Source organism: Amblyomma mixtum, chromosome 2 (assembly GCF_055824585.1).
Source record: "Amblyomma mixtum isolate Tamu chromosome 2, ASM5582458v1, whole genome shotgun sequence".
Lineage (NCBI taxonomy): Eukaryota > Metazoa > Arthropoda > Arachnida > Ixodida > Ixodidae > Amblyomma > Amblyomma mixtum.
This window is the reverse complement of record NC_143013.1, coordinates 186,470,913-186,543,001: the sequence shown is the minus strand read 5'-3', so window position 1 is coordinate 186,543,001 and position 72,089 is coordinate 186,470,913. Positions and strand designations below refer to the sequence as shown.

General features: G+C 45.8%; 2 protein-coding genes and 1 long non-coding RNA gene across 3 annotated transcripts in view; 2 read left to right on the top strand and 1 right to left on the bottom strand.

Moving 5' to 3' along the window:
* Positions 1–1,582, top strand: part of LOC149361836 (uncharacterized) — a 6,081-nt gene extending 4,499 nt beyond the window's left edge. The window contains exon 3 of the long non-coding RNA XR_016288444.1: positions 1,475–1,582. This is a non-coding gene — a long non-coding RNA (uncharacterized LOC149361836). The remainder of the gene's footprint in view (positions 1–1,474) is intronic.
* A 26,127-nt stretch (positions 1,583–27,709) lies between these two features.
* LOC149361834 (uncharacterized) lies at positions 27,710–57,733 on the top strand. Its single transcript, XM_089569600.1, has 8 exons — positions 27,710–27,754; positions 36,250–36,319; positions 36,521–36,609; positions 40,192–40,257; positions 40,814–40,921; positions 41,452–41,505; positions 41,643–41,696; positions 57,485–57,733. Exons 1-8 carry the CDS (start codon positions 27,710–27,712, stop codon positions 57,731–57,733), a joined length of 735 nt encoding a protein of 244 aa, XP_089425726.1.
* On the bottom strand, positions 32,887–35,117 carry LOC149361835 (uncharacterized). The gene is made up of 2 exons (XM_089567472.1): positions 34,081–35,117; positions 32,887–32,930 (listed from the first exon to the last, which is right to left on the bottom strand). Exons 1-2 carry the CDS (start codon positions 35,015–35,017, stop codon positions 32,887–32,889), a joined length of 981 nt encoding a protein of 326 aa, XP_089423598.1. The 5' UTR covers positions 35,018–35,117.
* Positions 57,734–72,089: the final 14,356 nt, after the last annotated feature.

Below are 72,089 nucleotides of genomic sequence, written 5' to 3'. Positions count from 1 at the left end.
GGTGCAGCAGAAAGGTCAAATCTGCATGTTGCAGGCACCTATAACCAGGATTGTTAACGTTTGTACATGTAATTTGTGTCTTTATTTAAGATTTTGTCGTCTCCAGCCACATGATAACTTGCATTGTGGAGAAAATTTTCCATGAGTGCAAGAAAGACTTGCACAAACACTAGATGGGCACCTCCTGACTTGGTTAAGGCAACTATGGAGAATCCATAGCCCACTTGTTATGAAGGGGAACGTTGTGAGGAAGCGACTGAGGTCGTTTCCTGCTTGAACCGTGATCATTATGGAAGCGCAGATTTTCACTGGCTGCATTGCTGGTTTTTCAGGGCTGTGTTACTCAATTGGAACATGTTTTCAGGATCAATATTGCCTTCTGTTCCCTTTTCCTTGGTCTGGTGATCTCTAATTTGTTGTCCCTAAATGTAGCATATGTAGAAAAGACTGATAAGGTAGACGAGGATTAGGAATATGGAAGATGGATGAAAATCCTAGTGTTAGGTATGCTCCAATGATCTTGGCAGGACTTCTGTACTACGTTTCCTCACATTATTCCATGTCGCCATGGATATAACTGCCGGTGAACTGCTTCCATGGAAAGATGCGTACATGTTGAAGAGATAGCATTTTTTCACTGCCACTTTGTGCTTCATCTTCTCAATCGATGTCTATTTGTTTCTGTCATTTGTGTTTTATTCAGACTTCGCCATCATCTGTTAGCGTTAACAATATACACTGGCAGACTGCCTCATTGCCCTCGCAATGTGCATGTCATTTGTCAGCGGTATGAAAACCTCTGTATCATTGTTATAAAGTACAGTATGGAGAAAAACGATTGATTGTTATTTAGTGACTGCAGGTACACCCAGAAATCTCTATCTCTGAGGCAGTTGCAAGAAAGCACACTTTGGAAGTTGAAGTCCTACTGTGGGCACTATTATTCTTTCCTTTTCTAGTCCATCCTAACATATGTATATTTCTAAGTTGACTCCAAATTTAGGTTGGCCCCCCGTTCCCAACCCGCAGGGCTCACTGGCCAAGAACATTGGCTGTCAATATAAGACCTTACACCTCTTCCCTTTGTAGCTCTGTCTAGTCTTTAATTCTTAGAATCGCCTGCCACCTACGTGCAGTAGCGCCTAGCTTGCTATAACAATTTTGGATGTGACTGCTTTGGGTTCTGCCCGCTCTGCGGGGTGTAATGACTGCTCATTCTAGCGCCCATGCCATAATTCGAATTTCGCTCAGTTCGGACATTTTCCCGGTCCTGTTTGAGTTCGAATTAACGTGTTTTACTGTATTTCACTCCAATCCCATTATCATATATTGCCACATTTATTTGTGCTGAGCACTGCAAGTTTTGGTGCCATTTACTGTAATTTTGCTGTGTTTGCTGATCAGTTCATAGGCCACATTTTCTGAAGAAGATGAAGTTGAGACCTAATTTGTGTTATCTGCATTGCTCTTTCAGATTGTTTGCAGAAATACATTGAGCTGCATCCTGCAAAAATGGCAAAAACAGAATCCTCGCCTGCAGATGTCGAAGCTGTGCTGCCTTCCACCACATCCGTATGATAGCACTTGGGTGAATTCTATTGCATTAATTTAAAATAAACTTGTTGTGAGCCCTGAACCTGCATACTGGTGTGCTTAATGTCACCTCGGAAACAATCACATCCAATGACTGAAGTGCGCTGGCCGATCTGTCGCTATTCCAGTACGCAACTTGCCAATATACTGGCATAGTGGTTTGCCATTATGCGGCATAGTGGCATGCCGTTATGCCGGCACAGTGGCTTGCCGTTATGCCGGCACAGTGGCTTGCCGTTATGCCGCCATAGTGGCTTGCCGTTATGCCGCCATAGTGGCTTGCCGTTATGCCGCCATAGTGGCTTGCCATTATGCTGGCATAGTGGTTTGCCATTATGCCACCATCCAGCATATCCCACTACCATAATCCACCAAGATGGTGGTTTCCACTTCAGCCACCATTGGCCAGATTTCTGACAGGGCGTTGCGTCTTATGAACTGCAAACAACGTAGGTCAACTATATGGATTACTACTTGCGGGCATCTAAGTAGCGAGGTAACTTCGTGGACAATTTTGTATCCCGTAGCCAGAGGTTTGGATTTTATATTTCCCGCAGTCTGTTAATGCAGTACAGTTTAAGAAAAGTATTTGATCATAATTATACATACTCTCAGTTTTTTTTGAAACCTTCAATTCTAATTGCTGGTGTCATTAATTTTTCGGAGTGCAGCGTGGCGCGTACGAGGTTTTTACATGCCAACGCAAAGCTCCTTAGCAGTCACTGTCACGAATTCACCTCACCGAAATTTCCAGAAGCCGCCCCACACAACCGGCTATTCGTTAACCAAAGGTGGCAGAAAAGTCGCAGGACACGCACGCATGCAGATATCCGTGACTCACTGCTAGCCAGCCTTCCTGGATAAGGAAAACGTTATCAGGAGGGTGCAGCAATTGTAATCCTTATCTGACGTGACATTTTGGACATCCCATTTCCGGAAATCTTGCCGCGGTTCTCTTATTGGACAAAACCGGACACACCCCTTTCCCTCATTCGCACTGAAAAACCGGGCGCGTTCCCTAAAGCTCATTCGCTCTGGTGAAGGCCGTGGTGCTTGCTTTGCGTTTGTGCTGCTCCAGTGAACCACCATTTCCTAGCCATGGACGCCGACGCCCGCCAAGTCCTGGCTGCTTCCTGCAGGAAGCTGAACGGGATGCGATCGCGCCGAAGAGACGTGAGGCTCATCGTGGAGATTTTCGTTCAACTTATGGTGCGGGAAGCCGAGAGTCTTTTGAAGATGCAGTCCGGGGACGACTCCTGCAGTGATTCCGATGATGACGACATTGTTGTACACGTGTGACAACGATACTGTGCGACCTCGCGAATATGCGCGGATGTAACCCAGCAGCTATTGAGGGCGGATAAGAACACCGCTTCATCTAGTAGAAGTACAGGTCCAGTTTGAATGCACTCCGTGGAACAGAGTGACACAAGGGCGAAATGACATGCAGCAGCGTCCATAGAAAGCTTTGTAACCACTCATGAAAACGAGTGCTAATACAGACACGCCATATTGTACAAAATTGAATAAACTAATAAATCATGAACGTAGGATTCATTTTTTATTCCAAATTTTCCGCCCGAAGATATCGCACCATATACACAAATATCACGACACTGTAAATACAGGAGAATAGAAACAATTCAGGCAATTAGCATCCAACGCGGGGCAGATTGGGTGCCAAATGTTTCGGTCATTTGGAGACAGCTTTAATTAAACCAGAAATCTAGCTGAACGATTAGCGGAAATAGAATTAATTAATCAAAGGAACTTCACTGAAGCAGTCTAAACTTAAACGCCCCAAGACAAAGAAAACGAATAGGATCATCAAATAAAAGCTAGGGAAAGGCACAAATATGTCCATGATCATTTTAACAAATGCGAAGCCAAAAGTTAAAAAAAAATTGCAGATTGTACTCTACTGAAATTTAAAATTAAAACAACGCCGTCAAGGAGTTTTTGAAAACTATTAAGCCAAGGAAGGCAACCGTGGCGTGTTATGAACTGCAAATAACGTAGGTTAACTATATGGATTTCTACTTGCGGGCATCTAAGTAGCGAGGTAGCTTGGTGGACAATTTTGTATCCCGTAGCCAGAGGTTTGGATTTTATATTTGCCGCAGTCTGTTAATGCAGCGCAGTTTAAGAAAAGTATTTGATCATAACTATACATTCTCTCAGTTTCTTTTGAAACCTTCAATTCTAATTGCTGGTGTCATTAATTTTTCGGAGTGCAGCGTGGCGCGTACGAGGCTTTTACGTGCCAACGCAAAGCTCCTTAGCAGTCCCTGTCACGAATTCACCTCACCAAAATTTCCAGAAACCGCCTCACACAACCGGCTATTTCGTTAACCAAAGGTGGCAGAAAAGTCGCAGGACACGCACGCATGCAGATATCCGTGACTCACTGCTAGCCAGCCTTCCTGGATAAGGAAAACGTTATCAGGAGGGTGCAGCAATTGTAATCCTTATCTGAGGTTACATTTTGGACATCCCATTTCCGGAAATCTTTCCGCGGTTCTCTTATTGGACAAAACCGGACACACCCCTTTCCCTCATTCGCACTGAAAAACCGGGCGCGTTCCCTAAAGCTCATTCGCTCTGGTGAAGGCCGTGGTGCTTGCTTTGCGTTTGTGCTGCTCCAGTGAACCACCATTTCCTAGCCATGGACGCCGACGCCCGCCAAGTGGTGGCTGCTTCCTGCAGGAAGCTTAACGGGATGCGATCGCGCCGAAGAGACGTGAGGCTCATCGTGGAGATTTTCGTTCAACTTATGGTGCGAAAAGCCAAGAGTCTTTTGAAGATGCAGTCCGGGGACGACTCCTGCAGTGATTCCGATGATGACGATATTGTTGTACTCGTGTGACAACGATACTGTGCGACCTCGCGAATATGCGCGGATGTAGCCTAGCAGCTATTGAGGGCGGATAAGAACACCGCTTCTTCTCGTAGAAGTACAGGTCCAGTTTGAATACACTGCGTGGAACAGAGTGATACAAGGGCGAAGTGACATGCAGCAGCGTGCATAGAAAGCTTTGTAACCACTCATAAAAACGAGTGCTTATACCGACACGTCATATTGTACAAAATTGAATAAACGAATAAATCATGAACGTAGGATTCATTTTTTTATTCCAAATTTTCCGCCCGAAGATATCGCACCATATACACAAATATCACGACACTGTAAATACAGGAGAATAGAAACAATTGAGGCAATTAGCATCCAACGTGGGGCAGATTGGGTGCCAAATGTTTCGGTCATTTGGAGACAGCTTTAATTAATCCAGAAATCTAGCTGAACGAGTGGCGGAAACATAATTAATTAATTAATAAAAAGAACTTCACTGAAGCAGTCTAAAATTAAACGCCCCGAGACGAAGAAAACGAATAGGATCATCAAATAAAAACTAGGGAAAGGCAACAAATATGTTCAAGATCATTTAAACAAATGCGAAACCAAAAGGTAAAAAACAAATTGCAGATTGTACACTACTGAAATTTAAAATTAAAGCAACGCCGTCAAAGAGTTTTTGAAAACCATTAAGCCAAGGAAGGCAACCGTTGCGTCTTATGAACTGCAAACAACGTAGGTCAACTATATGGATTACTACTTGCGGGCATCTAAGTAGCGAGGTAACTTCGTGGACAATTTTGTATCCCGTAGCCAGAGGTTTGGATTTTATATTTGCCGCAGTCTGTTAATGCAGTGCAGTTTAAGAAAAGTATTTCATCATAATTATACATACTCTCAGTTTTTTTTGAAACCTTCAATTCTAATTGCTGGTGTCATTAATTTTTCGGAGTGCAGCGCGGCGCGTACGAGGTTTTTACATGCCAACGCAAAGCTCCTTAGCAGTCACTGTCCCGAATTCACCTCACCGAAATTTCCAGAAGCCGCCCCACACAACCGGCTATTTCGTTAACCAAAGGTGGCAGAAAAGTCGCAGGACACGCACGCATGCAGATATCCGTGACTCACTGCTAGCCAGCCTTCCTGGATAAGGAAAACGTTATCAGGAGGGTGCAGCAATTGTAATCCTTATCTGAGGTGACAATTTGGACTTCCCATTTCCGGAAATCTTGCCGCGGTTCTCTTATTGGACAAAACCGGACACACCCCTTTCCCTCATTCGCACTGAAAAACCGGGCGCGTTCCCTAAAGCTCATTCGCTCTGCTGAAGGCCGTGGTGCTTGCTTTGCGTTTGTGCTGCTCCAGTGAACCACCATTTCCTAGCCATGGACGCCGACGCCCGCCAAGTCCTGGCTGCTTCCTGCCGGAAGCTGAACGGGATGCGATCGCGCAGAAAAGACGTGAGGCTCATCGTGGAGATTTTCGTTCAACTTATGGTGCGGAAAGCCGAGAGTCTTTTGAAGATGCAGTCCGGGGACGACTCCTGCAGTGATTCCGATGATGACGACATTGTTGTACTCGTGTGACAACGCTACTGTGCGACCTCGCGAATATGCGCGGATGTAACCTAGCAGCTATTGAGGGCGGATAAGAACACCGGTTCATCTAGTAGAAGTACAGGTCCAGTTTGAATGCACTCCGTGGAACAGAGTGACACAAGGGCGAAATGACATGCAGCAGCGTCCATAGAAAGCTTTGTAACCACTCATGAAAACGAGTGCTTATACCGACACGTCATATTGTACAAAATTGAATAAACGAATAAATCATGAACGTAGGATTCATTTTTTTATTCCAAATTTTCCGCCCGAAGATATCGCACCATATACACAAATATCACGACACTGGAAATACAGGAGAATAGAAACAATTGAGGCAATTAGCATCCAACGTGGGGCAGATTGGGTGCCAAATGTTTCGGTCATTTGGAGACAGCTTTAATTAATCCAGAAATCTAGCTGAAAAATTAGCGGAAATAGAAGTAATTAATCAAAGGAACTTCACTGAAGCAGTCTAAACTTAAACGCCCCAAGACGAAGAAAACGAATAGGATCATCAAATAAAAGCTAGAGAAAGGCACAAATATGTCCAAGATCATTTTAACAAATGCGAAGCCAAAAGTTAAAAAAAAATTGCAGATTGTACTCTACTGAAATTTAAAATTAAAACAACGCCGTCAAGGAGTTTTTGAAAACCATTAAGCCAAGGAAAGCAACCGTGGCGTGTTATGAACTGCAAACAACGTAGGTTAACTATATGGATTACTACTTGCGGGCATCTAAGTAGCGAGGTAGCTTGGTGGACAATTTTGTATCCCGTAGCCAGAGGTTTGGATTTTATATTTGCCGCAGTCTGTTAATGCAGCGCAGTTTAAGAAAAGTATTTGATCATGGACGCTGACGCCCGCCAAGTCCTGGCTGCTTCCTGCAGGAAGCTGAACGGGATGCTATCGCGCCGAAGAGACGTGAGGCTCATCCTGGAGATTTTCGTTCAACTTATGGTGCGGAAGGCCGAGAGTGTTTTGAAGATGCAGTCCGGGGACGACTCCTGCAGTGATTCCTATGATGACGACATTGTTGTACTCGTGTGACAACTATACTGTGCGACCTCGCGAATCTGCGCGGATGTTGCCTAGCAGTTATTGAGGTCGGATAAAAACACCGCTTCTGGTAGTAGAAGTACAGGTCCAGTTTGAAAGCACTGCGTGGAACGGAGTGACACAAGGGAGAAATGACATGCAGCAGCGTCCAGAGAACGCTTTGCAACCACTCACAAAAACGAGTGCTTATACCGACACGCCTTCCTGTACAGAATTGAATGAAGTTATAAATCATGAACGTAGGATTCATTTTTTTTATTGCAAAATTTTCCGCACAAAGACATCGCACGCATAGACACAAATTTCACGACACTGGAAATACAGGAGAATAGAAACAATTCAGGCACTTAGCAACCAAGGCGGGGCAGATTGGGTGCCAAATGTTACGGTAATTTGCAGACAGCTTTAATTAAACCAGTATTCTAGCTGAACGATTAGCGGAAACAGAATTAATTAGTCAAAGCAGCCTCACTGAAGCAGTCTAAACTTAAACGCCCGAGACGAAGAAAACGAATAGGATCATCAAATAAAAAACTAGGGAAAGGCACAAATATGTTCAAGATCATTTTAACAAATGCGAAGCCAAAAGGTAAAAAAAAAATTGCAGATTGTACTCTACTGAAATTTAAAATTAAAGCTACGTCGTCAAAGTGTTTTTGAAAACCATTAGGCCAAGGAAGGTAACCGTTGCGTCTTATGAACTGCAAACAATATAGGTCAACTATTTGGATTACTACTCTAGTCACCAACGCAGCGAGGTAACTTCGTGGACAAATTTTGTATCCCGTAGCCAGGGGGTTTGGGTTTTATATTAGCCGCAGTCTGTTAATGCAGCGTAGTTTAAGAGAAGTATTTCATCACAACTATACATTCTCTCAATTTTTTTTAAACCTTCAATTCTAATTGCTGGTGTCGTTAATTTGTTGGAGTGCAGCGTTGCGCGTACGAGGTTGTTACATGCCAACGGAAAGCTCCTTAGCAGTCCCTGTCACGAATTCACCTGACCGAAATTTCCAGAAGCCGCCCCACTCAACCGGCTATTTCGTTTACCCAAGGTGGCAGAAAAGTCGCAGGACACGCACGCATGCAGATATCCGTGACTCACTGCTAGCCAGATTTCCTGCATAAGGTAATCCTTATCAGGAGTGTGCAGCAACCACCCCTTGAAGAAAGAGTTTTGAATTGTAATCCCTATCTGACCTGACATTATGGAATTTCCATTTCTGGGAATCTTGCAGGGGTTCTCTATTTGGACAAAATCGGACACACTCTTTCCCTTGTTCGCTCTGAAAAACCGGGCGCGTTCCCTAAAGCTCATTTGAATTGAATTGATTTATTTTCATGTAATACACATACATTAGGAGATTGGAGAAAAAGCCGCTATAATGTAGCTTGACTAGGCTCCCATCCCCTATACAAGAGCAGAGCATCAGCAACTAATATACATGTCAATGAGGCAAACAAATACATGGTTCAACTGCAACCAGTAAAAAAGAAAGAAGACAGTTTAAAAAGTAAGAATAAAAAATAGGTATTAGCAAATGCCCACAGCCAAATTGTAAAAAAAAAATTAATTAAAAATCAAAGTTTGCAATGAAAAAAAAAACACAGGTAATAGCAAATGCACACCACATTTGTCATTTTTGAGCATTTACATAATTTTAGGGATGTTGAGAGATACATGACAGAAACAAACAATTTAGTGCTTTTAATGACAGATTCTCTATGATGATTCCCTTTTTCCTGAAAGAACTGAACATACTTGGAATGACTGTGCACAACACTTCAACGCCGTAATTGGTCCGTGAACGTGGCACAAACCAAAATTCAGGATGGCGCGTTTAATAATAATGACTGTTAGGTCTTAAAGAAGCAATGTGTGATAACAAGTTCAGTACCTATTTTTGTTGGGTTCTGAATGTTTTGCAAAGGCGATATTTGTATAGGTCTGATAAACCTATTAAATGAAACTTTTTCAACAAAGCGTCAGGGTTGTGAGTGGAAGAAGTATTAGAGATAATTTTAATCAGCCTATTTTGCAGTTTTATTAGCTTTGACATATTGTTCCTGCCTTTGTACCCCATACCAAAAGGCAGTTTGGTTTGGTTTATGGGGTTTAACGTCCCAAAGCGACTAAGGCTATGAGAGACGCCGTAGTGAAGGGCTCCGGAAATTTCGACCACCTGGGGTTCTTTAACGTGCACTGACATCGAGCAGTACACGGGCCTCTAGAATTTCTCCTCCAAAGAAATTCCAGCCGCCGCGGCCGGGATCGAACCCGCGTCTTTCGGGTCAGCAGCCGAGCACCATAACCGCTGAGCCACCGCGGCGGCCCAAAAGGCAGTACTGTATATGGGAAAGAAATAGTGAATGACAGATGACAAGTCTAGTGTTTATTGGTAATAACTGCCTGTTGCGATACAGTATACCTATTACACGTGCTGATTTACTTACGACATGGTCGACGTGCATGTCCCAGTGCATATGCTCTTGAAGAAAGACGCCTAGAGTTTTGAAACTATTGACTATTTCTATGGGTTTATTATTCAATACTAAAGGATAAGTAAGATCTAATTGCTTCCCTCTCGCTCGAAAGATTACAGCCTTCGTTTTTTCAGCATTAATGATTAATGCGTTACTAGAAGCGCAGTCTTCCAGTTTCTTTAACGCATCGTTTGCTCACCGGAAGAGTACCTCGCTGTAAGCATCTACTAGGAAAAGACTGGTATCATCTGCGTAGATGACAAATTTTAGGGATGTATCTATGTTGACAATATCATTTAAAAATATGTTAAAGAGGTATGGACCTAGAATGCTTCCTTGAGGTACTCCCAGGAGATTAGGTTTAATAGAGGATAAGAATTCATTTAAATTTACATACTGTTTGCGACGGCCAAAATACGACTGAATAACGTCATAAGCAGTGCCCGGTAGAGCATAAAATTTCAGCTTTTGTAAAAGTAAAATGCGGTTGAGAGAGTCGAAAGCTTTGCTGAAATCAACAAAAATACCCAGTACATAACAGTTTTGTTCAATGCCCTTAAGGATAAACTCTTTCTGATCAAGCAGGGCAAGTTCAGAAGAACGTTGTTTCCGGAAGCCATACTGTGAATTTGTTATCAAGTTGTATTTATCTGTGAACTGTACTAAGCGTGTAAGAAAAATTTTTTCAAGTATTTTAGAAAATATTGTCAAAACAGATATTGGTCGGTAGTTATTTAGGTTATTTTTGTCGCCTTTTTTATTAAGAACACAAACTTTTGCTATCTGCAATGCCTCAGGGAAGCAGCCATTTGTAAGGCTGAGATTCAGAAGGTAAGTGAGCGGCACTTTAATAACATCCACAACAAATTTAATTGGACGTACCTCTATGTCGTAAAAATCGCGGGATGTAGAGTTATTTAACTGCATAACTGTCGAAACAACTTCCGTATCGGTAACTGGGTTTAAAAAAATTGTATGTTCGCATTCACTGCTCATATACGCGCCATGGCCTCCTGACGGTGGCGGGGAAATGATACTCACGAAATGATCATTAAACGCATCTGCCAAACTTTTCTCTTTCAGCTTGACATTATTGGTTACAATTTCTGTAACTCCTATATTAGCATTTGAAGACGCGAAAAGCGAGTTGAATTGTTTCCACATAGCCGCAGTGTTATTTGACGTTTTCGCTAGTAAGTTGTCGAAGTAGTTGTTTCTTGCACGCTGAAGTTCTTTATTTAGACGGTTGCGGAACTTCTTGAAGTCCTTCAATAGTTCAGGGTCACGTTCAAGGAGAAAACGTTGATACATAAAATTCTTCACTTTAATCTTACGAAATAGTTCTTTACTGATCCATGGTTTCTTGGTTTTTTTGGCGGGCAGAAGTTCTTTATAGGGAAGTTTTCATCATAGATTTGCTTAAAAATGCGAAGAAATCGCTCAAATGCAAAGCTTGCATTATTTAAGGACAAGACCTCTGTCCAATATGTGTTCATTATTTTCTGATGGAAGTTAAGTAGATTCTCAGAGGGGATATGACGAGTTGAGACGCAAGGATTTGCCTTTTTTGTGGGTTTTTAATGGCTAAAAATATGGGAAGATGATTACTGAGATCATTAGCTAAAGTACTAGCTTTAATGGTTTGGTTTATGGTTTGGTTTATGGGGTTTAACGTCCCAAAGCAACTAAGGCTATGAGAGACGGCGTAGTGGCGGGCTCCGGAAATTTCGACCACCTGGGGTTCTTTAACGTGCACTGACATCGCACAGTACACGGGCCTCTAGAATTTCTCCCCCAAAGAAATTCCAGCCGCCGCGGCCGGGATCGAACCCGCGTCTTTCGGGTCAGCAGCCGAGCACCATAACCGCTGATCCACCGCGGCGGCAGTACTAGCTTTAATGTCGTCTCTACTAACATTGGCAACAAATAAATCTATTGAAGTTGACGAGTGAACCGTAACTCTTGTAGGCAGATTGATAGCATTAAATAGACCAAAACTCTCGAACTACCATGTTATTTCACGACTAGCATTGTTATCGACCAGCATGTCAAGATTGAAATCACCCCCGCATACAATTTTAAGTTTATCAGTGTAAACGTTGTAAAAGAAAGTTTCCAGATGCATCAATAATTTTGAGTAATTTCCATTTGGTGGGCGATATAAAGTGGAAATGACATAGTTGTTCACCGCTAATGACAGCATTTCAAAATCAACGTTTCAGCATGTGTATTCTTGCAGTAAGCTATAACTGTAGATTTTCTTAACTAACAGGGATACCCCGGCACCACGGTGATCAGGACGATTCAAGCAGAATACATTGTACCCTGGCAATGAAAAAATGTCAACATTGTTCGTATACCATGTTTACGTTAATATGATGATGTCAAATTTGAATCCAATTTCATTAAAGAGAGCTTCTAAACCTGCAACTTTGTTCATAGCTGATCGTACATTTAAATGAAAAAACGTCAGACCAGATATGTATTTTTTCCCTAGTTCTTTTGCTAGGCTACCCGGTGAGAGAGCCATTATGACAATGTAGTTAGCGTACTAGACCTCAGCCAACCTAGAGAAGACCATCCAAATCACTTCTACTTTTAATTACAGTTGCCGATTCACCATTTTTGCGCCTGACAAGTATCTTCCCGTGGCTGAACCAGGCATAGCTGAAATTTTTTTGACGTGCCCACTGCTTTCCCTCCTGTAGAAGTGCACGTCCCTATTTTGTCAGATTTTCTTGAATCAGCACATTTGAGCTGCTATCCTGCTATTTCCTGCGGTTTTGCAGCCAGGTATTTCTGTCCGCCTGCCTGCAGAAGCCAACAAGGATACCTGGTGTCTTTTCTTTCTTTGCAGGAAGGCGGTGTATAGCAGTAACATCGTTGTGTGTCAGCTCTGGAAGATCAAGCAATGCTGCAGATTCATTGACCTTTTCAAGGAGGTCTTCAGAGTCAGTTCGCGGGATTCCATGGAATTCTAAGTTCAACTTTCTGTTGTGCCATTCAAGCTCATTAAGATCGGATTTGATGGCACTGATCTCAGGACCATTTTTGTCACCCTCTATTTGGTCAATGCGTTTTTTCATGTCTGTCATCTCGTTTTCTTGTTTGTCAAGCCGTGCGAGTACTGTGTCATACTTGTCAGATATTATCTGGACACTTGCCTCAACAGCACTGACGGTTTCCCTTAGGTTTTTCACTAATTCCTGGAGTTCTGCAATTGCAACAATGTTAGGATAGTCGACCTCCCTCTTTTGCTTAGTTCCTCTACACATAGGACAAGGCCACTGTGTTCTCGCGCTTTCCCCTTTAGATTTGTAAGTCCTCTCGGAGACACCGCAGCAGTTTCCCAAATGATACTAGCACAAACAATCTGCATGTCATACATTCCCGGTCAGATTCAATAGGCAGCCCACAGTCATAGCAACTCCCATCATTCGTGTCAGTTTCATGCATTTTACAAGATAATTTTTGCAAGGGCAGCAGTCAAAGGCGCAGTGATACAATTTGAGGAGATAGGGAATATAGTATACGCACAAACCTGTAAAGTACAGAAGAATGCGCTCAGAGCTGTGCTTTCTGTGCCTCCGCTGCTGCCCAAGTGATGATGGCTTCGATGTGGCCTGCCTTTATATCCGGGGAAACTGGTGTCGGTAGCGATGATTCTGCGCCCAAGCTGGATACGATACGATGAGCGGCTCGCAGAAGCCTCTTCGATTATCAGCCGTCGATCCGAAGAAAGCACCGATAACCTTTTCCAGCACGAAGTCGGGTCACGGTGTTCATGCAACACGTGGCCTTCCGAAGCAGCGCCTGTAGATCTTACCGCAGCAGAGCTGTAAAGTACAGAAGAATGCGCTCAGAGCTGTGCTTTCTGTGCCTCCGCTGCTGCCCAGCGGCGCTCTGGTGAATGCCGTGGTGCTTGCTTTGCTTATGTGCTGCTCCAGTGAACCGCCATTTCCGAGTTATGGACGCCGACGCCCGCCAAGACCTGGCTGCTTCCTGCAGGAAGCTGAACGGGATGCGATCGTGCCGAAGAGACGTGAGGCTCATCGTGGAGATTTTCGTTCAACTTATGGTGCGGAAAGCCGAGAGTCTTTTGAAGATGTAGTCCGGGGACGACTCCTGCAGTGATTTCGATGATGACGACATTGTTGTACTCGTGTGACAACGATACTGTGCGACCTCGCGAATATGCGCGGATGTAGCCTAGCAGCTATTGAGGGCGGATAAGAACACCGCTTCTTCTAGTAGATGTACAGGTACAGTTTGAATGCACTGCGCGCAACAGTGTGACAAAAGAGAGAAATGACATCAAGAAGCGTCCACAGAACACCGTGCACACTCTTATAAAAACGAGTGCTTATACCGACACACCATCCCGTACAAAAATGAGTAAAGTAAGAAATCATGAATAAAGGATTCATTTTTTCCTTGATAAAAAATTCTCCTCACAGAGATATCTCATGCATAGGCACCACATGAACGACACGGGAAATAAAGGATAATAAAAACAATTAAGACACTTAGCAACCAATGCGGGGGAGATAGGGTGCAAAATTTCTTCCTCATTTGCACACAGCTTTAATTGAACCAGTACTTTAGGCGAATAATTAGCAGAGACAGAATTAATCACTGAAGCAGTCCAAGCGTAAACGCCCCGATACGACGAAAGCGAACAGGATCATCAAATTGAAAGAATTGAAAGGCAGTAACGTGCTCAATATTATTTATGGAAATGCGAAGCCAAATGGTAAAAAGCGAAGTGCAGATTGTACTCTGTTGAAATATAAAATAAAAGAAATGCGGTCAAAGAGCTTTGGAAAACCAATAAGCCAAATGAGGCGCCGTTGCGTGTTATCAAATGCAGACAACTTAGGCCAACTACGTAGATTACTAATTACGCACATCTAAGTAGCGAGGTAACTTCGTAGGCGAATTTGTATGAGCAGCGAGGTGGTTTGCATTTTATATTTGGCGCAGTCGATTAGTGCAGCGCAGTTTAACAAAGTTAGTTCATCATAACTATACATTCTACATATTTCTGTTTGATTTCTTGAATTCGAATTGCCGGCTTCATTACATTTTTGCAGTGCAACATCACCCGTACGAGGTTGTTACCTGCTAAGGCAAAGCTGCTTATGCAGTCCCTGTCACGAATTCACCTGGCGGAATAGGAATATTCCGGATGCCGCCCTTTATAACCTGTTATTTGCTTTTTTCCAAAGTGGCAGAAAAGTCGCAGGAGTCACACACATGCACATATTCGATACTGACTGCTAAGAAGCCTTCCTGGAAAAAGTTAACTATCAGTAGGGTGCCACAACCACCCCATGATGAAAGAGTTTTCGGTTTTAATTCTTATCAGACCGGTTTTTTTGGAATTCTTATATCTGGGCCTATTTCCGTGATTCTCTAATTGGTCAAAATCGGGCGCACCACTTTCCTTCGTTCACACTGAGAAACCGGGCGCGTTTCCTAAACCTCATTTTCTGTCCTGAATGCCGTGGTGCTTGGTTTGAGTGTGCTGCTCGAGTGAACCGCCTTTTCTGAGCCACTGACGCCAACGCCTGCCACGTCGCGCAAAAAAAAAACGGGGGCACAAGAGAGACACAACCAACAGGACTGGCTGGCGGACATCTGGCAGACCACTGCAAGAAATGCAGAAAGTGTTTTTGCGAGTATGACTGCGGATCGGACTGCGACTTCAAGTGAGAGCCTATGCTTGGGGAGTCCGAAATTAGGGTCAGAGCGAGGGACCAGCGCCAGAGGGAGGTGATCGAGGCCTGGCTCATATCCAGAGAAGGTGACTGGTGCGTGAGCAAGCCATTGATTGCCTTGTCGAAGAATGAAATCAGGTTTCTATATACTATTGGTTAGCCGCCTTTGTGCTTTTAGATCTTCTATTCGCAGGGTGCCTTGTTTTTCCTTACTGCTTTCTCTCAGTTCCTTGCCGCTGTTTTCGCTACGATTTTTTTTTAAGTTTTCACTTCTGTTGTTGCCGGGGGCCCCTGGGCTGTTATTTCGTTGTTTTACTTTCACGCCTTTAACTCGGCGTTTGCCACGCTACAGACATCCGTGTCTCAGTCTTTGACACGAGATTACATCCTGTTCTGTTGTTTTCATGATTCATCCAGTTTTTTGAGTAGTTGCACATGCCTTCTCGTGATTATCGGGTTGTGTGATATCAATTTGAGTGGTTTTGATGCTGGCATCATATAATCTTTGGCGAGTCATTATCTTCTTGGAATTGTGATGGCCTGTTTGTATTTAAAGCCCTGCCGTTTTCAATAAAATTTCAGTCGTTAGTTCAGCGCCAGTCCTGTTGGTTGTGTCTCTCTTGTGTCTCCGTTTTTTTGCGCTGCTATTACCTGCCTTAAGATGAATCATCGACTAGCCGATACAAAAATTTTGATAGATCTTCATTCACTTTATGGTGCGGATAGCAGAGAGACTTGTCGACACACACTCTGGGGATGACTTCTGCAGTGACTCCGATGAAGACGACATTGTTGTGCTCGTGTGACAACGACAGTTTGGGACCTCGCTTATGTGCACAGCCGTCCGCTAGCAAATAATGAGGGCGGATAAAAAGTCCGCTTCTTCTAGTAGAAGTACGGGTCCAGTTAGAATGCCCTGCGCGGAACAGTGTGACGAAAGGGAGCAATTACACGCAGCAGCGTCCATAGAACATCGTGCACACAGACATCAAAACGAATGCTTATACCTACCCACTGTACCGCTCAAAAATGAACACACTAATAAATCATGAACCTAGCATTCATTTTTTCTTTGATACAAACATCTCCGCACAATGAAGTCGCACGCATAGAAACAATATGAACGCGTAAAATAAAGGAGAATAGAAACAAATAATTAGCAACCAAGGTGAAGGAGATAGCGTGCCAAATTGTTTGCTAATTTTCAGACCGCTTTAATTAAACCAGTATTCTAAGCGAACGATTAGTGTGGACCGAATAATCTGCTTAGGTGGACCTACGCCAGACTCTACATGCCTGGCTGTGATGTTCTATGCATGTATTCGTGTGCGAATGTGGTTTTTCGTGCAAAAAGGAGGCAGACAAAACCAGACAGCAACGTGTCATTCTATATATTCCCATTTGAACATATTTAACTACTTCTGCTGCCGTAAAATAGCTGAACAAGTTACTGCGCATAATTCGGCATGCATCTCCTCTAAACGGGTCTTGTTAATATTGTTGTAACCGCTTCACATGAACGAGTTTGGTTTGGTTTAATGCGGTACAATGTCCCAAAGCGACTCATGCATTGAGAGACGTCATGGTGGAGGTCTGCATATAATTTTGACCCCCTGGGAGTCTAACGTGGAAAGGCATCGAACATCGCACGGGCCTCTAGCATTTAAAATCCATCGAAATGCGACCGCCGCGGACGAGATCGAACCTGCGTCTTTCGTGTCAGCCGCCGAGCACCATAAGCACTGCGCCACGGGGACAGCGCCACACTAACAGGTACTATCGGGGACAAAAGTGGTATATTCCACGCGGCGGGAGCCGGAGCAGTGGATGGATGGATGGATAGGAGCGCCCCCTTTGAAACGCGGTGGTGGCAATTGCCACCATGCTCAGCTTTTTTTCTGTATTATTTTTTTTTTGTTTACTGTGTTGGCAATTCTCATTAAGATTCGCCATCATCTTTACAGATTTATTTACATGACCATAGTTATCTCTAAACCCTAGGGCCTCAGAAAGAGTGACTGTGCCTGCATCGACATCCGGATGGATACCATCACATTTGATTATGAGGTGTTCAATTGTTTCCACAGAACTACCACACACTGCACATGTGCCATCTTCTTCGTTAAATTTCTTTTTGTAGCTGCGCGCTCTAAGACACCCTAACCTAGCTTCAAAAAGTAGGGCACTGCCTCCTGAGTTATCATTGAAAAATTCTTTCCTGATCTGCCTTTTCCAGTATCGATATAGTTCTACACTATGTTTCTTTTCCATTGAATTCATCCAATTTTTAACTTCCGCGCTTTTAACTTGTCGTTTAATGCTCTTTCTTTCTCCGTCCTCAGGACCGGCATACTTACTGGTTAGTTTTCTAGTTCTTTTCCGCCACTGTGAGTCAGCGCTCTTTCTGTATAAATATTTAAATACATTATCTGCCCACCTGTTATCGTCCAATTTCCTTAGGCGTTCTTCATAGAGTATTATACTCTTAGCTTCCCATGCCTCGAAAGATTCCCAGCCCATATCCCCTTGTACTGCCTCGTTTGTGGTTTTGCCGTGGGCACCTAGTGCTAATCTTCCAACATCTCTCTGATTTACGTCTAAACTCGACTTAACTTCTGCCCTTAAGCACAGAACCGCGTTGCCGAAAGTAAGTGCCGGCACCATTATTCCTTTCCAAATACCTCTTAGTACTTCATATTTGTTGTACCCCCTAATGCCCTATGTTTCATTATCCCGGCGTCTCATCGTCCTTTTGCCCTAAGAGACTGTTCATCCTTTTCCTTCGTTATGCCATACCCCGAGGTATTTGTATTCGGCCACTTTGGGTATTTCGTGGCCTTGTATTGTAAGCACCTCATCAGTTGTATCGTTCAAAATCAACACACCTGACTCAGTTGCGCTAAAACTGAATCCTAGAGCGACTACTTGGTCTCCACAGCAATTAACCAAAGTTTGTAAATCTTCCTGGCTATCTGCTAACAGTACAATATCGTCCGCGTACATCAAACCCGGGAGTCGCTGTTCAACTACATTTCCGCCTAATCTGTACGACAGATTACAACCCAGATTACTTTCTTATAGCCTTCTTTCCATATTTATCACATAAAGCATGAACAGCGGCGGTAATAGAGGACAACCTTGCCTTAATCCTTTGTGCACCCCCACAGTTGTGGTACTTTTTTTCCCTTCCCATGTAATTTCAACTTCATTATCTCGGTAGATTTTGTGTTTGAAAATCAACTACCTCATCACCGATACCTAAATCTTTCAATATGATCCACAGGAGTTCCCTGTTCACGTTATCGTATGCACCGCTTATGTCCAGAAAGGCTAAAAACAGAGATCTGTTTTCCGCCTTAGCTATTTCTATGCATTGGGTAAGCACGAACAGGCTGTCATCTAAGCGCCTACCCCTTCTGAACCCATTCTGAAGTTCTCCGAGTATCCTATTACCTTCTACACATGACTGTATTTTTAATTTCACCGCCTGCATTGCCAGCCTGCACATAACAGATGTTATCGTAATCGGACGGAAGGATTTTATATTCATCTTATCTCCTTTCCCTTTATAAATCAAATTCATTTTACTCTGTCTCCAGCTGTGCGGAATTTGCTGATTTGTTATGACTGTCTCCAATGCTTTTATCAGCGCTTCCTTGCTTCTTGGGCCAAGTTCATTAATCAGCTTAATTGGAATTCCGTTTATCTCTGCGGATGTGGTTTTAGGAATATTCGCTTCCGCCTTTTCCTAGTTAAGACTAGTCAGTTCTAAGCTGTTCTCTATTGTGCTGTCCTGTGTTGCCGCCTCACTTGGGGACATTACCCTACTGTCGTTGCTAAAAGACGCAGGTATAAATGACGTAATGTAGTCCACAGCATCGTCTCCCTCTAAACATTTTCCCTCAGCATCTATAATCTGTTCCTGCGTTCTTTGATTTGTTTTTCCCAGCCAGCTTATATGGTTCCAGAATTTTCTTGGCCCCCCCCCTTTATTTGCCTCGCGAACTTCAGCCAGCCATTTATCAGAGGACTGCTTCATTTTAGCCTGGACTAGGACCTGAACTTGCTGTTTCTTTTGTCGATAACATTCCCATTTTTCGCCTATTTCCTCTTCTGATAACTGCGCCCTCTTTGCTTCTCTGTGTTACCTTGAAGCCACCCGTCGTTGTTCGATGGCCTCCTTAATTTCCATATTCCACCAGCTTCGTGGCTTCCTCTTTCCTCTCCAGCGGTTTACTTCTTTCTTTTGTTTCATTTTTGTAGCGATGAGCAGTTCTAACTGATTATAATCCCACTTTTCCAGGCGGCGTTTCTCAATTTCTTCTTCTATATCGGATGATATTAGCGCTATTTGTTCATCGTTTAATTTTGCGTTGTCTTTTTGACTTCGCTGCATTTCCCTTTTGACTAGGGCTCCCAATTGTAGACTAATACGTTTATGATCACTTCCTAGACTACTTCCCTTCTCCATCTATTTCCATTATTGCGAGCTTGCTATAGATGCCCTGCGACATTAGACAGTAGTCAATGGTTGTTTGCCTGTTACGGGATTCCCACGCGATTTGTCCCTTACATTTAGTTTCTCTATTGACAATAACTAGGTTGTGCCGCTCACACAAGTCTAGCATTAACTTCCCGTTACAATCTTTGTATCCATCCAGATCCTCGATGTGGCCGTTAATGTCTCCAATCTGCTTTATATCGTCATTGAGGCACTTAACTAGATCCTTGTTTTTTTTACCCCTAGCCATGTCTCCTTTTGCCAGCAATTGTACCTGATACCCAGACATGTTCGTTGCAAGTTGATTTTATTCTTTGCCAATTTGTTCCTTGATGTATCATCATACCTACTCCTCCTCCCTTCTTCTCCGTTGTTGTTCTGTTGCACCCTTCCCAGACATAGCCATCGATGAAAGGTGGATCTTCTAGATCCCTCAGATGTGTCTCGCATAGAGCGTACACACCGACTGCTTCGTCCTTTAACTGCTGTTCTATTTCTAGCCATTTCGCTCTTTTTACCCCCTTGCATGTTTATGTAACTGATCCTGGCGTTAAATTTCTTTTTCGTAGTTTTCTTTCTGGGCCTCCTAGTGGCCATTTTGTTGGGATCAGCCGCCATTGTTACATTTACATCGCTTCTACCTACCCCTACGCCCTGAGCAACCATGGACCCCCTAAAAAAGCTACCCCTCGGCCTCCCAGGCGCCAGCCTATCTCTTCTCCTACCTTTCCACTGAAATGAATGCCATCTCGTCCAAAGTCTCTGCCCAAACCTGCTCTGTGCACTTCCTTGTTTATGTCTACCACCTCAAAGCCTTTCTCGAGGCTAACTGCCTGATCTCTCGATTAAGATTCACAACGTCTTTAGCAACCTCTACATTCCTTCCTTGTACCTCCGGCACTGTACACACCACGATCGGCGCTTGCTGTGCTATCGCCCTTATACCGCCAACTCGCTCAGCTAAGCTTTTCCCTACTTGTGCGGCGATACCATTCAGGACATCATTTAGCCCCGCCGCTACCACTACCAAGTTACGCCCTGCAACCTTCTCGGAAAGTTCACTTTTTGTAGCTCTCAGAACATCGTCCATTGTCTTTCCTGGAAACACCCCGACTGCTACCGGCCTAACACCCTTCACACGGTCCAGAATAGTTCTTTTGCAGCGCCTCATGTTTGAGTCACCAGCGATAAGCACTAGCCTACTCTGCCCCTCCCTCCTATCTTCCGGATCTTGCTGCCTCTTATCAGCGACTGTGACCTAATTTCCTGGAATTAGCTCGTTCCCTTTCTCAGTATCGCCTTTCGACTTCCCGGCTGCCACCTGTGCGTAGATATTCCTGCCTGAACATGTCTGACCTACTGTTTTATCGCTGTCCATGCCAGTGCAAGCCCCATCCATGTGGCTGGCGCTGGAATGCCCGCCATTGTGGCTTCCAGTGGCGGTGTCAGCCGTTTTTGACTCCAACTGACAAAGCTGTTCTTGAAGCTTGCGCTTCTCTGCCCTCTCTATCTGCAACTCGGTTTCTAGAGAATCTATCCTTAGCACTAGTTTGCTGTTCGCCTATTTAGCCCTGTCCAGGCGTGCACCTAATACGCAGAATTTGCACATAAAATCTGCGCCTTCGGCCTCCTTCACTGAATCGAACCGCGTTTCTTTTAAATTCACCGATTCCTCACACTCCATACATCTAACCTTCAGTAGCTTAACCATCTCAGCAACACTCGAATATTACTTCCATCAAATGCCAAGATCAAATGCCAAGGCTCAAGGCAAAAAAAAACGCTTGAACAAAAAACACTTGAAAACACGGGCACAAATAAAATAAAAATTCTGCCTACCGCAAATCCCAATCGAACACTCAGAAAAAAATAGCTCTCTCTAAAAGATAACGCACAAAAAAGCACTGAAACAACAGCCGGCCAAATATAGGTCACTGACCTAAATTCTATTCCCTAACCGGCACTTCCCCTAACAGCCTAAAAAACTAAACACACTTTTAAAACTATTAAAGGAAAGTACTCATCTATTTTACGCAGTCGCTCTCGCAGTCAGTCCGGTCCCGGTCTCCACGCGTGATCCGAAGAGCACCTAAACCTACGTCCACACAGCACGGCTGTCAACTGTCAACTCCCAGTGGAAAACTGCGTTGCACCCCCATCTACAGACGGCACCTCGGACCCAGATGGCCAATCTGTGACCTTTATTATCAGTAGGCATGTCACTTGGCTGGTTTCAATGTTTGAAAAATGCGCTACTTCCAACGCCAAGTTAGCCACGCGCGCGCGGGCTTTCGATTGCATCATGACGGTGCCCGCGCCGGCTCTCAAGCCATATCTCGAACGCGCGTTGAAAAAAAGAAGACACAAAATGAAAAGAGGGCCACCAGATTGCTACTGCTGCGGCGCCGCTCGGCATTTTGGCGAGCAAAAGCATGAAACGTTGAAACGAGTCAAGCGACATGCCTGCTGATAATAATGGTCACAGATTGGCTGTCTCGATCCCAGATGCCGCCTGCACATGGCGTTAAAACGCAGTTTTCCATTGCTCCGGCTCCCGCCGCGTGGAGTATACTACTTTTGTCGCCGATAGTACTTCCGAAGAGACGCACTGGCATTTCTTGCCAAAGAACAATAATTATACTAGACATGAAATATTGGAGGGCAACAAATGTTACCTACCTGCATATTTACAGGGAAGATACGTTTACTGATTCTGTACAATGCAGCGTTGCCGCCACCGGGGCTTTTTATGGGCACATGCTTACAGTCAATGCCCCCAGTAACACCGGAAAAACATACGGTGGCGTATGTTTCCGCCGTCTTTGCATCTGAAGCACTGGGCAGGCGGAAGTAATTTTGAAAGAGGCACACACAGATCTTTTGCGTCATTTCACACATGCTTCTGCTGACAGTCGGCTGCGAAACATTCAACAGGTCACCCACCACAGTCTGCACAGCGCCAGTTCCATAAAATCGGAGCGTGAAGTAAAGTTTCAGGGCAGGCTCTAGCGAACGTCCTCGATTCTCTGCACTCGCATATAAGAGCTGCTCGTCCAGTACAGCGATCACTGTTTGTTTTGAAAAGCGGTACCGGGCAAATAAGTCGTTGTCACTGTAGTGCTAAAGCGGATTGAGCCTATCGGCGAAACGCCATAGTGGTGGATTCCAGTGAAAGCTCGTGCACATGGCCGCACAAAAGTTCGTTCGCGCGGCTCAAAAATCTCACGTGGCTTTAAAAGCTCCTGTCCTGGGAGAACATCGGCAGCGGCATTCTTCCACGTCGACTTCCGGGACATGGATTTAATCGCTTCGAACCAAAGCTGCAGACCGTTGTGCCCATGTGTGCACACGGGAAAGAGCAGCCGAGAAAACTAATCGTGGCGCTCGTCGCCGTTGTGCACGACACGCAATAGAGCCGTGCGCAAATGAGCGTACCGCTTGCAATGCCGTGAGAAGCATGCCAGCAGGTAGCGGTGCGAGGTTGGGAAGCATAAAGGTAACATGCCGACTTCTTAAGCGCGGGGAAGCACCAAACAAGCCCTAACTTAGTGATGGCCCCTTAGTAAGGGACGTTCAGGTCGTCTTTGTCTGAAGCGCCCTTAGGGAGGTAAGAAGCGCTTCAGAATCCGGCCCTCATGGAGTTGCAGGAAGATATTTTTGTGTTTGGCGAGCATATGGTAAACTGTGCGCTGCTTTTTTTTCAATGAATTGCAGTTTATGGGTATGCTGTCAAGACGCTTAGTGGAGCTCATAGCATTCTTGGGAGTCTTTAGCTTCAGAGGAGTTGGGAGGAATGTTCCTTCATTTTTCCTGATATTTGAAGCGCTGGTGTTTTAGAACAAGCTAGGCTGCACCTGCAATAATGCTAGATGAAAATTCATCAAAATAATAATATTCATATTTGACAGATCTGCATGCAATTTTGTTGCAATCTCCTTGAGGCCGCATTGCGATTTTCTGAAAATTGACTGACGCTTTGTCATTGCAATTTCACTGTTTATTATGCAGATGAAAACGGAGGTGGGCAAATGCCGAAATTTTCTTTTTCCCTCCCTCATTATCCTCATTAAATCGTAGGCCCTTCGCGTCCCCGGCCCTTATTTTGGAAAGATGAGGTAATCAGGAATGGTGCAAATTAATGGAGGCTGGTGTCGTAGTCATGTTTGACGTCGGCACTGAGGAGTCCGTTACTCGCCTACGGTCAAGTAGTAGTCCGTATTCTGGTGAACGTGTCGGGAGACGACGACTGCTTGGCTGTTCGTCTTTGGCTGAGACGGCTTCTGCGGCTTTCTCGTGATCTGCTTCTTCGGGACGGCATGGGTTGCTTCCGCGGCTCCCAGGGGGACAAGGACACCCGTTAGTACCTCCCGTAGACGTCACGTACTCGTGATAGCAGGCCGGTGAGCGGGAAGACTGCGAAAAGGCTTCCAAACAAAATTGTTGAGGCATACCTGCCCGACATAGAATTGACTGACTCGACGGCGTCGTTGCAACCAGCGTCTTCGGCGGTATTCGATAAGAATTCGTGCAGCTCTTGACCGCGATCAGTTTAAATCTGGTAAGGAACCTCCGAGATAAGCAACGAAAAGCAACTACAGCAATCTAGAAAAATGTTTAAGCAGTCGCGCTTCGGCACCATCAATTGAGATAAGCCTAGTTCCATCTCGCGTCACACAGGAAAAGATATTGCCGTCTGCCGGCGCCTTACAGCGTGAACAAACAAACAGAACAAAGATGCGCGGCATTAAAAACATGTCTGAAGTACACCAGGGAGCGCTGGACAAACGAGACTGGTGTGCAGAATGTCGCCGTTCGTGCTTGTGTCCGCGTAAGCTTGAAGCGCGCGTATGGCGTCGGCTGGGAGAGGGTGCTCTGCTTCCGTCACTTAACGGTGAACGTTACGCATGATACTTAGTCGTCGATTGCCAGTGTCCTGGGTACGCTGCCAAGGAGAGGGTTCCAAAGATGGCTGATGAAGAAACGTGTAATTCGGGTCAAAGTTATATGCCAGGGCCGATGTTGCTGGGGCCGCTTCAAGTATTAGGATACTCGCACTACGACGCTGCATTTACATGGTAAGGGGCATCTTTTCGTCCCAACTTCAGTAACCACTCAGCTGCGGCTGGCTTTCTGTCGAGAGACAGTGTCGCCTGCTTGGTTAGCCAGCGCTTTCCTTCCTCTAAGAAGAATCTCATCGGCGCTAGTTGGTTGACACGTTCTACGGCACAGAATAACAGCGCGACGGAACAAGGACAAAATAGAAGAAACATGAAACATAGGATGGGCGCCCGTCCTGTGTTTCGTGTTTCTTCTATATTGTTTTTCTTCCATCGCGCTGTTAATCTGTTTCCTTCCTCACTTCCTCACGCGGCGTCGCCGTCACTGCCACCGTTGTCCGTTGTAACCAGGAGTGGACACCTTAGTCGCACTTTAAGCTGCGAATCCAATGGAGAGGAAGCTTGGAAAGCAGAGGGCAAAATGGGCAAATTCGTTTTTGAGGAATTAAAATGGCGAAATAACTGTGTCACAAATATCGGTGGACACCTGAGCCAGAGGGAAGCCGCGTAACTGCCCTCTCAGAACAGTGGACACCTCAATCGTACTTTAAGCAACGTGGCGGTCGTGGCAGGTGTGCGTTGCATGCGTTGGCATTGACAACGTTGTGCCAGAAACGCTGCGCTGAAGCCGTAGGCCTTCGGCGTTCGTTGTGTTCATTAGCTTTGTCGTTGACAATGTTTTACACTCGATCATTTTAAGGAAAGGAAATGCGCATGACTGGCTTCCTGGGAGTGTGGAGGCCTGAATCGCGCTTATAGATACGTGCGGTAATGAGAGAGAGATTTGGGCTGCAGGCATTGACAACCTCATGCCAGAAACGCGATTCCTCTTGTGTTTAACCTAATTTCTGGTCTACTATCCCTTAAACGCGCCCGATTTTTTGCCTCTCCATTGCTTGCTGCATCATGCTAAATATGATTTAATTTTTTATCCTTTGCCCCTGGAGGTCTGTCATGAGGGTGTGTAGCGCAAATCGTGAACTACTATATACTTTAGCCGTGTTATTAGCAAGTTGCTGGTCATTGCCTAAGAGCATAAGAAGCGAATACGAGTGGTGCTAGTATTATATCCAGCAAGGGAGAAAATCAAATCAATAATGATCCCTAACAGCTTTGCGCTGAGCTCGTATGTCTGAGGAGCTATGTTTTGGGTTTCAAACAAAACATGCATAAAAGCGAACATAAGTCATCTCTCAGCAGCAGCATCTCAAAGCAGTGCACGTACGCTTATGTCCTGAGGAGACAGAAGTGGGCTCACCAAGCCAATCTGCAATGACTATCTGATAAAGGAGACAATTTTTATTGCGAAAGCAAAACTAGTTGCACTTTCAGCCCGTCGCGTAGCGAGGCCGGTAGCTACCAAATTAGCATATTGGATTGGATTGGATTGAATTAGATTAGATTATATTGGATTAGATTGGATTGGATTGCATTTCATTGAATTGTATAACCGATGCATCACCACAAGTCTAACCACAAGCACCACCACCAACTAGACTACCAGCTGAACCATGGCGTAGCTACGGATATTGCTTTCACAATTACCGGGCTTAACCAAGCTAAGCCACTGCAATTTTTTTTCACCACTAGCATATATCGATTTGTGGAGAGAAAGAGGGGAGCCTATCATAGAGTTTCTTACTATTACCTAGAGGGAAAGCTGACGGCGCTGCACTTCAGCCACCATGGACGCCCAAAGCATCATGGGGTGGTGAGCTACTTGTTGCGGCACAGTCGTAATTTTTCGGGAACATGGAGTGGCACTACTAAGATGTGTCATTCCGAAAACGCTGTTCGTGTGTGCGCAGACGACTTTCGCGCGAACGCAGTGTGCAAAACCCATAGTAGTGAAAACGCGACGACGCACGACGCCAATAAAAGGTTTCACTTTTCCGAAATGCCATTAAAAAACCTCTTATAGTATTTAAGCAACAACATCTTTTTTGAAAACATATTTACTTTTAAAAGTGCGCCTGTTAATTACGAAATATTAGTTGTTATAGTGTTCATTACTAGGCCAATAGGAGAGCGAGTCGTCTCTTATTTTGGGCAAACTTTGCACTTAAATACTTTTCTGTTCGTTTGTTGCAATCATTAGACAAGATATTGAATATTAGGACGTTTGTAGTTATCAAACAGCTTTATTTTTCTATTATTTTTTGGCCAAAAGTTGCAATTCCGCAACAAGTAGCTCACCGCCCCATGATGCTTTGAGCACGCATGGTGGCTGAAGTGGTCTCGAGGGGTCGCCATGCAAACTCCCATAGACGGGCTACCAGCTTTCCCTCTAGGTAATAGTAAGAAACTCTATGGAGCCTATAGTCATGCGGTGGCACCTATAGTTTAACATAAGACAAAGATCGAGTTGTGCTCCATGTGCCACCGAGCACTAGTCTATCATGTGAACCCGCCTCTCCTGCATACATCAGCGAAAAATACACGCGTGCAGCGGCGCACACCGCACTTACTGCTTTGGGCGCGGACTAGTGATCTATAACGGGTTATTGTGTTCGTTCCCGGTGGCTAATATCCTCTCCAATGTTGAGAGTAGTCTTTTTGAATTTATAGCGTGGTACGTGATCGATTCAGACCGAGTTTTATTCAACCCTTGTTTCCTATTGATGCTTTAGATGTTATATCTGTTGTACAACATCGAGAAACTAGAATTCTTTTTTAACGCCTGCTTCATCATTATTAATATTTTGTCACTGTTTCTGGACTGAGAGAGCGGTAAGAACGAAGAATAAAGAGTGGAAAAAGAGAAAGAAGAAATACACAGGCTAAAGCAACACGAGTAGAAGATGAAGCTGAAGAAGGAGCCCTTTCCTTGCCATCATCAACATGGTCAGCGACAAGGACCTCAAGAAGATCGCCGTGGTTTATTCTGTAAGTAAACTAACGGTCAGGGCAGCAACGCGATATTCTCATGGTTTCGGTGATTCGGATTTTGCAAACGAGATGTTTCCTAGGCTACTCTTTGGCGCTCTCTGCGGTGTGATGTTTCTTTTCTCACCAGAGAAGACTATAGATAAGCTCTCTAAAATGCGTCGAGCATTTTATGACAGGTACGCTAATTTGATAGACGTTTGGTGGTTTAGGACTCATGCGGCTCGTAAGCAAATGAAATATAATAGCGGCATGGAAAAAATGTGTGCGGGTCTCGTACAAGCCCTCCTCTAGTGTTCCCGACATGAGAGCAGAATTCCGTTCTGCGTGCGAGGGTAGTCCCACGTTCCTTTGCAGTCCAATGCGCAGAGTGCACGGAAAAAAGCATGGCTAGAATCTTGCGCTCGCGTCAGCGATTACACCGTTAATGACACGCGGTGCATAGGCAATCCTTCTTCGCAATACAGTTTGTTAATTAATGATGTGACCATTTTGAGGACTACAGGTTACGGTAGCGCAGAACTTTCTGAAGAAATCTCTAGTCCTACAGGGTTTGTTCTGAAAGTAGTAGGACTGATTTTTTCTTGGGCGAACGGGCGGATGAGAGGCGGTCTGCGCGTACAGGATCGTTGAAGGGCGATATTGGGAATGCTGGGGAAAATCGGCAGTCGGCTCTCGGCCGTTGAAGAGAGCAGGTCGCTTGTACTGTGAACACCTGTCGAAGCGTCTCGTCACGCAGAATCATGTAGCGTTTGCTGGATAAGCGATACGCGATCAAATTTTGTGTAAATCTTGGTAAAGCAGGCGAAGATACTTACGACATGATTAAGGAGGCCTACGGTGACGCTGCCATGGGTAGATCAGGTGTTCTTTTAGTGGCGCAAGCTGCTCCCAGGAGGTAAAGAAAGAGTGGAAGACGACGACCGCTCCGGACGCCCTTCGACCAGCAAGACCAACTAAAACGTGTAGCGAGTGAATAATTTACTGACCAGTGACCGTAGTATGAGTATCAAAATGATTGCTGATGACTTGAGCATTCCTCAAACACAAGTTTTTGAGATTGTGACAGAAAATTTAGCCATGAGGAAAGTGTGCGCGAAGTTGGTGCCGGGAGTGTTGTCAGAGGAGCAAAAGCCAAACGGAAAGCGATCTGCCACGATCTTCTTCATCATGGGAATGAGGACCCCGATTTTTTGCCCAGCACACTGCGGCAACGCTGCCTCAGCCCCCCCCCCCCCCCCCCCCCCTCCTGGCCCCGCTAGATTTTTCTAATCCCGAGAATAAAAGCGACGCTCAAGGGGAAGCATCACGGATCGGTAGAGGCGGTCCAACAGGCCGTGACGAGGGAGCTCAACAGCATTCCGGTCCATGCGTTCCTGGAGGCGTACGAAAACTGGAAAACTCATTGGCAGCAGTGTGTAGGTGCGGAAGGCTGCTACTTTGAAAAATTATAATCGTTTGTATTACTCTCATGAATAAATTTTATTTCAAAAAATGAGTCCTACTACTTTCAGAACAGACACTGTATATTCAGTTGCATAGATTTCCTCAACAAACGCAATAACGGAATGAATTCCATGCCTGGAAAGGCGCGCTATTCGCTAATCGACATGACCGTTTCGTCACACAGTAAAACAGGTGCCGCCGCGGTGGCTCAGTGGCTATGGTGCTCGGCTGCTGGCCCGAAAGACGCGGGTTCGATCCCGATCCCGGTCGCGGCGGCTGAATTTCTTTGGAGGAGAAATTCGAGGCCCGTGTACTGTGCGATGTCAGTGCACGTTAAAGAACCCAGGTGGTCGAAATATCCGGAGCCCTCCACTACGGCGTCTCTCATAGCCTTAGTCGCTTTGGGACGTTAAACCCCATAAACCAAACCAGTAAAACAGGCCCAAGCAAAATACTGCCAATGATATGGTACTCGAATGCGCACATATTAACCCAGCTTTTTGATCGATAGATGCCTGTCACAGTACTCGTGCAAAATAAGTGCCGGTGTTGGAAGTTGAAAGTAATTGTATATCATCGTTGCTGTCTGTATAAAAGTATTCACAAAGAGTGAGGACCTATATCATATATGGTTAGCGATAACTGATTTCTTTGCCGTTTGTGCGATATTACGTATTTCCACGCTTGCCAAGTATCACATGTCAATTTGTGAGACGCCAGATGTTGATAATTCCAGCAATTGCTTACATTTTATTTTAAAAACAGTGAGAGAGATGTCGGTGCAGTCTGACCATCTAGATTATTCAGCAAGTCGTACAGCAGGCACGCACAAAGTTCATTTATTAGAGTGTAGTGTAGGACGTCTACGAAGGCGCTGCGTCGCGAACGGCTAGCGGTACGTCTCAGCTTGTCCAGAGGCAGCGATCAGTCCCAGCGGCAGCGATCAGAGCACACGCTCGAGCATCGGTGCCGTTGTGTTCGTCCTCTTCTTCCTCACGCCAGCCGCCCAAGGTTCGGGAGCCGAAGGCCTGTCTTACAACTTCCCCCGGGCGAAAAGGCGCCATCCTGGCGGCCTAGGGAGATGTGACGACGGCGGGATCGTAGTATGGTTTGAGGCGGTCGGTGTGGACAATTTCACGGCCTCGGCGACGATGATCAGTAGACGGTGTAAGGGGTTCGATGAGGTAATTGACGGGGGATGTCTGCTTAAGAATGCGGTAGGGGCCCTGGTACTTGCTGAGAAGTTTGGAGGAAAGGCCGGGACTTGAGGAAGGAATCCAGAGCCAGACCAAAGAGTCAGGGAGATAAGTGGGAAGTAGTGCAGAGGGATCACGGGTGCTTTTCTGCTGCTGCTGGGAGTGTGAAGTGAAAGACCGGGTAAGCTGGCGGCATTCTTCGTCATAAGTGGCGGCTTGAGAAAGAGTCGTAAATTCAGAAGCATCAGGGCGGTAAGGGAGAATGGTGTCCTTTGTGCAAGAAGGCTCACGGCCGTAGAGGAGAAAGTAGGGAGAGAATCCGGTGGTGGCTTGAGTAGCGGAGTTATAAGCATAGGTGACGAAAGGTAGAACGCGGTCCCAGTTGCAGTGATCGGAAGCCACATACATGGCCAGCATGTCGCCAAGAGTGCGGTTAAAACGCTCAACCAGGCCATTTGTCTGCGGATGGTAGGCAGAGGTGGTGCGGTGAACGATGTTGCATTCGCGAAGGAGAGCTTCGACAACTTCAGACAGAAAGGCTGGACCTCTATCACTCAGGAACTCTTTGGGAGCACCATGGCGAAGAACGATGCGATGGAGGATGAAGGATGCAATGTCGTGGGCTGTACCAGATGGCAAAGGTGATGTTTCGGCGTACCGGGTAAGATGATCGATGGCGACGATGATCCAGCGGTTGCCGGCTGATGTGCTGGGAAGAGGGCAGTAGAGGTCGATGCCACCACGCTCGAAGGGCTGCGCTGGGCAAGGCAGCGGTTGCAAAGGAGCGGCGGGTTGGCGAGGTGGGTTTTTCGGCACTGGCATGCGGGGCACGACTGAACGAACTTGCGCACATAACGGTACATCCCGCGCCAGTAGTACCGATGTCGTAGGCGGGTGAAGGTCTTCAAGAAGCCGGCATGAGCACACTGGGGATCATCGTGGTAGGAAGAGCAAATGATGGAGCGCAGATGGGTCGGAATGACAAGCAGCCACTTGCGACCATCCGGAAGGTAGTTCCGACGGTAAAGAAGCTCGTCTCTGATGGCGAAATGGTGGGACTGACGACGCAGAGCACGGGAAGGAGGTCGAGGCGATTGGCCAGATAAGAAATCCAAGAGGCAAGCGATCCATGGGTCTTTGCGTTGCTCGGTAGCCATATCAGCGGGCTCAAACGTCAAAGAATACAGGGCGCAGATAGAAGACGCTGCCTCAGATGGCAGAGGGGAACGTGAGAGGGCATCAGCATCCGCATGTTTACGGCCGGAACGATAGACCACGCGGATGTCGTACTCTTGAAGCCGCAGAGCCCAGCGCGCCAGTCGACCAGAGGGATCTTTCAAAGACGACAACCAGCAGAGGGCGTGGTGATCGGTGACAACGTCAAAAGGGCGCCCGTACAAGTAAGGGCGGAATTTGACTATCGCCCACAGGATGGCTAAACACTCCTGCTCAGTGACAGAATAGTTCGCTTCAGTTTTTGTGAGTGTCCGGCTAGCGTAAGCGACAACATATTCGTCAAAGCCAGGCTTGCGCTGCGCGAGGACTGCACCGAGGCCGACGCCGCTGGCATCGGTGTGGAGTTCCGTCGGAGAACGAGGGCCGAAATGGCGCAGAATTGGCGGAGTGGTCAAGAGGCGACGGAGTGTCGTAAAGGCTTCATCACAGGCTGGCGACCAGGCCGAAAGGTCGTGGCCGGAAAGGAGCTTGGTCAGAGGGTCGATGATAGTGGCGAAGTTGCGGACAAAGCGGCGGAAATAGGAGCAGAGTCCCACGAAGCTGCGGAGGTCTTTTACAGAAGTCGGTTTCGGAAATTCTGCTACAGCTCGCAACTTTGCCGGGTCCGGGAGAACGCCATCCTTGGACACGACATGTCCGAGAATGGTGAGCTGCCGAGCTCCGAAGCGGCACTTTTTTAAATTGAGTTGAAGGCCAGCGTCGGCCAGGCAGCGAAGAACGGTCTCAAGGCGATGTAGGTGAGACGAAAAATCCGGCGAAAATATCACAACGTCATCTAAGTAACAAAGGCATATGTGCCACTTAAGCCCGCGGAGTAGGTTGTCCATCATGCGCTCGAATGTGGCGGGGGCATTGCAGAGGCCGAAGGGCATGACATTAAATTCATAGAGCCCGTAGGGTGTGACGAATGCAGTTTTTGGGCGATCGGCCTCTGCCATCGGCACCTGCCAGTAACCAGAGCGCAAGTCCAATGAAGAGAAGAACTCAGCGCCCTGCAGGCAGTCGAGGGCGTCGTCGATACGAGGGAGAGGGTAAACATCCTTGCGTGTAATCTTGTTGACACGACGGTAGTCAACGCAGAACCGGATGGAACCGTCTTTTTTCTTGACAAGGACCACCGGCGATGCCCACGGGCTTTGCGACGGCTGTATCACGTGGCGCTTGAGCATGTCGGTAACCTGTTCGTCAATGATGCGGCGCTCAGCGGCTGACACGCGGTACGGACGTTGGCGCAAAGGGGCATGTGTGCCAGTGTCAATAGAGTGGGTAACGGTGGTTGCGCGGCCCAATGATGTTTGCTGGTAGTCAAACGAAGCTGCAAAACGGTGCAGGACGGCGACAAGTTGGGCCCTTTGGGTAGGCGTCAGGGCGGCGTCGACGGAGCGGTGAAAAACATCGAGAGGAGACGGATTGGCGATGGAAACAGGCGTAATGGCGCTGACGTGAAAGTCGGCCGAGCTATCGACGAGGGGGTACGTTGAGGCGGGATCTAGCACGGCAACACTACCAAGTGATTGGCCACGGAGCAAAGTGGTAGGGCAGGAGAACGGGTTAGATACATAAATAGCGCTGGAGCCACGAATAATTGTCAGCACGGCATGAGGCAGCAAAACAGAGTTCTGGTCAGCGCATCGTAAAGAGGGCGCATATGCGACAGTGGCGTCGGAGAGAGCAGCACAAGAAAGAGGCACGAGCACTGAAGAAAAGGGCGGAACGTCAGTGTCCTGTGAGACGATCACAGTAGCGGCAGCAGCGTCGGGCACGTCCAAGGGAGCGTCACTGAAGGGCGATAACTCAAGCTGAGCACGGGCGCAGTCAATTACAGCATGATGAGTGGAAAGGAAGTCCCAACCAAGGATGACGTCGTGAGATGAGCGGGCGAGGACGATGAACTCTATTGTGTAGGGGACGTTCTCGATAAGCAGGCGGGCGGTGCAGGCGGCTAATGGTCGAATGTCCTGAGCGCTGGCGGTTCGGAGAGAAACGGCGGGAAGAGGCGTCGTCACTTTTTTGAGTCTGCGACATAGTGTGTGGCTAAGAACAGAAACGGCTGCGCCCGTGTCAACAAGTGCTTCGACGGCGACTCCCTCAACGAACACGGTGATAATGTTGGCTGGCACGGATACAGGGCTTGAGCGAGTCGCTGGCGGCGCAGTTCTTGCCTCCGGAACTGCGGCCGTTAGTTTTCCACTTGCGGAGCGGGTTGGCGGCGGAGCATCGGAGAGCGGGAACGTCGGCCAGGGGACGGCGAGCGGTGAGAGCGGAAACGGTAGCTAGACGAAGACGGATCGGGAGGCGGCTCATGTGACACAGGCGAGGAGGTCGGGGATAGATCGTAAGTGGGCTCACGCCTATAAATATACGGTCGATAGTCGCGACTGCGGCACAAGCGAGCCACGTGGCCAGCGACTCCGCAGGCGTAGCAAATAGGGCGGTTGTCTTGCGTACGCCAGGGGTTGAGAGGCTGCGGCTGTGGTTGAGAGGGAGGAGCAGCAGGCGAAGGCCGCGGTCGCGCCACAGCATCCGCGTAAGTTAATGGAGCCGTGATCAGTGGCTGCTGAGGAGGTGGAGGAGGAGAGGGCAGTACCTCGGCGACCTGCTCCTGTATGACTCGCTGGATGTTGGGAGTGAGCGGCGGCGCAGGAGTAGGTGGGCTGGTCGACAAGCACAGCTGGCGGGCGACTTCTTCACGGACGTACTGCTGAATGTGCTGGAGGAGCGACTGTTGGTCCAGAGCACCGTCCCGGGGAAGAGCCAAACTGGAAATATTTGCCTCTTGAAAGCCAGCTCGGCGGGTCGAAAGGCGCTGTTTGCGCAGCTCATCGAAGCTTTGGCAATGGCTTATCACGTCGGAGACAGACTGGGGATTCTTCGCGACGAGCATCTGAAAGGCGTCATCATCAATCCCTTTCAGAATATTTCGGATCTTGTCTGCCTCACTCATGGAAGCCTTGATGCGTTTGCAGAGATCGACTACATCTTCGATGTAGCTGGTAAAGTTTTCGCCGCTCAGTTGTGCCCGACTGCGCAAGCGTTGCTCGGCACGAAGCTTACGCACAGCGGGACGGCCGAAGACCTCCGTGAGGCTGGTTTTCAGATCCGCCCAGCTGGAGATGTCCGCTTCGTGGTTGCGGAACCACAGGTTGGCAACGTCGCTTAAATAAAATATAACGTTGGTAAGCTTGACGCTGTCGTCCCACTTGTTATACGCGCTTACGCGTTCATAGGAGGCCAACCAATCCTCCACATCGGTGTCATCCGTGCCGCTGAAGATCGTGGGGTCGCGCTGACGGACGGCACCAGAACAGATGACAGCAGGGCCAGCAGGCTGGGCAGGTTGGGCCGGGGGGTCGGGCACCGTGGTAGAGCCTGGAAGCCTGGGCATGGTGGCGTATCTCGATGGTGAGAACAGACAGCACCTCCACCAAGTGTAGTGTAGGACGTCTACGAAGGCGCTGCGTCGCGAACGGCTAGCGGTACGTCTCAGCTCAGTCCAGAGGCAGCGATCAGTCCCAGCGGCAGCGATCAGAGCACACGCTCGAGCATCGGCGCCGTTGTCTTCGTCCTCTTCTTCCTCACGCCAGCCGCCCAAGGTTCGGGAGCCGAAGGCCTGTCTTACAAGAGGTATAAACAAGTAAACTACCTCTTGAATCTCTAGTGTTTATTTTAGGGCGCAAGATTGTATTGGGAAATGGAAGACCATATATATCAGAGGCGAGGCTATAGATTTTAAATTTCTCAATGTTTGTACCGTTCGAAATATCTAGGGACTGAGAAGCGGTTTTCAACGCTCGTTCAGTTGGCGTTTCCGCGTCGCGCATTTATAAAATAACACCGGTGGTATTTTTAACACAGCATGTACAGGCCCAGGTATGTGAGAAGTTAACCCTATTTCGACGACAACAGCACGTGCCGTGAGGCTGTTTGACATAATTTCAACACGGGTAAGCCACCTCAAAAACATTTTAAAGACGTATTTTTGACGCTCCAAAAACAATACCGATTCACTAAATTTAAACGTCGGGTTCGCCTTCAAAGCCGGCAGTCTTAAGCTTGTGTCCTAAAACTGAAACTTAAAAGATAATTAGCTCCTTCGAGGTGATTAAGCAATTGCTAACATATCTATCATATACATAATGGACATCCTGGTGTACAGTCCACATGCACAGACCGCGCCGACGTATGTTCGAATATTTTTAAATAAAAAATTTTAGAGGGTAAGAAAAATTACTGCGTATATGTTGCGCTGTTTCTCGCAAATAGAAAATGACGCTATGAGGTACCACCGCGACTAGGCTGAGCATGCTTGTCGTATTTTATCGTATCGTGTGGAAATCGCATACAGCCGCGTGGTTTCGATTTATGTTTTTCGTGCTAAAAAAACATCCCCAAGCACTAAGGTTTACTATAAGAAAGAGTACGAAGAACACGTGCAATGTTATGGTTTTCGTCCAGGGTAGCCGGCGATGAGCGCTACTTTCCTCTCATTTATGGCGATTATATAAGACAAAGGAGCGCAGACATTGCTTGCCATGCGTTCCCGTTTAGAGATCGAAACATTATCGGACAGTTTTAAAATTAGACGCGTAATTCTTTTTCTCAAATCTTTTTTCTCAGCTCACGCAGGCGTTACTCTGTTGCTATTATATCATCTTGGGCTACAGGAACAAGTACGGCGGTATTCGAGGTGAGCGGTTCTTTTCAGCAATGTCGTACTTTCCATGCGGGGAAAAAAAGCAGAGTAAGAAAAGTCATGCTTTTTATGCGGCTGGAGGTTCCTAATTTTCACATTTAAATCCATTACTTACTTATCACGCATGACGTAAGAAGTAATCTGAAAAAAAAATTACTGATGATTCACTGAAACTTCTTTCCCCCTTTCTTTCAGAATACATGCTGTACTTCGACGTTTACTTCGGTACGGAATGCTTTCTAAACAGCTGTACAGGGGTCATACTATTCAGCGGCATGCAAAAGGTTCGTGGCTTTCGCTGGAGCCTGCTATGTTGATCTGCATTGCCGAAATTACACCTTTTTCAGATTTACAAGGTAGCGCTACTGATCTGGTCCTTAAGGCCAATCCACAAGTGAGCTTGGCCAGGGTTTTTCGTAAGCATCATCACTTGTGGGGTTTACAATAGGGAGATAAATACGTTCTCCTCCGATTAACCGCGGCTGACACAGTTCAAGCCGCGCGACCCCACCCCGTGGTCGCGTACGCTACCGAGCGCACGCCGACTACGGCGGGCCTTGCACTGCGGGAACAAAGGAACGACACATTGGCTGACACAAGGCATTTATTGCTACAAGAACAATGACACCAGCTGCCAACAAAATACACTGAGGAATCGAGGACGTCCGACTCACTAGCACGGTTACGAGCGAATGTTCGCCCACTTAGGGCAAGAGAAAAACTCTGAGGCCGGACGGGACGGGTTGGTGGGAGCATGTTCCGACCACAAGGCCGCCCGCCGGCGAAGAGCGGAGCCTTGCGCGAGAACGTCCGCGCGCTTTCCCGGGGCCGAGCAGAAGAGGAGCGTCTCTCCACTCGGGCGCGCAGCAAACACGCCATCCGTGGCGCTCATGTCGCTGCGATGCCAGCGCCCTCCCCTGTTAGTTAAAGTAACACAACTAAGGGGGGTGCATTGCGGGGAAGCTAACCAAGAGGAACGAGTTGAGGGTGCATTGCGGGAAAGCGAACCACAGGGGACAAGTGCGTCCCCACACACTGCAGTCTGCTTTCCGTCGCTCTGTTCGTTTCACTCCTTTCACTAACATGTGTAAAGACCTGGGTCTGAAAGAATGAAAGGTAGGAAAAGGAGCTGGAACTAGGAGTTCCTCATGACGGGAGCTTGCCATCCGTATCAAGAAGTCAAGGGTATGATTTTAAACTCTGCCTTAGCTCGGGACCGCAGTTCCGATTGGAATTCTAATCTGGTCAGCGACGGTCGCGCGAACGTCTAGGTTGTCCCGCACTCATAGAGTTCTCCACCTGAATGCAAGAAATGTTAAGTGCTCTTACAAGATTGGGCTGTTTTTCCTATTCTTTGCGTACCAGAGCAAAAGTAAAGAGAACAGCTCGCCTCAGCAATTTAGCAAAGTGTGTGTTGTTCATTACAGTTCAAAAAAGCGCTCTTGCCCGATACAGAGGCGCAATTCAGTAAACACACCTTTGTTAGTGCGTAAAACCGATCACAAATTCTCGTGTCCTTTTCGTGTGTGTATCGTAGTGAAGATATTTTTACCAAAGTATGAAGCATCTCGGAAAAAGCGTTACAAATATCAAAGCAGCGCTCGCTTCAGAGCCGCAGGCGGTCCAAATTGACCCGGAGAATTCTATTACTGCATCCGTCTTGCCCCAGATGCAGGAGCGGGGCGTTAAATTGCTTGTACCATTAGCATCTCATGAAGCATTTCGGCACCAAACATTTTATTCAACGTGCTTAACTTGCTGACATTGCTACACCCAGCTTGTCCTGGACAATGTTTTATAGCTGCTGCCTCGCATTAAATAACTTAAAACAAAATCAAAGAACATTTTACACATCACCAGTCTGAGTCCTCAGCCTTACTAGCCGTGTATTTTAACAGGAGCCGCGTTATCAAACTGGGTCCACTCATTCTCTGCAGTCTGAACGCAGCCAGTTCAGGTCGTTTTTAGAGCTATTATAAAACTGCGGAAGTACAGGTTGTGAGTGGAATTTGTTTAAATAAATATTCTCTCCTTCACTTGTCTTGGACATGTATATTTGGCGGAAAATACGAGCGGCTGCTTGAGCTGACGCACTCCGGCCATTGAGATTAAAAGGACAAGCAAGATATCGTCACAATATTTGCCGACTTTGCCGACTATATTTGCCGATTTTGCCGACTATATTTGCCGATTTTGCCCATATTTTCCTTCCGTGAAGCAAAGGTTCCGTATCGAACCCGAAACGTCAGTTCTGCTGTATTTTACTTCTGTCATTGAGGCTGTTATATGTATTTTTCACACTACGCTAGATCACTGTGACACCTTCACAGGCTTTCTAAGCAGCCTTTGCCGAGACTGGTCTATTTTAGACAAGGTTTCTGCATGAAGTCCGAAAGGTCGATTGTTTTTTTTGTTTGACTTTATTTGGTGACGGTAATATGAATTTTTGAAGAAATAGTTTGAGTGAAACCTCATAGATTCACCAGAACTTCCTTTATGCATTCACTGAGCAAGTTAAACCTCCGGTATCTTATGGAGCCCACATCACCAATCCTTTTTACTCAACAATACACGTCAGTGTAGAATTGCATCAGGAGTTGAAATGATTGCGCGAGTACTCTCAGAATTCCAAATTTCGGCGCGCACTGGAAGAGAACGCACGCCTTGCAGCGTATCGCAGGCACAGAATGAGCCGATCTTGGTATAAATCTGCGCTAATAAATAATTGTCAAGAGAAGCGCAAGGCTTGGTGAGCAAAACAAAGCGGGACAGGCGAACCACACACGGCCTGTTGAGACGTCCTCTTTCGGCGACTCGCTGGGTTTTTGTACCTTTGAATCCCCTTTCCTGATCCATACATTGTTTTGTTATTTCCTTCCTTGCTCTTCGAATAAAAAATGTTACCTGCGCTTTCTATTGTAATGTTTAATCTGATTTGTTCTGTGTACAATATTTTTTCTAAGAGAACACAATAATAAGAAGACACGGGGGACAAATTAAAGTTGACCTGTTTCAAAAGATTACCGCATTCTAGAGACAAATACGCTGCCTTCTTGGAAAAGCTACCGTTTTATCAACCGGGAAAGGGAGAAAATTGAGACGCGAGTGTAACATCACCTGCCCGTTTCGCAAGTAAACTGCTGTGTGTCGGCACATTTTTCTTCACGGATGCCAGGGCATTCGCTGCAGCGCGACTCACTCTAAAAAGCGATTGAAGGAGTCCTTCGAAGCGTAGATATCAGGAATTCGCATCCAAATAACGCAACACCACAGAAGGACGAGAAAGACCGCATACATATGTGTGTCATGTTACCCACACGCCCAAATTACCACTTTATTAGCTTAAATCGAATGAAGGTAAGATTTTTCACGCAATTAGCTCATCAATAAAAACGTCGATTGCTGCTGGCCTAATTTTATCTTTGGACGAAAGGGCCATAGAAGTGATTTTTAAAGAGAACTAAAACCGGGTGGATGTGTCCTTACTGTGTCTCAAGACTTTTGGTCAACAATCACAGTGTACCCTTTCCCAATAATTCCGCCGTAGTTAGGACTCAATGGGGTAGTTTGAAGAAATAAAATGCAACTAAAGCGCCTCATAAAAGAATGTTGGAAACAGCAGCCCTTCTACCAGGCCACAGGTAAGGCGAGAGCAAACGTATTGCGCGCCTCCGAAAGATGCGATGTGTCGTCTCTTCAATGTATTTTCCAGATTGTCGATCGCGCCGCGGGGCTCCGTTAAACAGTACATCAGGCTCTACTATAGGCGCCTGTACAGCGGACTGTTTTGTAGTCTTGATTCGAAAACGGTAGTTTAATGCGGGTTACTAATGACCATATCACGTCTCTCTCTCACTCTCTCATAGTTTCGAATACCGAAAGAAGAGCTCGCCGAAAATCCTACGTGCCACTGTATTACCAAGTTTGTTGAGGTAAGTAAAATTCAAACACTGGATTTTCAATTTCCATTGGCTGCAGTTCACGAGTCATGTCTATAGATTTAATGGCAGTCCCTGCTCCACGAATTGCTAGTCTGGCGGAGCGTGCTACTTCTTAATAGGTGTGCCGCAATCATATATGACACCACTAGTGCAGCAGCTTGCAATAATGTCGGGTATTCTTTAGTGTTTGTTTAATACAGCGGCTTATATTTTAGGCATTCCATTTAAAGGTATGAAATTAATGCCGAACGGCTTGAACGACTACACGCTAACAACGAAATGAACCCCAGCCTTTAGCTTCGGCCCGTATCCAGTTAATCGAGAAGTGAATAATTGAATGTGCATTTGCGCTGCTGCACGTGACCTCACATACAAAGGAAGCAATTGACTTGAATGGTAACTTATTAGTTTTATGGCTTGGGTAAATGACACGTAGGAGTGGTCATTGCCGTGAAAAGTTATACAGCGGTCGTCTTGATGGGCTGTGCTTAGCCGCTTGTTCCGAGCTTCTCAACTGTCTTCTTTGTGCCTCTGCCTGCATGTACAGGAGCCACTGGAGTCACTACGGCTTTTCATCGCTTGGGCAGTAGTGGCCGCCGTCCTGTGCTTTTGCGGCAGTGTGACCCTCGCCTGTGTACTGAAATGGGGAGACATCGTGCGTACCTCTTTTCTTCCTCAGTCGATCATGAAATGAAATGACGCAATGACCACGCTGATAGCCCGATGATGGCTGCCAGCGCATAAGCTATGAATCTCTTGTTGGGAGAGTACTGTTCTAGCTGTTAGACTCAACTATTTCGTGCCGCGCATGTTCCTAAACGAAAGCATGGAAGGAAGGTCAATTTTATGCCAACAGCAACGCGCCTGAGTGTTGGAACTGAAAAGTACAAGCATGCGATAATGTCTTCGGAGTCTCAACGCATGCACGTGAGCTCAAGTCTGAAAGTCATAAGCTGATTACCAAGTGCGCATACTTTAGGGTAAAACTAATCGCGACAATGTAAAAAAAATGAATAGCTGCACAATGATTTAGTGGCTATTTCTCATTCTATGAAATGATTGGCAAGAAAAACCTAAGAACATAAATACAAGGAGTACGCCTAAAAGTCCATCAAATCTACATTCATCGTTTTTTTTCTGGATGTTCTCGCAGAAGATTATAAATTGTTATTTATCGTGTTACAGCCCAGCTACAACCTCAAAGATGACAACGTTTTGAGAAAACATGACAAACTCCGGGTAAGGCTACTTGATGCTTTGCAGTGTTTTTGCGATGATGACGTTGTCTTTTAAAGAGTCAGGTGTGATGAACAATGTGCGGTCCAGTTCAACCCGCCCGTAGCGCGCTATGATTTGTATTTATTTTCATTTCACAGGACACATCCATCTTTTCCTATGTCGTTTTCTACTTTATATACGCCGTTTTCAAGGTGAGTAATATGCATCTTGTGGGGTTACTGGTACGGTTCGGACCCTGAACTCAGGGCCAACGCCACTCCGCTAGCTCGACCACACCTGTGGCCGCGAAGAACAACACCTCCGAGGAATAAGCCCGTAGGCAAGAGCATTAATTGGGATCTCCCAATGTCTTTCCTCGGTCGCGCGCAGGCAGCAGCGGCAGGCAACAGGCACAGGACACAGGCATAGGAGACAGGCACAGAGGAGTTCAGGTCACCTGGGCCGCCGCTGGTGCCGCGTCCGCTCTCTCTCAGGGCTCGCTGTCAACTCTCCTCCATCCGACTGTCCCGTGGGCGCGGCCCGCGCGGCCGCCGAAACCGAGAGCGGTGGGCAAGGAGGGCTGCCCACGTGACGACGCGTAGAGCGGGCGCCTCCCCTCCGCTTCCTCGCTTCCTCCGCCGCTGCGCCTAGTCAGGGGCCGCCAGGGGAAGAGCCGCGGTAGGCCACGAGAGAGAGAAGGGTGCATCCGGCGGGCGAGGGGCAACGTGGATCCCCACAATCTTTACCTGTAAATGCTATTGGGCTTCAAAATTTCTCGTCGAGAGAAAGGTTTTTCGAAGGCATTTGAATTTAACCTTGCTGACGCCTGCCGCTGCCTCACAATCTCTTCAAAAGGCCAAACTTCCGTATGCAAAGCAATAAAATAGAGCACAGGCATTATTATCAGTGAAGTGTTGCGCACTTGTTCACCAAGAGATGGCGCTCATACATTCAAAGCTTAGCGTCAAACTTTCTTAAGCATCTGTGTGGGTCGCCACTGAAGAGCAGCAGCACAATGCACGATTTGGTTGCGGGATTGCGCTATTAGCGCTGAACAAGCTTTCTACTAGGAAAGTAGCATCACCGTCGCAATCAGTGTATTGCATGGAAAAATTGATGTGTTCACGTGCCGACAAAAGTAGCGTTACCCAAATGGCACCATGAAAGAACAGTACACGACAAAAACGCATGCGTCAAAATAGCACACCAAAAACAGCGCAAAGACAAAACAGCGCAGAGAAAGAACGACGCACTGACAAAACAGCACGCCGGAAAAACGGCGCAGCGACAAAACAGTGCAACAAAAAACAGCACTGCGACAGAACAGCGCATGGAAAAAACAGCACGATGACAAAAAAGCGGAGTGCTGCAGCGCTGCAGCGCTGCTGCAGCGCTGCTGCAGCGCTGCTGCAGCGCTGCTGCAGCGCTGCTGGAGGGGTGAACTACCACAGCCATTACCGCAAACGGTAAATCACAACGCATATGCAGCGATATTTGAGCGTTTAATCGTTTTTAATTGTACAGCATCCTAACTGCGATTATTTGCAAATGAGCGAAATGTTGAATGTGCAATTTTCTGTCATCCAGAAAAAAGAAACTAATGTTCTCTTGAGGAGAAGCGCCGCGGGCTTGTTATAACTGCTGTTGTTATAAACTCTCCTTTGATGGTCATTATGGCACGAAAAGTCGAAATAGTAGAGCTAGTCTGCTAGAATATGTAGAACACCTTAAACTCCAATATCATTCATCTCACGGCGGATCGAAAATGCCCGTTCAGACTTCAAAGTTCGTTCAGTGCAGATAACAGCATCGGTTAGTTGACAGTAGGCGGATACTTGGCCTAGTTGCTCAGTCGCTATAGTGTGTGATTGCTCGGTACAAGGTCGCGCGAGTGAATCCCGGCCTCAAAGGCACATTTCGTTCGAGGCGAAATTCAATTTAGGTTTGTGCGTAGTGTGATATTACAAGGCGTAAAGAGTTCCTTGGCGGTTGTAATCGATCCAGAGCCATCCACCACGCTACCTCGTAGCCCATGTCCAGCTACAGGACGCTATGGGTCAAAGGCACAGTGCTTAAGCGAAGTCGCCAGCAAGTTATTGACACATAAAGATGGCTTTTTCGGAATTGTAATGCCACCGAAAGCGGAGGTTACAAAAGAGATGAATTAATTGATCTAATCATCTCGGCAACTATCTTATGACGCTAAACTTATGCTGCTTTCTCTTTCGAAGGAAAAGCCATGTTTTGTGTATGTGTGATGGACGGATGGGCGTTAAGAGCGTTTCTGCTGACACGGTGTGTTGGCGAGTGCCAATATGCTCATTGTTTTTTCTGTATATTGATCTAGCTAATCTACCAATGTAGAAGCTTGGGCGAGTTCGTGGGAATTGATTTTTCAACAGCGCGAAAAAGACATGGACATAGGGAAGAGAAGACACGCGAGCGCTGTTATTACTTTTTAGCATGCGAGCCTATGACTTAGCACCTATGACATACAAATGCTATTCATATATGACTCCTTCTAAATGAAAAACAAATTTCGCTTACTTTTAAGCAATCATAATTTCTAATTATGATCTTGTATCTTTAAGTCACTTCCCTGTTGTAGAGCGAGCGATCTTCTAATCGTTTGTTTCCTGACGCCAACTGAAGATTCATTTACGTTACCTTCGCCATCACCAAACAATAGAGAATTAGAGTGACTGTACCTCTATCCACGTCCGGATGGATACTGCCACACCCTGAAGAAATAAAATGCCACACACATGTAGCGCATGTGTCATCATGTCGGTTGAAAATCTTCCCTCAGTTTTGCGTTCTAAAACACGCTGATTTTGCTTGAAATAGCATGATGCTGCTACTTGAGTTATCATAGGACTGTTGCTTCCTGAATTGACTTGTACATTTTCTGCGCAGGTACAATGATTGCTTTTTTCGGAATTAAAATAATCGACCTTTGACGTGCCTTCATTACCTGCCGTTCTAACCTCTTTATTTTCCCGTTCTGGTATACATTGTGATACATAAAGTCATGTACATTGTGATTGATGATATTTGCGCTTATACAATTTGTTCTGAAGTTTAAGCATTAAGCCGTATCATTCTCTGAAGTCCACATTTTTTAAGCTAAAGTGAGTGTACTTTTTATGTATTAAATGTATATTTTTATGTATTTCTAACGTATTCTAATGTATTTAATGGGTATTTTTAGTATATTTCTAATGCATTACAAATATGCTAAGCGGGCAAAAATTACTTTCACGTATATTAAGGGCACAGGGTAAGCCCTATACTTCCCATGCATTTTAGGCCATGTTGAGGTACATGATTCTCGCCAACTAATAGGTGTACCCTGGTAATATATATATATCATTTTGTTCCAAATTTTGCGCTCTTTTTACTGAACTAGAATAATTGAAATATGTTGAAAATTTAATTTTTAATCAAATTTCTACCTGTAGTACATAAATTTCGGCTTTCTTTTCACATTTGAAAATTCATAACGAAAAAACTACTGAGTGAAATTGCTTAATTCTAGTTCAGTAGTTGCCAACACTTATGTAGATGGTTTAGAAAGAAAATCAGCTGTCTGTCTTGAAAGACGTTGGAAATAATGGTACCTTTGTAAGCAAAAACACTGTTTTGAGATAATTGAGCCTAAAGTGAAAAAAGATGTGAAAAACAATTTTTTAATCGCACAAACACATTCATAGCCATTGTTTTAATAGCCCCCTACTTCGTAGTCACTGTCGCAGTCAATTTGTTTGCGTTTGGGCTGGTCATTTTGCTTGCCGGGCCTTTTTTGTCAGCTGTCGTGTTGCTCGGTCCGCAAAGTACATACGTTTGTGGTCAGCTTCCCTCAGCCACTTGATGGTGTTGCACCCTGGGTTCAATCCACACGCCTTCAAAACGTTGGCCCGTGCGATGCTACCATCATTAAATAAAAGAACAGCGTCCAGTGCTGCCATCCTTAGCGTCTGAATCCTAACAAACGCGCGCTTTGTCAGAATTTCGGTGAACTCAACCGTTTCACCGCACTGTCTACACACAGAACTCTGTGTAATTGCAGCACAAATGCCGTCCATGTCCATTAAGGTATATTGGCTGCTGCTGTGCAGCAGATCCTCTTCCTGGAAGCACACAGAAAATCTTGAAAGCTTCGATATCGAGGAGCTGGCGCGTTTGGCGTTCGGCGTCTCATTAGGTCGTGGACATCCTTTGATTTTTCACGGTGAGTGTAACGGTTGCCGTGAAATTGAGGCCTGCCGAAGGCCTTCTTTGCTCAAGGCATATCATCTTATCAACAACCAACGCCGGCACAAAGTACAATACTCATCGGAAGGGAAAGCACTCGTACGCAGCTGCATGAAAGTTGCAGAAACGTGGAAAAAACGTGCGCAGCGTCTCAGGATTATCTTGGCTAATAAAGACACCTGAATAATAGTTGGCAAACTATTTTTTATATGTAGCTGATTTCAGACAAGCTTTCAAATCAGGTGGTGGACTTTTTGGTTGAAAAAATTGCCGACAAATGCGGAGGGTATCCGGAAAGGGAGCGTGGCCGCTGACTACTTGGTTTCGGAAAAACCGGTTTTCAGCCCGAAATATGGCTTTTTGAGAAAAGTGCGATCATTGAACATGTGTAGAAAGAATTGAACTTCTCAAATAGCAAAAGAAAAAAAAACTTTTTTTTTCTAATTTTACCTTACCCTGTGCCCTTAAATAACGTTCAATATATTATTCGTAGCATACTTAGAAAGCATTCGTATAGCAGTTTAAGCATAGGGACAAAAAAATGTGAAATAAATATGAAATTAATACAATATGTTTGAAATGCATTTTAAGCACATCCACTTTTTCGCTAAGGGGCCCTACATTCTTACTGGGTATATTACCAGTCTTTTCCTGTCAATCTGAATAAATGCTTCTCCAACAAATACTTACATACTTTAACTCTCCTCTGTTTTTGTCCAATTCTCTAAGGCATTCTGCATGCAGTATTTCACTTTGCGCTTCGAGAAGATGAAACGATGCACGGGCCGTGATCCCTTGTACTGCCTAATTTGTGGTTTCTCCGTGCGCATCTGATGCTGACCTGCGTACAGCTCTGTTCTTTTTTTTTGCGAGACCGAACTTCTGCGATTCCTAAAAGCAAGTCCTTACCCAATTATTCCTTTTCAAATACCTATCTGGGCTTCAAACCTATTGTACTATGATAATACTATATGCTTTATTATCACGGTATCTGTTGATACTTTCGCAGTAGTAGGATCTCCATGGTTTTTATTGTTAATCTCTCCTTCATTTGCCCATGCCTTGAGGAGCTCGTATTGTTACCTTGGGTATCTGGTGGCCTTGTAAAGCAAGCACATCAGTGGTAGTTTGTTGGGTATCATTAAGACTGACTTCTTGACGCTAAAGTAATGCTTAGAGCGTTGCCTTCATCTCCATAAGTACTAACCAGTCTGTAAGTCTCCGTAGCTATCAGCTAATATCACAGTATCGTCACCATAGATTAAACTATGCATTAAATGATAATTTTACCAAATTTGTGCTAGGTATTATAGCCTATATGTTACTTTCTTATACCTTTTTTCCATATTTATGATATGAATCAAGAACAATAGCCGTAAAAACGGCCGTAAAATTCGTTAGTGCGCTCGAAAGTGGAATACGCCTCCTTGATATGGAATCCAAATCAAACATACTTGGTAGCAAAACTAGAGTCCTTACGAAATAAAGCCGCCCGGTTTATATTCCAGAACTAGAACTATTGGCGAACATCGAGTGTAACAGAAATAAAAAAAGACCTGCACTTTCCTTTGCTCGAAAGACGGAGAATGTTTTCACTTCTATCGTTTTTTCACAAGATATATCATAGTCATTCTTCCTTTGCTATGTGCCATATCACACCGGCCCGTCACATTTTTCCACGATTTGATCACGAATTGAAAGTAGAAAATATCTTTGCCCGAACCAATCTCTTTTTTCACTCGCCTCTCCTCCTCGCCATCCGTCAGTGGAATCAGCTCCCTCGCACCGTTGCATCTCTCAAAGATCACGACAAATCTGAAGTCTTTCTGACACGCTACCTCGAGTTGAAGTGTTGACCGTTCCATATTGTGTATGTATTGTGAAAAACCGCAGTCAGATGAACATGTATGTTTACAGTGGTTTATGTGTATTTCGTTATGGTGTACGCAGCTGCTACCTTTGTAGTCATTGCAGTTTTTATACTGTTTCATTTTTTTTCACTGTTATTTCCCTCTCTATGTAATGCCCACACGGGCCCTTAGGGTATTTGAATAAAAAAAAAACAGGCCACTCTGCCTTAATAATTTGTGTGGCTCATCTTTTGTCTCGCTCTTTGTTTTTTTCCATTTAGTTTGCGCTCATATCATGACTGGTACATTCATTTTCCGGCACGCTGCACAGGGGCTTCCTATTATGTCGTCGCGGTTGCGCCGATCTCCAGGAAGGCTATATATTGACGTCCATTGTAACGTGATAGCGTTAAGGCTCCCGTTTTGTAGAAAATCTTGCGTGGTCTGCGCCGACATTGTGCAGAAAATTTCCCCGGAGAAGAACCTGGGTGGGGCGCCTAGGTCACATAACCTTGAGGCGTGATCACACCCTAGTCACCGGATTGTGCGCAAACTGACAAGTATGGCACGTGGCAGTTAAATTAATGATTGGTCGCGAGAGGTTGTTTGAGAAGAGCTACCTGTAACGTACAAGCCGCACCGGTGGCTGCAACTGCCATCGCAGGGCAGTGACGCATTGCTTAACCAATGCATCATTGCGCAAGAAGTGCTATGAGGACTCCCAGGGGTCTATGAATGTCCGGAATAAAAATTACTCATATCGATTCACTGTCACCAACGAGAACCAACCCGTGGGAACGACTAACCTCAAGCCGGACCTCGTTCTGGCGCGAGGAGAGTCGGCGATTGTCATTGACGTCACTTGCCCCTTTGACATTCGCAAAACTGCTTTCGATGCGGCACGGGAGAACAAAGTCGTAAAGTACGAGCCCGTTAGCCAGTACCTGCTGCGAAAATTCCAGCGGGTCAACATCGAGGCAGTCGTTGTTGGAGCGCTCGGCTCTTGGGACCCCAACAACGACAAAGTGATGAGTCGTCTTTGAACCCATTTAGGCTATCGCGTCATACCCTTAAGGCGGAAGCTTAATTGTCTTCTCCAATTTTCCCGCGCTTGCTAGTTTTATTATTTTTGCGTAAGCAACAAGAGGCTAGCATGTAAGCGCCGACATCTCAACTCGTTGTGAAGTTTCTTCAGTATCTTATTGATTTTAATTCATGCCGGCATTTTTTTTATCTTACTGCCTGCCTGAAAGTAATTGGCGTTTTCTTAATCAAAACACAGGGTTTCATGTAGGCCTTACTTCAGTTACCCTTATGAACCAAATTCGGCTTACTCTGTCGCCAGCTGTGAGGAATTTCGTTCCGTGATATGATTTTTTCAAATGCTTTTAAGAGCACTTTCTTAACATTTGGACCAAGTTCATGACATAGTTCTTTCGGAATTTCCTATATCTATGCTGTAATGCATTCAGAACTATTAGCCCCCGCATATTTCCAGTAAGGTTTGCTGAAATCTAAACTCAGTTCGGATATATTGTCTTCTCCTGCTTCTTTATTCCGGGTAACTGCCCTACTTTCGCTCCAAAGTGATTGAGCTATAACTGATCTAGCCTATTGCAACGTGTAGTTCTCCTCTAGACAATTTCTGCCAACATCTTCATCTTTTCCTACTTTCTTAGATTTATGTTGCCAAAAAAAATGCTGCTGTGGATTCATAATTTTTTTTTGCGCACTCTAAGTTGTATTGCGAAATTTAATAGCCACGCAGTGGTCACTTGAAAGTTTTATTTTAACCTGGATGAAGATCTGTAGTACCAGTTTGTTTCGTCGAGATGTTTTCCATTTACGAAAGTCTCCGTCTTCCTTTTTTATCTGAACCTTCTCGAAGCCATCTGCGTTCGTTCCATGGCCTCCACAATTACCCTGTACCGCTAGCTTCACCGCTTCTTTTTTCGTTTCCATACATTTTACTTTTTTACTCGTTTATTTTCGTTTGGATGAGCAGTTCGAATTGATTGCAATTCCACATCTCAAAAAGGCGCTCTTCTAATTCTTCTTGAGTGTCTGCTGATATTTCAGCTATTTGTTGGTCCTATTAAAAAGTTTTTTTCTTGTGTTTCACGCACTTCCCTTTTGAACAGCTGTCCCATCCGCAGGGTAACATACAGATTTGTGTTCAGTTCCCAAACAGTGGCCACCCTCTTCGTCTATTTCGGTTATTGTGAGCTTGCTGTGAATATCTGGCGACATACAATAGTAGTCCAGGTTCTATAGCCTGTTTCAAAATTCCCACCTGAATTGTGCTTCCCACTTTGGTTCTCTACCGACTGCATGGTATGCTGCTCACAGAACTCTTCCATATCTGTCTGCATATCGGTCCAGATTCTCGATGTGGCGCTTCATATTCTTTTAGAGAATCATCTCTGCAACGTGTTTTATATCATCATTGAGACATTTTGCTTTCTATTCCATGCAAATCAATCTTGTCGTTAAATGCACTATCCCTAGTTATCTTCATTATCCAGCAATTGTCCCTTACACGCGAACATTCTGTTCGCAAGTTGAATTTATTCTTCACCGGCTCACCTCTCGATGCATCAGCGTACCAATCGCTCCCAATTTCTCCCTGGTTGTTGATATGCTGCGCCCTTCCTAAACACAACGATCAACATACGGTGGGTCTTCGAAACCCCGTAGATGTATCTTTCACAGACATTATGTGCCTGTTGGTTCCATTTTTCATTAGCTGTAGTTCGATTTCTAATAATTTCACTCTCTTTCTGACTTTCACAAGGTTATATAACTGATCATCTTATAAAATTAATTGTTTTTTCGCTCTGATATTTTCTCTGAGTTGTTTTTTTTACCTTTCGGTCGTAATTAGACTCTCTTCTTCACTGTCATTTACGAGTATTCCGACGCCCGGATTTTTAATGGGCGCCCTAAAAAGACTCATGCTTGGCCCGCGAAACACGAGCCTGCCTTTACTCCCGTCTTTTTATTGAAATTGCGATTCTGTCATGTCCACAACATTTGCGGGTGCCGTGTTCTCGCAGTGCCCTGTTTATGTGTACGGTTTCGAAGCTGTTATTAGATACGAAATTGCATACCGTCCGATTCACAGATATAATGTGACTCGCCACTTCCTTGATCCAACCTCGTACCTCAGGCTCATTGCAGACTACGCTCCCCACCCGCGGTACTATTTCTCTCATATCATCTACTTCCTATGCCAAGCACTGAACTACTCAAGCTTCCTGTTTGTTCAATAGGTCATTTAGTTTTGCCACCATCACAAATAGCTAACGCCCTGCAACCTTTTCCTACAATTCACTTTACGTTTCTTGCAGCACGACATTTGCCTTCCGCCTTGAGAAAGTGCAGATGCCTACGCACCTATATGGCTCCTGCCTACTCTGCCCTTCTCTCCTAGCTTCCTTTCTCTGTTTGCTCTTATCACTAAGCTCTTTTGTCCTGTCCCCCTAATGGCTCGGATCGTGACCTCCTTTGTCAGCTTTACATTGTTCCCTCCCTCACTACTGCTTTGCGACTGCTTAGTCACTAGCTGGGAACGTTCCTGTTCCCGCCTCCCTGACCTACTTCTTTTTCTCGCTGGTCAAACCAGAGCAGGTCCCATCCACAGGTCCAGCGCTCTCATGACCACCATTGTCATCTTCGATGATGGTAGCGGCCATTTTTTTTCTTTGGCAAACCGTTTTATAATATTTTATTATTCTGCCATCTGAAACTCCACCTGCCTTTTTAAATCGTCCAATCGTGACGCTAGTGTTGCCTTATCTTCTCCAGTCGAGCACTAAACACTCAACACGTGCACATGAAACCCGCTCTTTTCGTTTGCTTTCCTGAACCAAACCTCGTTTCTTACAAGTTCACCAAGACGTCACAGGCTTACTTTCTAACTTGGTTTCCTAACATGCTAACTTGCTTTATAACTTGCTTTCCTGAACTATGTTTTCCCCACCTGGTTACTGATGATCCTAATGATCACATATGTATAGACTCAAACACCACATGAAAACATGTGGTCAAATGAATTTGGCCCACTGTAGGCGTTCAGTCTCACCTTGAAATGAATAACTAACTTTCGGCTTTCAAATTTTTTTTTTTAATTCACGCAAAAACTACACTACGACACTCAGAAACTGAAATTAAGACGCGCGAACATGCGCGCATATTTCAAGCTGATGTTTTTGGTAACCTAGTCACTGCAACAAAACACTGATTTGTGCTCCCAGGGCCGCATTGAGCCACACCATAACTGACAATTAAAATAATGAAAAGAACAAATCAATGTAAGGCTCTGACGCTCTCCCCCTGCCGTCATTCTGCGTGGTCGCAGCCACCTCATGAGCCTCGGGCAATTCTCAGCGCCCCTATTGGACTGAAGCTGATTAGGGCGTCTTCCGGAAACCCGGCGGACGGGGAAGATACTTACCCTTCTGCGCCCCACGGTACAAAGAGCGGTGAGAAACGCATATCCCGCCAACAAACCTGCACCAACCACCGCCATCCAAACACCCACCAGAAGGCATGCACGCACCTACTGAAGCTTTCACCTACCAGATGCCACTCAGCAGCGGACGGACAAAGCCACGGAAAAGTCGAATAGCCAGAAATCAGCGAAGAAGGCGATTAATGTAAAAGCGATATCTACTGCCAATACTGTTGACGCATCTTTGTTGCAGCACTTAATATGATTGTCTGTGCATGTATTTACTCTTGGATTTTAGCGCCTGGAAGCATTTGTAGATTTACAAGCGGCAGTTAATATAGCCGTTTCAGGTTCTAGGCCCAACAAAAACACGATTATTCTTGGCGCTATGACGAAGCAAATTCTGATAATCCCGTAGTTCACTGAAAAACAGCGAGGCTGTGAAGCACTCATATTCACATCCGCCAAAGTTGTCACTCTACCCCGGACGTGCAATGTGACCTTCTCGGTGATTATCATGTTTGCTGTACCACTGCTGTTATTATGCTACAAAGGCCAGTATAAAGCCTAACAGAAATTGGGAGGGTACATAAGCTCCATCGGAGGGCTATGGTGCGATGGCTTTGATGGCTCCCTTCAGCGGTGCGGAGTCCTCGATGCGTATCTCGTTGCTGACAAGGCCACAGGTCTTTATTTTATTGGGTATCTAATCACTTTTTACTAGTTATTTACCATAAGGTAGATAAGACCAACCTTTCACCAAGTTAATGAACCTTCCTCAGCGGTAGAGGGGTAGCACACCTGGCTCACTTCCGAACTGGCAGCAGTTCTGGTTCGCGCTCGAAGGTTTTTATTTTCAGCGAAGTTCTGTTTGTTTTTTCTTCAGAGGCGCTACGTAATTTTGGTCGCAAGACTTCACGACCCTGTAGGCCCATGAGGAATTGGGAATAACGTCATCACAGTAGTACTGTGCAATCGTTGCCGCGGCTATTTGAATTACCCACGCGAGGTCGCCTGGTTGTGATTTGATGAGCCTCTTAATCGATCCCGATTTCCTCGGCATGTCAGCGCCAAATACGGCTGTTTCTCCGCTTAATGGCAACAATAACGCTATCGCGTTAAACGCTGGGCTTAAAAATTACTGGCGGGATTCTCGGAAACAAACGTGCGCACTGTCACAGAAATTGGTTATCAGGAGAATAAAGACTTAGGCGGAAGCGATTCTGTCAGCACAATACAATAACCGAAAATCAAGGATATCCCTTTGTCAATTCCCATATTTAGGAGAAAGTGAGCGCTGGCCATAGTTGGAGACGTGAGTAAGACTAGGCTGTTTCCGCTGTGGGTTGTTTGCGTTGTGCGCCAGTTCTTGGTGATATCCAGAAATACTGAAGAAGTGCATTTCTCTAACGCGAGGTTGTTCATGAATGCGTTTTTTTTTCATTTATCTTAAGACTCGCCTTAAAAATCAGTATATCCGCACATCCTTCCTCGCTACGCTTGTAGTTTTCTGCTATCGTCATAAACTCATACCACTGGTTTTTTATGGCAGTCAACTGTTCGGTTCGAGCGCAGGACCAACTTCAATTGCAAGATACTGCTACGAATCGGAAGCTTTGACTTCTCCCATCGATATGTTCATAACAGTATTTTATGATATTCCACAGACACTTAATAAAAAAGAGACGTTGAAGACAGATGGACTTGCTTCTCGTATTTGTGCGTCGTTGCGGGTAAATAGACGACGGGGCCATTATTCATGAACGCTGCCGCAGGAGCAACTGTGTGCAGGAAAGGTCACTCCATTGTCGCGGCTTTTCCAGCAAGAAATGGGCATTCCAGAAAGGAATCGCGGTGCGCCGATTTGCATCCGTATACATAAGGGGCATTCACGTGGCGTCACGAGCGTCAGTTTGTGGTCCAACGCGCAGCTTTAACATGCACGGCGGACCAGAATATGATCATCCTTCCGGATTCACCGGCGGCCTTTCACAGCCTTCCATATGCCAGAAAATGGCGGCCACTGTTACAACAATGGATACTCAGTATGGCGTACCTGCATGTAGTTTTTGCTGAACTGTGAACTATTTAAAATGCTCTTTCGCACAGGTTAAATGCAAAAGATGTAACAAACGGATAATAAGCAATGACAACAATAGGATTAGTCATAATAATATCATTTAATATTAGCCGCCGCTGTGGCTTAGTGGTTATGGAACCGGCTGCCGACCGTATACTACGCGATGTCAGTGCATGTAAAAAAACCCACATGGCCGAAATTTCCGGACCCCTTCACTACGGCGACCCTCATAGCCTAAGTCGCTTTGGGACCTTAAACCCCCATAAACCACATATCATAACTTAACGCTATTGCAAAGCAGGAAGGTGAGAATTGGCTAGGGGTCACTTGGCTTTCGCACTAGATATTTCGCGAAGTTCCTACATTCCTTTCAAATCGTCTCTCAAAACTCCATGGCACTCAAATGCGAGCTGTGCTTTACAATAAGGAGTCAGGGCTGCAATTGTAAAAACTTTCCAGCGTTGTCCTGTGTACTTGTCCTGCTTGCGAACGCGTCCTTTCCGCTGGTTTTTCACTTACCATCACCAACTGGCCCAACCACCTACGCTTCATCAATACTTTGCACGAAAGAACGCTGTGGGACTCTGCGAACCATTGGTGGTTTTGTGGGTTAGGGATATCACAGTTATAAAAATGCTGAACGTCGGAATGTCAAGAGCACATTTTTATTTCTAAGATCCTTTCGACGTGTGGGGTGATTTGATGCACAAGGTGCTGCTGGCAGTACTGTTCCAACACACTATGGTGCGAAGTGTTTGGAAATCTTAACGAAATGTATTATAATTATTACTATAGGCTTTACAAGAGCTTCGCAATGTGGCTATGTGGTGCCGGCTTCTTGTTTCTCTGAATTGCATGCTCTTGTATGGCTTGGCTGTTCTCGCGTTTAGGTACTGCGCAGTAGGTATTCAAAGAAACACGAATCAGATAAGTTGTGACTATGAAAAAAGAAAAAGCACTTGTTCACTATTAAGGAACCTAGACAATTTATTTACAATACTTTTATTTAGGTTTTATTTACCTACACTTTTATTTGGGTTCTAGTTAACACTTGTCATAGCAAGACTGCGAGCAATGACTTTGATCCCCGGAAGCGAACTGCAGAATTGTCGATTACGCAGACAGCGATTCCTTGAAGGCGAGCGGTGCCTTCAAGTGTACACGAATGTGTACGCACGCGTGGTATGCAGTCTCCTCGGTTGCCCCTTTTCAAAATGTATGTGTCAGTGAGCATTGAAAATAGCCATTTTAAAAGGACGACACTTCTCGCAATATCAGGGCAAGGCTTCTAACAAGTGATTATTGAAGCAAACAACACGGTATCAGGCGAAGACGACACTTTGCTAAAAGCGCTTTACATCGTACTTACTGAGAGGTACGTACAAATTGCGGTAGCGCATCCCCACTATAGCAGGACAAAATTCAAGAATGTAGCGACTTTTGCCGGTCGAAGAACCCCTTCGAGCCAAGGCATCGGCCGGTGCACATGACCCTGCTACTGTGACAAAGCAAGGAACGGTAGATTAAAGGGGATAGTGCCTTCCTTCTATGGTCGGGGATAGACCCCGTTTTCCATTGTGGCGCCGCCCCAGCATTGTCACGCTAGCAGCGTCGTGAGAATCGCCCGACGCCATTGCATGGAAAGCCGCTGCGTTCTTGAATTGCATCGGACTGTAGGTAGCAGCCCATCTTTCATCTTATTCGAAGCGCAGGCGCTGCTTATCTTCTGTCAAAAATTGCGTACTTTGTGTCTTTCACCATTTCTCTGTTTTTATCGCTTTCTTCGAAAAGCTACCAGCACCCCATTTCTAGAGTACAGTAGTCACTTCCTACGTGAAGTTCTCCCTAAACTTAATAGTACAACAAACGTCCGTATTACTCAAGGAACTTCCATGGTACGGTTTTTAAAATGCAGAAAATTTTGTTGCAGCACTTACTGCCGCCATTACATTCATGTGACACTGCCTCCTCACAAACACTCATTATCGTCGCCAATGTTACACTCAGGCGTGCGACAATTGTAGGGACCAGGCATCGGCTCCTGTGAATGGTTCGCGTTGACCAGTGGACTATTTGCTCTTCACATGCAAGGGATCATGAAACGTCTCGTCTTCCTTCACCTTTCTGGCTACTCCAGTTCCCTGAAGGCTGACACATATGAGCTTTCAGCTGCTACTTAGACCTCATCTGGCCTTCAGTAGTGAGCACGCGACCTTGAGCTACTGGTGCTGCACCACTATGTTTGTTATGACTACTCAAGATATAATGCTACCGTTGTAACAGCGCCTCTAGAAAGTTGCGTAACATTACATGGTCTGCGAGCTCATTCTCTCAGCATCAAGGATTCGTATCATCGGAGAGCGTGCTGCCTTGGTGTGCTTCGGGTCTTTATGTCATATCTATCAGGATGCAAACAGCCGGTTTACTGCTCTGAGGCAGAGATAACAATATGAACTAATCCCCAGCGCCCAGCCGTGCACCATTTGCGAGGCCACAGTCTATCGCCTGAATTCAAATAGGAAAAATATATTTGTATTCTTTGCGGATGGAAGAACTTATCACTCCGTCCGTCTTTGAATGCGGCGTTGACTTCTCATGGGAATAGATTTTTCAAGTAGTATATTTCGAACACAGAAAGGAATGGCTCGAAATCAAAGTGGAAATCCTAATCAGTTGCGGAAGAAATTTGACTACTAATTATAGTATCGTTACTTGAAAACTGACGAAGCAGGTTTAAGAATGCAGAAACGCTGCTAACTTTCAGGGAAAGGACTGGCTGCTTCTCTATTTGATTTACATTTAGATAAAAGAGACCGCTTAAATGACACTAATTCACAAGTATGTCCAGCTCTACAGCTACGATACCCGCTTCCTACGGTAGGTTTTGACGTCATACTTTATTTGGGTTATTATTTTGCTGGGCATAGGAGTGAACCAACTGCGTCGCTACATACCTGTGCTTAAAGTCAGAACAGCTTCAACTTTCCAAGAGGTATAGCTATTCTCCGCACTGGCCAGTGACGTTACACATATTGCTTTCCTTTGGCTAGAGTACAAGCCCATCACAGCTCCAACTTTTCACCACATCTGCCACGTATAGTCGGGGACAAAGGTCTCTGGATCACGCGTTCCTCAAACGAAGCCGATAGCTCTGCTATTAGAAGGCGGCTGGAGACTACACTTGTGGAGAAGAAGGAACGAAGTTTCGACTTTCGCCTCCACAAGTGCGGTCTCCAGTCGCCAGCTAATTGCGCAGCTTTCGGCTTCGTTTGAAGAACACATGGTCCGGAGACTTTTGCCCCCGACTGTACACTATCACCATTCAATTAGAGTAAGCGTGTGGTCAATGCTGACACTGTGCAGGCTCTGGTGCTGATCGTGCTGTGCAAGTTCTACTGCCACCACCTACGGAAGGTGAAGAACGGCCAGCCGCTGTACACGCCCTACGACCATGGAGCCCACCGGGACCACCACCGCGTATTCGCACCCGCACCGCGTCCCGAACGGAGCGCCGCCATCGGGAGCCGCTTCCCGGCAGCCAGCGTCAGCGCCGACACCTCGGTGGCCACAGTGAAGCGACCCTCGACCAGCCTAGTTCCGCGTTCTCAATGACCGAGGCACCACGTGTCTGGCCTTCAGGCCGTTGCCGCTCTAATTTTCATGTGTGGAAGGCATACACTAAGCAGATGCAACTACGAAGAATTGTCTTTCCGATGGCATAAAGTCACATTTCACTTCGTCTATGTGCTTGTATCATGCACCACTGTTTCAACCTGTCACTAAACTCGCACAGAAATTGTAGGCCTCAGTCGCCCACAAGCACGCTCAAGAAAATATTGGACAAATTTACTTTTTACTTCGAGTGATCGCATAAGCACTAACTGTGAAGGAGCACAGTATTTAATTGTTCAAAAACTCTTCGCTTTTTTTTCGTCCGAGTTGTAAGGCTCAAATTGCTACGGCCTTTATTAATTGAATTTAAAGGACTACAGACACCAAGTTTTTCCTTGCGTGTTTTCTTCTTGCAAACGGTGCGTTAGACATTGGTATGCTTTGAGCACACCATGGTATGTGTCTGCGAACGCTAAATAATTTATAGTTGTTTTTTTTACGCTGTTTCGGTTTCGGCTTCAACTGCTGAACGATGGCTGTGGCATCTAGTTGATGTTTAGGTTACGTGACGAAAGAAAATCTGCTTTACAATTGCTGATAGCCTGTTTTTTGTCACTCCCTAAGAGGCTGGCTTAAGAGTTGTAGAGAATTAAAACTACATGTCAGTGATTATTAAAGTTCCTTAATGCATCACTTGACCTAAACACCAATTACACGTCACAGCAATCGTTCGGCTGGTCGAACCATAACCGGAAAAGCACGAGAGAAGAAATTCAATAATATATTACTTAGCGGTCACGGGCGAATACGACGCGGTAATCCATGTATTCCAAAGTCTAACGCATCATTTGAAAGAAGAAAACAGGCAATAAAATTAGTTGTCTGTAGTTTTTTAAAGCCTGGATTGTGGGTGACAGCACTGATGTTGATACTATGTTGCTAAGGAAGGATAGCAACGGCTCGCATTAGCGAAATAATTGTGATGAATTTCGGCGTACCACTTTTGTTGGAAGTCGCTAATCTGCTAAGTGAACGAAGGCTGAACCAAAGCAATGGTAATTAAAATTGTTCTCGATCTATTCTAACCACTTCTCACGCACTAAGCTTTCAAGGTAAATGCCACAGGGACGTGAAAGTAAAGATTACTCCACAAATATATCGTGGTGTGCCCTCCATCAATAGCTATCTGGAGTAATGCCTGTCCGCAATGCCTATTTCCAGCTTTTACAGGTTTGGAGAGGTGAAAAACATTGACAAATGATCTATCCTTGACTCTTTCTAGTGGTTGTGGTGGTCGATTGCGTGCTTCCGAAGCACTGGCGTCAGAAGGAAGTCGACAATGAGCCGCGACAAAATTTACCCTTTGGCGTTTGTCACGGCGCTTAGAGTCATGTTTTGCCAATTCCGCTTCTATCTGCTAATATAAAATAACATCAAAATTGGGAATCCACAGCGAGCTGCATTATGAACCATGAGTGAAAGGTTGCGTGCGTAAAAACACGTGAAAGACGAGGTCTGTCGGAATCACCAAGGTACGCAACCATTTGTTCTGGTCCAGCACTTCGCGAACTTTTAGGGGACTGAATTTTACTTTGATTTCCTTCTCGCTGAACAGCAGTGTTGGACTCTTCTCTCGCTCGGGGGTCCACTGAGAGGCTTCAGGTTTGTGCTTTGGATAGAAGAGACGAAAAAAAAAATCTGTGCCTAATGTTGGAACCGTCTGCATAAATCACGTGACCGGTAACACCGTCTGCAATCTCGTTATGCGCGCTTCTGTAATCTTACATTTTAGCCTCACAGCAAATATATCAGCAAAGCAGCAGTCGCTAGCAAGTGTTGCGCCAGAGACCAGCATTTCATGTTTTCCACTCTGTGAACTCTTTCGTCTGCTTTGTTGCAAGCAAGCCCCTTGTCTCAAGCGCCCCAAAACCACCTTATCTGATGTTATACAAGCAATGCGAAGTCGCTGGTTTCTTGAATAAGTAACAACCCCCCCCCCCCCCCTGTAGTGACCCACTACACTTTGAAAAAAAAGTATTATGCATTCTCGACATAAATAAAAGAGCAAAACATCTATCTTGGCCCAGCGTTAAGCATCAGCTCCACCCAGTGGCAAAATGGAACTTCGAAAGCGTTTGGTTTACGTGACTCGTCTTTTGCTGGATTGTCCTCTGTCGCTTGCACATAAGTATGACTACTTATCTCTGCTTTACGGTTTTCTCCGTGTCACGGTGCTCTCTCTCAAAATTCTCAAAGCCACATAGCCGCAGGTAGTGCTTTATCTTGTGGCTCTGAATCCTGTTTTAACTGCAGTAGAGCTCCACTCAAAAACATTATCGAATGAGACTACCATAGCGGTTTTGTACGAGGAGCATTCGACCTTTAAGTGTGATGTAGTAGAGCTTACTGAAGTTAGGCCTCTACGTGAAGCGCATATAGTGTTAAAATGTCTGAACGCACCCTGCTATCCACGTGTAGCGTCGAGACGAGAACTAGATTTGGGATTTCTCATGAATAAGGCTAGAGCTGCTAGCATCAACGACTTCATAAAATAACAGAAGATATCGTAATGAAGCTTAACAAGAGGTACAAGGCGAGGATTGTACAGGCCTGCGCGTTTAGAGGTAGTTATGGTCACGATATGGTACAGTGGTTTCATCTCGATATAGAATTCCTTTTGCGTAAATTCAAACGCAGTTTAATCTACTTGTGGATCAGTTCATTGGTATGGTAGTCAAGGCAGAAACAGACCAGCAATAAGTAGAAGATTATAGCATAGTTGGAATACTGCAGAAAATCTTCGCACGATCATTATTCATATCTATTTCAATGTGGAACACAGGAATTTTTCTTCTGCGGTAATTTTTCACGATAGCCACTCGAGAGAATCTAGTAATTGATAAAGGCACGAAACTGCGGTAGCTAGTTTACCTAGTTTACTGCGAATCACCATAACAACAGATTTAGATCGTTAGCTGTTATAAGTTGCTTCCTCAATTTTTAGGGAATGTTGGCGTCTGCAAGCCCAAAACGGAGCACACGCGGGAAAAACTGCAGCCTATCATCTCCCGCGCTCAGTACTCAATCTAGGCCACCACTGCGGGGGCTTTGGCGTGAGAACAACGTACAGGTGGCAGCACCGTCTCTGCACTAGTGCGGATCGGCAGCCGGCGGCGACCACGGAAACATATGCGGTAGGGGTTCACCTACAAGTTTACGAAGAGTTACGAACGTAGGAGTGAAAAGAGCAAATAAACCTTTTCAGAACACAGTCAAAAACCACGAACAACCGCCTGAAGTTGATGAAACAGAGGCACTCCTTAATAAAAAGTTCATATAGCTGAACTAACGAGTCATGGGCTAGCTAGTGGGGCTATTCAAAATGGAATTTAGCTCATAACGGTCGGGTTGAAAGGAGAAGATTGATAGTTTATTGTTTGAGGAAAAAAGGGTATCCCTTTGTGGTACGAGCAGTACTGCCGAAGTGTGCAGTTGTGGATTTATTCAGGAGGAAGTAATTGAAAAACTGATGGTCTATTTGCTTACTTAAGCCATATGCGAATAAGGTGCGCTGGCACTTCGGTTTTCATTTCGTTTTCGGTGTTCGGATCGCTTGTTCACGATGTAAGTTGTTAGAATAGCGTTAATGGGTGAATATGCATATATGCTCAATTCGTCGTTCTCTACCGTTTTAGATCCCTAGGAACCGTCATACCACTCTTGGTGCAGTAGTGTAGTGGTTATGGGGTGCACTACAGTCCTCCGATGGCAGGTGCTATATATCGCCACGTATTATTGTAGTGTTGGTTCGCACTCAAGGCCGCAGGAACGGGGCTTTATCATTTTTGTTCGTGACGCAAGAAGCGAGCGAACTAACCTCGATTGATCACAGCCATGAAGAGCTGCATCTACGTTTTTCCAGATTACTGTAGTTGATTTGACCGGTTATCTCGAAGTTTCCTTGCAGGTCTTAAATGGAGCGATGCAGCGAGCGGCGGGCATTCGTAGTCAGACGACTGACAAGCGCGTTTGTTGCTTACGCGTCTTCCATGCGATTTACTTCTTTTGCGCAAGTCGGCCCAAATAAAGAGCTTCGGTTGCAATATCTTGTTGCTGTCTTCCTGACCGCTGTACTGCCGTCACTTCAACGTAACAATATATATATATATATATATATATATATATATATATATATATATATATATATATATATATATATATATATATATATATATATATATAAAGTCTTCCTGGCCCATTGAACGACAAGACCTCCTGCAACTATATATATATATATATATATATATATATATATATATATAAGTAAAGAGTTGAAGTACACTTCTTAAAGAAACATTTATTTACCGACGGTTTCGGACGGTGGACCGTCCTTCATCCGGGTAAACAACCTTACCCTGATGAAGGACGGTCCACCGTCCGAAACCGTCGGTAAATAAATGTTTCTTTAAGAAGTGTACTTCAACTCTTTACTTATGTTGTTAGCAGTCGAGCAAGTTTTTTCATCGTAATATATATATATATATATATATATATATAGTGTTAACGATGAACTGGTTACTCAATGAGTGGACGAATCGTTAACGAGGAAGTGGCGCTGCGCTGAACGACGACGACGTTGACAGTTGGTAGCTGTATCCGCTATGCACCCTGGCCAATCCCCCGCCGTGGGTATGTGCCATTCAGCCCATCATCATCATCAGCTGGGTCCTCGGTGTCTGAGCTGAGTGCTGGCCATCTCAGAGCAGCCGCCAATATAGACTTACCGCCGTAACATCCCCGTAACATCTTTTGGTGGAGGTCGCGGGTTCGAGCCCACATGCCGACGAGCCGACGAGACGACGGGCCGACCCGGCCCCTATATATATATATATATATATATATATATATATATATATATATATATATATAAGGAAAGAGTTGAAGTACACTTCTTAGAGAAACATTTATTTACTGACGGTTTCGGACGGTGGACCGTCCTTCATCAGGGTAAGGTTGTTTGTGTTTGTGAATTCTAATCGTATGCGGGAGGTTTTGAATCATCAGCGCTATCCGCTCTCTATTGTCGACGATGCAATTAGGAAAGCGGAAGAGAGAAATCGTAACGAACTGTTTGGGGATCCCGCGTCAGCAGCTCCCAATGAACACCGCTCTAATCTAGTCTTAACCTTTGCGAACAACCTTCCGAATGTAAACAAAATTCTAAGAAAACATTTTAACATCATCGAACAAAGCGACCGACTCTCAAAGATTTTCCCAACGGCTCCACGGGTCACCTACCGACGACCAAAAAATTTGCAAAATTATGTGGTTCACTCTACTATAAGTAAACAAGAGCCTGTAGGTTGCGTGCCTTGCGGGAAGAATCGGTGTCAAGTTTGCAAGCACATGCAGAAAACGACGTTGGCTCAGAGCACACACTCTAATTTCAAACACTCCATTCGAGAGAACTTCAATTGTGACAGTAGTAACGTACTGTACATGCTCGAGTGCGGCAACTGTCAAATGCAATACATTGGCCAGACCGAGAATCCCTTCCGAATTCGATTCAATAATCACCGTGCGCATGCCAAATCACTTCCTCTCCTCCCCCTGTCGAAACACGTCCGTCAAGAAAATCATGATTTCGACAAAATTAAAGTCACTCTGCTACAGAGCGGTTTAAAAAATACCCGTGAGCGGGAACAACGGGAATCATACTTTATTTTCAAATTTAATACGGTGCAGGCCGGTATAAATGAGAACCCCGGAGCTCTCTCCGCACTTCAGAAATCAGAGGCCCAGTGAGATTCACCGCCTCCTCGACTGAATCGCCTGAGGTCATACCATTTTGAGTGTTTGCGTCTACATGCCGCCTGTCTCCTACCCCAACCTTCCTTTTCTTCCTTATGCCCAAACATTGCTGCTGAAACGACTTCTGCAGTAAACCATAAGGGGGCCTTCCACCCCCCCCCCCCGCCCTTTTTTAAATGCCATTTCAAATAGAACGAAAAGAATGATACTCAATACATTACATTGGTTTGCGAACGAGGATTAGTGTTGCTATACACTAATATGGTTGTGGATCACTGTGAATCCCGTTCGTCGGTCGTCCAGCTAGATAGCCCAATTTTCTACTTGCCTGCCTTACGAGGGCGCAGGGCGCTAACAAGGGCCCGTAAGTGAATTTGGGCTACCTCGTGTTTTTCAAAAAGGTGAGGTAGATGAGGGAGGTACTTAGCAAGCCACCCTCCCCCCCCCCCTTTTTCACTTTTTTGCAAGTTCTCATGCCTCCTTTTCTTTCCTTTTTTTCTTTTTTTTCTTTTGCCTCCTTTTTTTTCTTTTGTCTTTTTTTTCTTTTGTCTTCTTTTGTTTTCTTCTATTTCTCTTCTTTTTTTTCCCTGCTGTGCGTACGCCCCCTCTTTCTCTCGTTTTTTTCGTTGCTCTGCGCCCCACTTCGCTCCTTGGAAAGGGCACCTCGTCGGCGACGCAGTGTCTTTGCGAGGGGGCGCGCGGCTGACGAGTGGCGGCCGGGGGCTAGCGCTGGGTCTCCGCGGGGCCCAGCCACGTGATCAGGTTTCCGTCCGGCGTCTGGCCGGTTAACTCTCCGCCTATGTGATCGCGCCGCCGCCGTAACTCACATTCAAACAGTCAGTAACCACACTCCTGTCGGGCGGTTGGCACTGTGATGCAACGGGCGCGATAATGTTTTCTTCCCGCGTGTCGAACGTCCCGCTCCCGCCGAAGGAAGCCTCCACCCACAATATTTCTTCTCAACGGTTTTCCTCGCAGACAGCTCACCCCTCTCCACTTCCGCTACAACCTTTTGCCTCCTTCCCTTCCCCCCACCCCATCTTTTCCCCTTTCTTGAATTCGTTCTTTTCTTTTTTGTCTGCTCGCTTTGCAGCCCTCATTTTCCCCTTAATCGGCAGGAACACCCTTGTCCGCCACTGTCTTGCTTTTCGTGTTTTGTTTTGTTTCCTCAAAGGAGAGCGTCTTTCCCTCTCCATCTGTGTGCGGTGCCGTGAGCAAGTGGATCGTTTTTTGTTCACAAACAACCTTACCCTGACGAAGGACGGTCCACCGTCCGAAACCGTCGGTAAATAAATGTTTCTCTAAGAAGTGTACTTCAACTCTTTCCTTATCTTATCAGCAGTCGAGCAAGTTTTTTCATCGTAATATATATATATATATATATATATATATATATATATATATATATATATATACAGCAAAAGCGATTTCGTTCTTGGCAGCTGATTGATCAATATCAGATAGTCACCAGAAATTGGAAAACAACAGAATTTAGTTTACGACGTTTCGGCTTCAGCAGCCCGCTGGCAGGTGGGCAGCCTGCCACAAAACAGGCTTCAGACAAACAGATCGAAACACAGACACGCAGCTGCTACATGCAGGGAATGCCCACAACACTACTATTGCCATCGCACTATAATATACTGTGTGCGACTCATGGGCAGGTTACCTCCGGCCGGAGGTCATGGGCGTGGAAAGTAGAAACATGTAGATTATTTGATTAGGGGCAGGCGCTCGTTATCGACTAGAGTAAAAAATTGCTACGAAAAAGACGCGGCCAGCGGCGCGGGGCGGAGCGCTCGTGCTACTCCTGCCACCACCAGGCTTGCCACCACCAGGCTTGCCACTGTGTATCACTTGCTGTGAGGTATGGTATAACCATAATCTTCACACCTGTGGGATACACAGCCTCTGCTCGCTTTGGTCGTGGGCCTAGGGACCTGGACTGCGCCGCACGACTCGGCCCCAGCTTGACTTGAACAGGACCGACCAGCCGCTTTTCCCCCACCTCGTCCCCCAGCCCCAACCGCAAGACATGGCGACCAAGAGCTGACGCGCTAAGACCCGGTGCTTATTGAAGCGACGGGAAAAACCAAGACGGCACCCCCGCCCAAGCTGTCCGGCGCGTCCGTAAACCTTGGCCTTCGCATCTGGGTGACTGGCCATTGGACCTGAAATTTTGGACGCAACCGTTCATCAGATCATCTAATTCATCGTGGTGGCAAGCCTCTCATCTTGTTCTTTCTTTTCCACCATGATCACTGTCAATCCTTCAGAATCTAAGTAATCGATCGGGACGTTCGCTCGGTGGCCTCGAGTAACGTTACGAAGAAGATGCGGGCAGTGGCGTAGGATGAAGCGCTCGCGCTAGGTGCGCAGCATTTGAAAATCATATTTCATCTGTGATTATGTAATCTCTTTGGCTTGCTGCCATGTATAAATATGATTAAACCACGAAACCTAACCTGAACACACAAGTCTACGAGAAGGTTATCGCGCATTGTGCTTGAAGAGTGTTACGTAGATGAGCAAATTGTTTAGTTGGGTACCCTAAACTAAAATTCCTAGTGGGCCGCGATGGCGGAGGGGTAGAGCATCCGCCCAACCTGTAAGAGGACCAGGGCTAAAATCCCGATGCCGCGCAATTCTCCACCGAGAGTAAAAAAAAAAACGCGTGTGGGTAGAATAGCAAAACCAAACCTGGGGTGCGGCCTGATCTGGGGTGTGCCAGAACCGACAAACAACTCCCTCACCAAAGCAGGATTTGGCCAGCCTGGCGTAGTACTAAGCCACAACATTCTATGAACAAACCAGTTAACCCTCGGCCCTCAGTCCCCAGCGGCTTCGAAACAACTGACAAAGGCGGCGGTCAGACCTGTGACGCAGCGGAGGGTGCTAAGAATCTCTGGTGGACAGGCCGCCATTGCAAACTGAACCTCTCAACGTTTAACGCTAGAATCTTATCCAGTGAGGCGAGCTATAGCAGTGCTGTTCGAGGAACTAGCCGGCATTAAATGTGATCTCATAGGGCTTAGTAAGTTTAGGAGCACTGCTGAGGTATAGGTATACAGTACTAAGGGGCGGGCGAGTATTGTGCTACCGTGGATAAGCGGAGAGACGAGAAGTAGGTGTGGGATTTCTCATCAATCAGGATATAGCTGGACATATAGAGGAGTTCTAACGTATCAACGAGAGGGTGGCAGGTATCGTAATTAGCCTTAATATGAAGCACAAGCTGAAGACGGTGCAAGCGTACGCGCCTACATCCAGCCCTGATGACCATGCTGCTGCAAACTTCTATGACGACGTAGAATAGGGCATAGACAAAGTTAAACTACAGTAGAAACTACTCGTGGGCGACATCAATGCCAAAGTAGGCAAGCAGCTGTCCGGGGACCAGGCTTTAGGCGTATATTGCTTAGACTCTAGGAACAGGAGGGGGAGTTATTAATACAGTTCGGAGAGAAAAATAATTTACGAGTCTTGAGTACCACTTTCCGCAAACGCTAGAACGGGAATTGGATGTGGAAGAGGCTCAATGGTGAGACTAAAAAAGAAATAGGGTTCATACGTACTTAGGAGAGCAGAAAGTTGGGCAAGTTGGTTGATATGCATACACGCAAAAAAACGAGGACGAAGCATAGACAAGACGAGGACGAGCGCTATCTTCCTCGTCTTGTCATTGCTTCGTCCTCGTTTTTTTTCACAATTTTTTCAGTATTCATATGTACTATGCGCTCACCCTGGCATCGATCAAGACGTGGATGCACTCAGAAAAGGGCGTTGTAGCGGCCACATGATGGTAAGGTATTTAATTAGGCTACATTTGATGCGGAAACATGCGAAACTAGTGAAACTAAAGCCCATTAACGAGGTGGCGGTAAGGTGGAACGTAGAGGAATTCAGGATGTCGCCGAAGAACAGATATTCGGCTTTGATGAAAGACGACGGCCTTAAAGTTCAAGCAGTGAACGACAAACTCGCAGCTACAATTACAGTAGGGCTGAGCAGAAGTAGGCAGTAGGAGTTTGTGACAGAATACCGGCAAGCTATGTCTGGAGACGAAAAATTAGATTTAGAAACGCCAAAGCATGAAGGCGTCTAACCCTAGAGACAGAATAGAAGTCACAGAGCTATCAACGTTAATAACGAAGCGCAAGGTAGCCGGCACAAGAAAGTTTATTATGATTGAAGTTTATTTGGATTTCGGTGAGCTTCCTGAAATGCATTTGTTTTTCTTGTTCGGAAGTCATTGTTTTTCGCGAACCTCTCTACCTCACTCTCAGGCCTTCTTTTCTTTGCTTCTTAACGTTTCCCCTGTCTTTCACTTTCCTCCTCTTCTCTCAACCTATATTGGGCCACCCATTTTACACGTTCAGGCTCTTTTAGACCCTTATGAGATTCCGTCTTACCTCTCTCCTCGATATTCATATCGAGTCTCAGCTATTCGAAGGCAATAATACATCAGCTTGGTATAGTAAGGTGTACGGCTCCTCATTATAGCTTTCTGATGCTAAACACTTGTTCACGACTAATTTGTGCATGCCTTCAGACTCGTCCTCGGCGGTTCCAAAGAACGGACCTTACTGTCAAGGAAGACAAAAATTGGCAATGTAACGCGGGTGGCGTACATGCCCATATCACCCTTCCATCATGCGGGGAAAGTTGTTCCGGTTTCAAAGGAAATGCCATCAATTTAGTCTGACATCCTGAGCCAAAATTCGACAACTACGTGATAGAGATGAAGTGTTCGTTTGGTGCTCAGCTTTCTCCGTTGGTAAGGCATAGAGCGGGTCTGAGTTTGAATAAACAGCAACGTTTATCCATTACAGATGAGAAACCAAGCAGTTGGAGATCAGTCATAAGAGGGGATGTAGTCCTCGCCAATCCAGTGCAGTGCATGCAGACCGATGCTTGAGAGAGGCTACAATACCGGGTTAGAGCTCTTGGAACCAATGCACAATAATGAATTAGAGAGGAAAACAAGGAATCACTAATTTGTGCACCGGGGACGTCGCCGTCTGGAAGAAGCGGTTCTGTGCGTTCCACGAAAGAGGTATTGCCCTCGACAGTCATGCCGTAGAATTTTCTTCAAAGCAACCGAACTACGGCCACCGGGGTGCTTGCCGCCATTTCTTTGTACACGCGCCGCTCTCGAAGTTTCCTTGCAGGTCTTAAATGGAGCGATGCAGCGAGCGGCGGGCATTCGTAGTCAGACGACTGACAAGCGCGTTTGTTGCTTACGCGTCTGCCATGCGATTTACTTCTTTTGCGCAAGTCGGCCCAAATAAAGAGCTTCGGTTGCAATATCTTGTTGCTGTCTTCCTGACCGCTGTACTGCCGTCACTTCAACGTAACAATATATATATATATATATATATATATAAAGTCTTCCTGGCCCATTGAACGACAAGACCTCCTGCAACTATATATATATATATATATATATATATATATATATATATATATATATATATATATAGCGTTAACGATGAACTGGTTACTCAATGAGTGGACGAATCGTTAATGAGGAAGTGGCGCTGCGCTGAACGACGACGACGTTGACAGTTGGTAGCTGTATCCGCTATGCACCCTGGCCAATCCCCCGCCGTGGGTATGTGCCATTCAGCCCGAGGACATCATCATCATCAGCTGGGTCCTCGGTGTCTGAGCTGAGTGCTGGCCATCTCAGAGCAGCCGCCAATATAGACTTACCGCCGTAACATCCCCGTAACATCTTTTGGTGGAGGTCGCGGGTTCGAGCCCACATGCCGACGAGCCGACGAGACGACGGGCCGACCCGGCCCCTATATATATATATATATATATGAAAGAAGCCAACAGCCACTGAAACCAAGGGGCACAGGGGATTTTTTTAAAATTAATTTATTTATTCTGTGGTGTTGATCAATTTACAATATTACTGAACATGTCATCGCTTAAAGCTAATTGATTCTTCTGCTTTTCTAATCAATTAGCTTTAAGCGATGACATGTTCAGTAATATTGTAAATTGATCAACACCACAGAATAAATAAATTAATTTTAAAAAAATCCCCTGTGCCCCTTGGTTTCAGTGGCTGTTGGCTTCTTTCATATTTATAACGAGCCCCTCATTCCCCTTCCCTTGTTTGCTTAATTGCTTAGCGAGGGCCTCGGTTCTGGCAGCCTTGACTCCATAGGAAGCATAAGAGGGTTCTCACGCAGCTTCCACCCTCTCCGTTCGATGACGTTCTACGTCACTAACTGCGGTTACTCAGGACGTTCTACGTCCGCCGCTTATGAACGTGGGTGGCGCTGATGAACACTCTCAAGGTTAGGTTACTTGTAAACATAAATACCCCTGAAAGCAGAAGATTTGACAGCCGTCGCCGTAGCTCAGAGGTAGAGCACCGGACGCGTAATTCGGAGGTCGTGGGTTCGGATCCCACCGGCGGCAGTGGTTGTTTTTTCTTCTGCTTTTCTAATCAATTAGCTTTAAGCGATGACATGTTCAGTAATATTGTAAATTGATCAACACCACAGAATAAATAAATTAATTTTAAAAAAATCCCCTGTGCCCCTTGGTTTCAGTGGCTGTTGGCTTCTTTCATATTTATAACGAGCCCCTCATTCCCCTTCCCTTGTTTGCTTAATTGCTTAGCGAGGGCCTCGGTTCTGGCAGCCTTGACTCCATAGGAAGCATAAGAGGGTTCTCACGCAGCTTCCACCCTCTCCGTTCGATGACGTTCTACGTCACTACCTGCGGTTACTCAGGACGTTCTACGTCCGCCGCTTATGAACGTGGGTGGCGCTGATGAACACTCTCAAGGTTAGGTTACTTGTAAACATAAATACCCCTGAAAGCAGAAGATTTGACAGCCGTCGCCGTAGCTCAGAGGTAGAGCACCGGACGCGTAATTCGGAGGTCGTGGGTTCGGATCCCACCGGCGGCAGTGGTTGTTTCTTCTTCTGCTTTTCTAATCAATTAGCTTTAAGCGATGACATGTTCAGTAATATTGTAAATTGATCAACACCACAGAATAAATAAATTAATTTTAAAAAAATCCCCTGTGCCCCTTGGTTTCAGTGGCTGTTGGCTTCTTTCATATTTATAACGAGCCCCTCATTCCCCTTCCCTTGTTTGCTTAATTGCTTAGCGAGGGCCTCGGTTCTGGCAGCCTTGACTCCATAGGAAGCATAAGAGGGTTCTCACGCAGCTTCCACCCTCTACGTTCGATGACGTTCTACGTCACTACCTGCGGTTACTCAGGACGTTCTACGTCCGCCGCTTATGAACGTGGGTGGCGCTGATGAACACTCTCAAGGTTAGGTTACTTGTAAACATAAATACCCCTGAAAGCAGAAGATTTGACAGCCGTCGCCGTAGCTCAGAGGTAGAGCACCGGACGCGTAATTCGGAGGTCGTGGGTTCGGATCCCACCGGCGGCAGTGGTTGTTTTTTCTTCTGCTTTTATAATCAATTAGCTTTAAGCGATGACATGTTCAGTAATATTGTAAATTGATCAACACCACAGAATAAATAAATTAATTTTAAAAAAATCCCCTGTGCCCCTTGGTTTCAGTGGCTGTTGGCTTCTTTCATATTTATAACGAGCCCCTCATTCCCCTTCCCTTGTTTGCTTAATTGCTTAGCGAGGGCCTCGGTTCTGGCAGCCTTGACTCCATAGGAAGCATAAGAGGGTTCTCACGCAGCTTCCACCCTCTCCGTTCGATGACGTTCTACGTCACTACCTGCGGTTACTCAGGACGTTCTACGTCCGCCGCTTATGAACGTGGGTGGCGCTGATGAACACTCTCAAGGTTAGGTTACTTGTAAACATAAATACCCCTGAAAGCAGAAGATTTGACAGCCGTCGCCGTAGCTCAGAGGTAGAGCACCGGACGCGTAATTCGGAGGTCGTGGGTTCGGATCCCACCGGCGGCAGTGGTTGTTTTTTCTTCTGCTTTTCTAATCAATTAGCTTTAAGCGATGACATGTTCAGTAATATTGTAAATTGATCAACACCACAGAATAAATAAATTAATTTTAAAAAAATCCCCTGTGCCCCTTGGTTTCAGTGGCTGTTGGCTTCTTTCATATTTATAACGAGCCCCTCATTCCCCTTCCCTTGTTTGCTTAATTGCTTAGCGAGGGCCTCGGTTCTGGCAGCCTTGACTCCATAGGAAGCATAAGAGGGTTCTCACGCAGCTTCCACCCTCTCCGTTCGATGACGTTCTACGTCACTACCTGCGGTTACTCAGGACGTTCTACGTCCGCCGCTTATGAACGTGGGTGGCGCTGATGAACACTCTCAAGGTTAGGTTACTTGTAAACATAAATACCCCTGAAAGCAGAAGATTTGACAGCCGTCGCCGTAGCTCAGAGGTAGAGCACCGGACGCGTAATTCGGAGGTCGTGGGTTCGGATCCCACCGGCGGCAGTGGTTGTTTTTTCTTCTGCTTTTCTAATCAATTAGCTTTAAGCGATGACATGTTCAGTAATATTGTAAATTGATCAACACCACAGAATAAATAAATTAATTTTAAAAAAATCCCCTGTGCCC

Excerpts from the sequence above, each read along its gene's own strand:
- LOC149361834 (XM_089569600.1), top strand. The coding sequence starts at position 27,710 with ATGGTCAGCGACAAGGACCTCAAGAAGATCGCCGTGGTTTATTCT. Across the intron at positions 27,755-36,249 it reads AGATCGCCGTGGTTTATTCT|CTCACGCAGGCGTTACTCTG; the intron begins GTAAGTAAACTA and ends CTTTTTTCTCAG. Across the intron at positions 36,320-36,520 it reads CAAGTACGGCGGTATTCGAG|AATACATGCTGTACTTCGAC; the intron begins GTGAGCGGTTCT and ends CCTTTCTTTCAG.
- LOC149361835 (XM_089567472.1), bottom strand. The coding sequence starts at position 35,017 with ATGCCCAGGCTTCCAGGCTCTACCACGGTGCCCGACCCCCCGGCCCAA. Across the intron at positions 32,931-34,080 it reads GCAGCCTCTCAACCCCTGGC|CAAACATCATTGGGCCGCGC; the intron begins GTACGCAAGACA and ends TTTGACTACCAG.